Below are 71820 nucleotides of genomic sequence, written 5' to 3'. Positions count from 1 at the left end.
GGGGTGCCCCCGGCCTCTCGGCCTGGGGCTCGGTCACTCAGGCACAGCTGGCTGCCGGCGGAGCTCACGGGTGCGTCACTGCAACCCCCCCTGGCTTCTGCTCCGCGGCTGCTGGGTGAGCCCTCATCTGGGACTCTCCTCAGCTCTTTCCGGGACAGTGGTGCAGCTGCCCCTCTGTGGGTCTTCCTTGGTCTCTTGTGTTCTGGGGGCCTCTGGATGTCTGGAGTTTTGATCTCCTCCATACCTGCTTCATGCCCTGGAGGACGGGGCTGTGGCCCCCCCACACCCTCTAGCAGATCATTACATGAAGGAACCTTTTAAAAAAAACAAGCGCGTCCATGCTCACAGGTGTACACACGGGTGATCACACCCACAAACTACACCCTTTTTGGCTCCTACCTCAAAGCACACTGTGTTCTGTTGATCTTATGCGCTGCACAATAATGTTTAACATTTAGTATTTACTGTCATATTCCCATATATCATTGTGATGTTGTTTATTCTATTACTCTTGTTCTCTTCTGCTTGCTTTCTTTTTTCTTTCTCAACAGGTGATCCAGGTGATCGATAGATGCATTTCTTTTTCTTTTTTTTTCTGCCCGTTCTGTTGGTTTTTGGTTTTTGCCCTTCTCCCCCGTCCCTCTTCTCAGCTGTTTCTCTTTCCCTCTTTCTTTCCCCCAGTCAAGTCTGTCCCGTATTCAGCAAGTGAAAATAAAATAAACAATAAAAGGTGAATCAAATGGACCATTATGGCAAGGCTGGGGTGGTCAATTTGGTAAAGTAAATCCGTTGGGCATCTTTCTTTGCCTTTAGACAATAATTCTGATGGCAAAAGAACCAAACGGGACAGGCAAAAAACAAAAACAAAAACAAAAAACGACTAAATAAAACAGGCAATAAATTAACCAAAAGCAGTTTAAAAAAAGAAAAAGAAAAAAAAGAAAAGCCAGTGTGCATGGATTCATCCGTGTTTGCCATTACACACTTCAGCACCATTGGGCAGTGATTTTCAGGTTCCTTTTCACATGTAATGTACAGCTGGCCACTACACTCTTTGCAAAAGCCTCTGATTTTAATAAAACAAGATACAGTTCTGAGGTACACCTTGGCTCGTTTAAAAGTAATGGTGCATGTACTTTTAACCTCTTTCCAGATTCCCTGGTTTACAACATGAGTCCATGTACCTGGCTTCAAAATTGTGTATTCCCTTTTCTTGAAAGTACTCTTTTTGTATGTGACTTTATGTGGAATCATATGTATCCACTGTTCAAATGGGAGCTCCACATTGAAAGTCTTGCAGTCTTTGTTTTGAAAAGGAGAGCTGCTTTGTTCAAAATCATTATCATTGTCACTGCTGTCTGTGTCAGTCAGTCTCTCTTCATCACTGTAATCCAGAGCAGCCCATACATTGTGTCTGTTTAATTTAACAAAAGTGTAAAGAGCTTTTGGTGTCATCTTTTCACCAAGTTGTTTGCATAGATTTTGCCATATGTCATCACTTGGAGTTGAAACTTTTCCATTTTTTATGACTGCTTCTTTAGAAGCACGAAGGACTTCAAATACTGCAATTTTGTCCACCACTGATTTCTTTGGCATCTGTCAAGCAAAAATTAAAAATGTGATATATTAGTGCTATAATTTGGTTATAACTTTAATTCTACATCTTTAAGTGGACATTAAAAGTGAACAACTAAGCTGCAGTGCCTCTTCACCTCACTGTACAATACCTTGTGCAATACTTTTTGTAAATAGTCAACAGTGAAATAGACTCAATACTTGAAATGTGCAATTCACTTGTATTTTTATTTTTTATTCCTATTTATTCTATTTATCCCCTTTGTATATTTTATTTATATTTGTCTCTGTATTTATGTTATATATATATATATATATATATATATATATATATATATATATATATATATATATATATATATATATATATATATATAACATTCTGTAACTGTAACTTCTGTCGGTGCTGTGCTTTTTTTGGAAATCGAATTTCCCAGAGGAACCCACCTGAGGGATTAATAAAGTTCTATCTTATCTTATCTTATCTTATCTTATCTTATCTTATCTTATCTTATTTTAAATTACTTACTTTGATACACTGTTTTGACGTAGTAAATTGAAGTGTTGATGATTGCTGTTGCTCATGGGATCTAGCTTAAAAATGCAAATAAGATAGCTAGCACATGTTTTCTTCAACTCTTGTTTTTTTCTCTCAGAAGAATGTGTATGATAGCACCCCCTGGTGATCACAAACCAAACACAGGTCGCTATGTTTGTTTTTTTTGGCAGAGTTTATCAGTTTATCCTTACCAGTGTTGGGTAAGTTACTTTAAATTAGTAACTTAGTTACATTACTAGTTACTTCTATCAAAAGTAACTCAGTTACTTCAAGTTACTCGTTACTTTCAAAGTAACTAGTTACTAGGGAAAATAACTTTGGTTTTACTCAGAATTCTCTTGTTAATGTGTTTCTTCCATAACTTTGCCAGTCTTCTAGCTTGCTTACTTGCCACAAGTGCACTGTGCCACCTACCAATAGAAAGGAAAAAATAATGTGCACATTTCCACGAGAGAAATCCCACGCCTGATTCTATCCTAGCCTGCTTTTTACATCCAACACAAAAACTGCAGTCGTGGTGCTTTCGATTGTACTCAGAACTCGGAAATTCTGCCTTCTGAATAGGAAGATGCAGGTAACACCAGACTGCAGATGAGCTGCTTACAGGGCTGGACTGGGACAAAAAAATCGTCCCGGGCATTTTGACTAGAGACCGGCCGCCATTATAGGAAAAATCATAAAGCCTTTGAATGAAAATAAACACTGTTGTGGCAGTGATGTACACTGTTCTGATGGTATATATGTATCAATTTATCAATTGTTTGTTGCAAGACTCAGATAATTATTTTTTTAAAAGTGAGACATTTTAAATGAGAATAAGAAAGTGTTTCTTTGTGCCCCCCTCTCCCTTTTAATGCCCAACCTTGTCCCCTGGCAACACTTTGCTAGACCTGCCCCTGCACAGTTACCAGCTGTCAGCTGCTTAGAAAAGGATCCTGGGGTTATTTGTCTCTCAGAAACAGTTCATAACTTCCCTTCAACTCATTCATGTCAGCTAAAAGGTAAACCTGTTTCTCCATCACAGCTCTGATGATTCAGTAAGGACATCTCCTGGTTTCATCTTCATGTTTCCCTCTCACCAGATAACCAAACCATATCATGACCAGCAGCTTTACAGCTGAGGCTCCAGCAAACATCAGCTGATAGTAGAAAGTAATATTAAATAAATTCTAACAACAGCTGATCAAACGTGCTGCTGTTGTTTACCGCGACATCCGCTGGTTTCCTCTTTCTGGCGCAAAGTGAGCAATAAATAAACAAGAGAGAAAAGCCGATCAGCTGATCATTGATCAGTTTCATGATTGAAGTAGAAACGGGTGAGGGAGGGGGAGAGGATGAGAGAAGAAGAGGCAGCTGTGCAGTGTAAACACAGAATAACTCCAGCTCTGTGTCTTTTTCATTGTAGCTGAAGTCCAGGACAAAATGTTCCTTTTCACCTCAATAAGAAACGCGCAATATTTTCTCTGAATACTAGACGATTCTGTTTTTTATGGGACGGTTGGCAACTCTAATAATTAACCTTATGAACAAAATAAAGTTCAACATCAGTAACATAGCACCCACCCAGCTGTATAGAAACTCCGTCATGCTAGCTAGCACGCAGTACGAAAAAGTCAGCACAACGAAAATAAACTCCACCTAAACTTGGTTCATATCTGACCCAGATGGACTGCAGGTCATAACTTCTTACCTGAAGTTCAGTTCACCTGACTCTCTCGGACCAGCGGCTGCTTCGGGTCTCTGCTCCTGCCTCCCTTTTCCTTCATCCACCTGCTGGCCTCCACCACTTGCTAATGTTACTGAATCTGTGGAAGCTCTGCGATGCCACCACACGAAGTAACGAATAACGAGCCTATTTAAATCCCAGTAACGAGTAACGCGTTCCCGGTTTTGACATAATAACTAGTTACCGTGCTCGTTACCACAATAATAACGTAGTTACTCTAACGCGTTACTTAATAATGCGTTAGTCCCAACACTGATCCTTACCACGATCTAGTTCAAAATTCATTTGATCAGTATAAAAATGAATTTAGTCAATGTTCAAAGCTCATCATTAAAATACTTGTAGATAAATCCAGACTCTGTTGAGATAAATCTGTGTCTGTGTCAATCCCACACGTGTTTAATAGCCCACTCATTTAATAGCCCTTTGTGACCATGGCTACAGAAGTTTGACTCTTGCAAAAAATATAGGTCGGCCCTTTCATGTAACATTGACAGTTACCTAAGGTTCACAGTTCTGCAGGCTGTTTGGAGCCTTTGAGTCCAGATTTGCTGAATCACTGAAGTGCACTCCTGTGTATGTTAATTTTATACAACTTGCTCATGACAGCCCACATACAAATGACAGCACTTTTGTTAATATTAGCATTTGACTTAAAAGCTACAGTTCACATATTATTAGGTTAATGTTTTAACAACCATTAGCATTTTAGCATATACCCTGCTGGTAGCACACTAGATGGAGTAAGGTAATGTTAAGAAACATGGTAGCCAGTGATCCACAACCAGCTTATTGGCTCAAAACACCTTATCTAATTATAAACTGATACGTACCTACTGGCATGCCCCTTTAAATTTCTTCATAAATGTTATTTAATGTTATTATTACGGCAGCACGGTGGTTAGCACTGTTGCCGCACAGCAAGAAGGTCCTGAGTTCAATTCCACCATCAAGCCAGGGTCTTTCTGTGTGGAGTTTGCATGTTCTCTCCCCGTGTTTGCGTGGGTTCTCTCCGGGCTCTCTCCAAAGACATGCAGCTTGTGGTGATAGGTTAATTGGTTAATCCGAATTTCCCATAGGTGTGAATGTGAGTGTGAATGGTTGTCTGTCCCTGTGTGTTGGCCCTGTGACAGACTGGCAACCTGTCCAGGATGTACCCTGCCTCTTGCCCTATGACAGCTGGAATAGATTCCAGCACCCCCTGCGACCCTTAAAAGGATAAGCAAATGGATGGATGGATGGAATTTTATTAATATCTTTAAAATAATAGCACCACAAACAAAAATTTTTGCAGCACAAACCTGTGACATCAACTTCTGTTTGATTTGGGTGATGTGGGGGGCTGGTTGACCTTTTGACGTTTGCATTTTCATTAATATCTTTAAAACAGAGGCAGCACAAACGACAATTTTAGCAGCACAAACCAGCACAAACGTAGCACAAACGTTTGATACCACTTTTGTTGGATTTGAAGAAGGTGGGGGGGCCAACTTCACTCACATGGTATCACGTTGTTCCACCCTCACCTTGCTGTGTTTCTTCCTTCGGTTTCTTGGCTAAGCTTTAGCTCTCAGTTCCTGGTTTGTTTTCTAGTTTGTGTTTCCAGTTTCGTCTCTAGTTTTCTGAGTTTTTTTCTATAGAAAGTCTTCCCAAAATTAAAAGCGGCTGCTCTAAGTTGTCAGTCTGTGTACGAGTCCTGCATTTTGGATCCTTCATCCTGCCACTGCACCCTCCTTGACACAGGCTCAGTTCTTTTAATTTTATTGGTGTTTCAAATGCTTTTTTTTTTTTTTTACTGCTGCACCAAGTTTGCTTAAGTACTTTAAGGCTGCCTGTTCATTCAAGGGAGATGAAAAATACATTATAATTGTAGCTAGTAATATCACAGATGATTAAATAAATATATTTTAGGTAGATGCTTGTGCATTCTTAAAGTCTTATTGAAGTATGTCATCCATACATGCCAACCCTCTCGATTTTTCCGGGAGAATCCCGAATTTCAGTCCCCCTCCCGAATATCTGTACAATAATAACATTTAACTTATTTTATCCGATAAACACTGTAAAATTCAAGTTTTTTGTATATATATGTATATGTACAAATGTCTCCCTAATTCTGAGGTCTCAAGGTTGGCAAGTATGATGTCATCTGTTCAAAGACCCTCCCAGTCAGTGCTGTTCTCCATGCCTGTCTTACTGTACATGATGTTGTTACACAAACACTTTAAAGGTGATCATTTAGGACTTAAACAATAATACAGACAGCAATGTAGTTAAACATCTTACATTCAGTTTTATTAGGAATGAATTAAAAAAAAATCTAGTCTCCTATTTTTTTGTGTCATATAGGAAAAGAAGCATCAATATCCGATGAGAAGACTCATCGGATATTGGCCTTACTGTGTGTTATTTTGTGGTGTTTGGTGCAGTTTTCTTGTTTTGTAGGATTGTTTTTTTTTCCCAATGGGAGGTGAATATCTCTAACAAGTTTTTTTCACATTTGCACATCTTAATTTTTAAGTGAAATATGCGTTTTGAGTTTATGTACTTTATGCATATAAGGCAACGTTTTCCTTTTGCAGTATTTTTGTGTAGTGCATTTTTCTGTGTTTTAATAAAAGGGGAACAAAGGTCAACCAAAAATGATGTTATTATTTTCACATACTTACTCAGGTTATGCGAAGTGAAACATGCATTTTTTTGGGGGGGGGGGGGGGGGGGGGTAATGTGCTGGAAAAGCTTGAAAATGGACTTGAAAGTGCTTAGAAAGGGCTTGAATTTAACCCTGAAGAAGGTGTATGAACCCCGCAAGGCAGGAAAGTAAAAATCTCAAGAAGGAACTGATGAAAGTGCAAGATGAAGTTGCAGAGGAGAAAATGGAGTTGATGGGATTCCTCAAAGCGATGACAGACGCTGAAGTGACCAAGAAAGACTGTAAAAATGCACTGAAAGACCTACAAATGCACAAAAAAGAAGCTAAAGAGCTCCTGAAACAGTAAAACTGGCCAAACAGCAAAAAGAAAAAGTTAAAGATGCCAAGCAGCACCTAAAGAAAACCTTACAAGAGCTGAAGGCAAAAGAAAAGAAAGCCGAGGACAGGAGTGGATTCTGGAGCAGAGTGCAGAAGAAAAACTGTCCCAGCAACATCGAGTTTAAGGGGAATGATGGATCCACAAAGGAGGACCAATAGTTTCTTCTTCCTTCCCCCTTTCTCTCACCCCAAACCTTTTTCATGATCTTCTCTACCCCCACCCTGGCCCATGACAAGTGTTATGTAAAACAGTACCACACTTTCCACTCTGTAACTGTGAATAAATCCATTATTGCTTTATTTTACAATGCAGTGCAAAAATATTATGCTCCCAATCTTTTTTTGAGCACAAAGCTTTTTTTGCCCCTTCCTGACTTCTTAAGTTTTATTAAGTTTCGTTTTTTTTTAAAATGATGATTTCGTGTTTTGGATTATTCAAATTCAAATTCAAATTCAAATCTTATTTGTCACGTACACAGTCATACACAGTACGATATGTAGTGAAATGCTTGGACAACTGCTCGTGACCTAAAGAAAACAAAAAAAAAGAAAAGGCTATGAATAAGATAGGAAATAAATATGAAAAATTAAAAAGGGTAAATTTAACTAGGAGGGAATAAAATATAAATTAAGGTTAAAAATGAAATAACTGTACAACACAAATTAGAATGAAGGGTAAATTTAACTCCCCTCCTTGAATCGCTACCTTATCGTGGTGGAGGGGTTTGTGTGTCACAGGGATCCCAGGGGCTATGTTGTCTGGGGGCTTTTGCCCCCTGGTAGGGTCTCCCATGGCAAATTGGCCCTGGGTGAGGGACCAGACAAAGAGCGATTCATAAGACCCTTATGAAAAGGAAACCGAGGGAACAGTTTACCCTGCCCGGGATAGGAGGCAGGGTGCCCGAGGGCGAGCGTCTGGTGGCCGGGCCTTAGTCCATGGGGCCCGGCCGGGCACAGCCCGAAGAGGAGACATGGGCCCATCCTCCCGCAGGCCCACCACCCGCAGGAGGCGCCATAGGGGTCGGGTGCATTGTGTGCCGGGTGGCGGCCAGGAGCGGAGGCCCTGGCGGACTGACCCCCGGCTGCCAAGACTGGCAATAGGGACATGGAATGTCACCTCTCTGGTGGGGAAGGAGCCTGAGTTAGTGCGTGAGGTTGAGAGGTACCGGCTAGATATAGTCGGGCTCACCTCTACACATGGCTTGGGCTCTGGAACCAGTCTCCTGGAGAGGGGCTGGACTCTGTCTCAGTCTGGAGTTGCCCCTGGTGAGAGGCGGCGGGCTGGGGTGGGTATCCTAATATCCCCTCGGCTTGCTGCCGGTGCGTTGGGGTTTTTCCCGGTGGACGAGAGGGTTTGCTCCCTGCGCCTTAGGGTCGGGGAACGGGTCCTGACTGTCATCTGCGCTTATGCGCCGAGTGGCAGTTCAGAGTACCCCGCCTTCTTAGAGTCCCTGGGGGGGGGGGTGCTGGAGGGTGCTCCACCTGGAGACTCTGTTGTCCTGCTGGGAGACTTCAATGCTCACGTGGGTAGCGACAGCGAGACCTGGAGGGGCGTGATTGGGAGGAACAGCCTCCCTGATCTGAACCCGAGCGGTGCTCTGTTATTGGACTTCTGAGCTAGTCACAGTTTGGCCATAACGAACACCCTGTTCGAACATAAGAGTGTCCATAAGTGCACGTGGCACCAGGACGCTCTAGGCCGTAGGTCGATGATCGATTTTGTAATCGTATCAGCAGACCTGCGACCATATGTTCTGGACACTCGGGTAAAGAGAGGGGCTGAGCTGTCAACTGATCACCACCTGGTGGTGAGTTGGATCAGGTGGCGGGGGAGGACGCTGGACAGACCTGGTGCACCTAAACACGTAGTGAGGGTGTGCTGGGAACGTCTAGCAGAGGCCCCAGTCCGCGAGATCTTCAACGCACACCTCCGGCAGAGCTTCAACAGCATTCCGAGGGAGACTGGGGACATTGAGTCCGAATGGACCATGTTCAGCGTCTCCATTGCCGAAGCTGCTGCATTGAGCTGCGGCCGCAAGGTGGTTGGTGCCTGCCGTGGTGGTAATCCCCGAACCAAATGGTGGACACCAGAGGTGAAGGGAGCCACCAGGCTGAAGAAGGAGAACTATCGGGCTTGGTTAGCCTGTGGGACTCCGGAGGCAGCCGACAGGTATCGACAGGCCAAGCGGAATGCGGCTCGGGCAGTGGCTGAAGCAAAAACTCGGGTGTGGGAGGAGTTCGGAGAGGCCATGGAAAAAGACTTTCGGACTGCCTCGAAGAGATTCTGGCAAACCGTCAGACGTCTCAGGAGGGGAAAGCGGTGCTCTACCTGCACTGTGAATAGTGCTGGCGGAGCGCTGCTGACGTCGACTGAGAAAATTGTCAGGCGGTGGAAGGAATACTTCGAGGACCTCCTTAATCCCACTGACACGTCTTCCAAGGAGGAAGCAGAGTCTGGGGATGAGGGGAATGACCCGCCAATTTCCGGGGGCGAGGTCACTGAGGCAGTTAAACAACTCCTTGGTGGCAGAGCCCCTGGTGTTGATGAGGTCCGCCCCGAGTCCCTGAAGGCTCTGGACGTTGTAGGGCTGTCCTGGTTGACACGCCTCTGCAATGTTGCGTGGAGATCAGGGGCAGTACCTGTGGACTGGCAGACCGGGGTGGTGGTCCCCATCTTTAAGAAAGGGGACCGGAGGGTGTGTTCCAACTACAGGGGGATCACACTCCTCAGCCTCCCTGGGAAAGTCTATGCCAGGGTGCTGGAAAGGAGAGTTCGTCCGTTAGTCGAACCTCGGATACAGGAGGAACAATGCGGTTTTCGTCCTGGTCGCGGAACACTGGACCAGCTCTTTATCCTCTCCAGGATACTTGAGGGTGCATGGGAGTTTGCCCAACCAGTCTACATGTGTTTTGTGGACTTGGAGAAGGCATTCGACCGTGTCCCTCGGGGTGTCCTGTGGGAGGTGTTGCGGGAATATGGGGTGTCTGGCCCATTGCTACGGGCCATTCGATCCCTATACAACCGTTGCAAGAGCTTGGTTCGCATTGCCGGCAATAAGTCGGAGTCATTCCTGGTGGGTGATGGGCTCCGCCAGGGCTGCCCTTTGTCTCCGGTTCTGTTCATAATTTTTATGGACAGGATTTCTAGGCGCAGCCAAGTGGCGGAGGGCTTTCGCTTTGGTGGCCTCAGAATCTCATCTCTGATTTTTGCAGATGATGTGGTTCTGTTGGCTTCATCGGGTGAGGGCCTCCAGCTCGCACTGGAACGGTTCGCAGCCGAGTGTGAAGCAGCGGGAATGAGGATCAGCACCTCCAAATCTGAGGCCATGGTTCTCAGCCGGAAAAGGGTGGAGTGCCCACTCCGGGTCGGGGATGAGTTCCTGCCCCAAGTGGAGGAGTTCAAGTATCTCGGGGTCTTGTTCGCGAGTGATGGGAGAAGGGAGCCGGAGATCGACAGACGGATTGGGGCTGCAGCTGCAGTAATGCGGACGCTGCACCGGTCCGTCGTGGTGAAGAGGGAGCTGAGTGTAAAAGCGAAGCTCTCAATTTACCGGTCGATCTACGTCCCTACCCTCACCTATGGCCACGAGCTGTGGGTAGTGACCGAAAGAACGAGATCGCGGATACAAGCGGCAGAAATGAGCTTCCTCCGAAGGGTGGCTGGCCTCTCCCTTAGAGATAGGGTGAGAAGTTCGGCCATCCGGGAGGGGCTCAGAGTAGAGCAGCTGCTGCTCCACATCGAAAGGAGCCAGCTGAGGTGGTTCGGGCATCTGACAAGGATGCCCCCTGGGCGCCTCCTGGGTGAGGTGTTCCAGGCATGTCCCACCGGGAGGAGGCCCCGGGGCAGACCCAGGACACGCTGGAGAGATTATATCTCTCGGCTGGCCTGGGAACGCCTTGGTATTCCCCCGGATAAGCTGGAGGAGGTGGCTGGGGAGAGGGAGGTCTGGGCCTCTTTGCTTAGGCTGCTGCCCCCGCGACCCGGCCCCGGACAAAGCGGATGAAGATGGATGGATGGATGGATGGATGGATGGTAAATTTAACTGGGAAAGAATAAGATAAAATATATAAATTAAAGTTGAAAATAAAATAACTGTACAACAAAATACACAATATAGAACTATATAAGAATGTATGAAGAAATATAAATATAAATAAATATATACACAATAACAGCAGCTGTACAAGTATTAACCGGAAATGAAGAATATAGTGACCAGTGTTGTGCAATCCACATTATGTCTTGTGCAGTGAAAATATGCTTAAAGTGATTTAAGTGATGAAGTGAAAACAATGTCCAGAATGTCCAGTGTGTGTAAGAACCATATGTGTGGGTCAGTACTGTGTGGTGGTGTGATTGAGAGACTGTATCGCCTGCGGGAAGAAGCTCCTCCTCAGTCTCTCTGTGTTGGTCTTCAGGGAGCGGAATCGCTTTCCTGACCTCAACAGAGAGAACAGTCTGTTGTTGGGATGGCTGAGGTCCTTCACGATCTTCCTGGCCTTGGTCCAGCACCGCCTGCTGTAGATTGAGTGCAGGTCAGGGAGCTCGGAGCGGATGGTGCGCTCAGCTGGCGGCACAACCCTCTGTAGAGCTCGTCTGTCCTGCATGGTGCTGTTCCCGAACCAGGTTAAGATGTTTCCCGCCAGGATGCTCTCTATGGTGCACGAGTAAAAGTTCCTGAGCACCTTGGAGGGCAGTTGGAAGTCTCTCAAGCGTCTGAGGTGGTAGAGACGCTGACGGGCCTTTTTCACCACGGTGTTGATGTGACAGGACCATGACAGGTCCTGCGTGATGTGAACTCCGAGGTATTTGAAGCTGTCCACTCTCTCCACTGGGCACTCGTTGATGACGGGGGTCTGGTAGTTCCTCTCCTGCTTAGTGCTGAAGTCCACTATCAGCTCCTTTGTCTTACTGACGTTTAGAAGGAGGTTGTTCCTCTGGCACCAGTTCTCCAGATTCCTAATCTCCTTCAGGTAGGCCGTCTCGTTGTTATCAGAGATCAGGCCCACCACGACGGTGTCGTCAGCAAACTTGATGATGGTGGTGGAGCTGGTAGTGGCCACACAGTCATATGTGTACAAAGAGTACAGCAGGGGGCTCAGAACACACCCCTGGGGGGCTCCAGTGCTGAGAGTGGTGGAGGCTGAGACATGTCCGCCCATCCTTACTGCCTGTGGTCTGCCAGTTAGGAAGTTGGAGATCCACTGACACATAGATGAGCTGAGTCCCAGATGCTCCAGCTTGGTGGTGAGTGTGGAGGGAATTATGGTGTTAAATGCAGAGCTGTAGTCTATGAAGAGCATTTTAACATAATTCCCCCTTCTAGTGTCCAAGTGAGTGAGTGATGTGTGGAGGAGATGAGAGATGGCATCGTCTGTGGAACAATTGCCCTGGTAAACCTAAAGGCTTCAGGGAGCATTAATTGAGACAAGTGAAGCCTTTAGGTTTTTATTTCCAGTTCTTTTGTGACCCCCTGGATGAAACGTCGATGGGCTACGTCCACACGTGCACGGGTATTTTGCACCCAAATGCATATTTTTCTATGCGTTTGGGTCTTTCTAGACTTGTGATTGCTCACCATTTAGTTTATAGCGTTTACATGCGGACGGAGATATTTTTTCAAAACTGCACGGCTCAACAGGATTTTCTTTTTAAAACAATTCCGTTTTCAAAAATACCCGTGTACGTGTGGACGTAGCCTTGGAGTAATTTTAGTAGGTCGGTCAGTTCAAGTCCCAAAGTCACAAAGAAATGCCTTTGTAACCCTTTCCGGTAGTGATGTGCGATACCACTGATTTCCTTTCCGATCCGATAACAAGTAATATTCAGGGTGGTATCGATGATACTGATCCGATACTTTGTACAAAAGCTTGTTTTATTTATTGTATCTCAAATTATAGCGTCATAATGATTACAGGACATCAGATTACTTGTTCTTATCACTTAATAATGCAGGGTTCATCATATAGAAATAAAAAACTGAAGTTGTGCGCTATTTGAACACCTTGCCTGCCTGCAGCACTAAAGGACTCCCTGAGAGACGTCTGTCTCGCCCTAGCAGCACCTGTCCCTCTCCCACTCTTCAGTTCGCCTCAACATACGCTCGTCATATTCTGTGATATGATTTACTCTGAGGTGTTTGACACGGTTAGTGATGTTGCCACAACCATACATGCCAACCCTCCCGATTTTTCCAGGAGAATCCCGAATTTCAGTCCCCCTCCCGAAAATCTCCCGGAGCCACCATTCTCCCGAATTTCTCCCGATTTTCCACCCGGGCAACAGAATTGAAAAACCATATCGCAGAATTCATAGCGCGGCCCAGCCAATTCCAGTTTCCAACAATGACGGCAGCTACTTAGTTTTAATATTACTCTTTTTTCTCTTTCTGGGTCGCAAAAAAACTTTTAACATATTTTCAGGTGAGCATGTAGCTGTGTAAACTTCAAATATCTGAGCCGACCGACACATTGTCTTCAAACCCCCGCGGCCTTTCACTACTCGGGTTAAACATGATATATAAGTCACTTTGATAACTTAAAAATGTTATTGTTTGGCTTTTTCAGTGTTTTATTTGTTCGTGAGTAAATCGGTTTGGCTGAGATTAAAGTTATTAGATTAGATTAAATTAAATTTAACTTTATTAATCCCTCGGGAGGGGTCCTCCGGGGTTTTCACACAGCTGAATAAACGTTAAACAAAAAACTAATTAAACAAAGTGTGAGACGGTCGAGAGTTTACGTCAGCGCCCTGTTATATTTTAGATAGCAAGGAGCAGACGGCAGAGTTTCACTCCACCGAGGGAGCTCGTGATGTACTACCCGGCTTTCTTTAGACCACGAAGGCCGGGTCCTCAGGTGGAAGCAGCCTCTGAATTTGGACACCCCCGCTGTTTCCGGGCCGGCCAATAATAACGGTGACATTTAACGTATTTTATCCGATAAATAAACCCTGTAAAATGCATTCATCCCCCCTCAACAGCCCTTTTGAATGTCTCCCTAGTATGGCCACAACACCTCACTCTTGGAGCACTTTTTTGCCACTTTTATCGCAAACCACGTCTCAGCTGTTTGTGGAGGTAAAATAAGTCCGCACATGACTCCAATTACACTCAGCCATTGTTGTGAGTGGTGATGTGCGGATCGATCCTGAAATATCGATTCCTCCGATACCAGTCATTTATGTTCTAGAATTGATTCTCATATAAAATATCAATATTTTAGTAATTTAGGGTAAATATGTAGTTCATCATTAACAGGAACAGTGGAAAGAAACTATATCATTCGGATCGTTTACATTCAAAGGAACTACTTCCTCTTCCGCCTTTCATAGTCATGTGCGAAATACGGCTGTATAAATGTCTCGCAGCCCCTTGGCGTTTTTTTAAATCCTGCATATTATTAAAAGGTGGTGATGGCGAATAAATAGTCCATCAAAAGCTTTGTGGGTCAGTCCATCTCAGCCCAGGATCAACTTTATTGCTGGCTTATTGTTAATATCAGGTAACAACAACAAATTTTCATTTCCTACTTTATTGTTCATACTTTTTCTAAAGTAGATTTTCCTCTGTGACTTGTGTCTTTGATTTAAAAAATAATGGTAAGCATCACTGTTTTTATTTTCAGAATTACTAATTAAGATTTTATTTTCATTAAAATTTCTTTCTTTGACAAAATAAAAATAATAATAAATATGTGTGTGTGTTTAAAATGGATTAAAAATGTAATGCGTCTGAGAATTTATTACCACACGACTCTTCTTCAGCTGATTTCACACATAGAGACAAGAAAACTGCATTGTTATAGTTCACTTCAGTTATTATGTTACTGTTTTCTGTCATCAGATCTTGGGTTAATTTTAAAAAATTTGTAACTGGTAGGGTTAATAAAAGAAGCTACTGCTGTACATGATTAATGGTAAAAAGCAAGCAATAAATCTAAAGGCATACTATATATATATTAGCACTTTGAAAATCTTACTGATCATGCAAAGCTCAAACCACATCGAATCATACATTCATCCACTTTAAGCAATATGATCTATCCCCAAATGCACAGCCAGTTTACAATCACCCGTTAACCTAACATGCATGTGTTTGGACTGTGAGAGAAAGGACCTTGTTGCTCTGAGGGAAGATTAACTCATTTATTACTGTGGCAGATGATGGTGATGATGACCAGCCCCTGTCCTAAAACCACTGCACTGTATTTATCAGTTGGCCTGTTTCAAAATTACTAGTAAATTATACTTTATGTTAGAGAAAAAAAATACAGTCCTTGTCATGCATTCACGTTTTCTAATTGTTTATACAAGACACCCATCCTGGATCATATCAATATTCATTTAGGTTTGAGTGATCCAAATGCACCACATTGTGACAATAACCATAGCATAGCAGCTGATGATCAGTAGATAGATACGAAACAGCAGGAAGTCAAGGACATATCCTACATGGCACCACTGGTCCAACAGCTGGCTTTCCTTCTGCAGAGAGACGAGGTGGGCATGAAGTTCAGCAAGGTACTGACAGATCTGTTGCAGTTCAGGCAGAGCAGATGTACCTGGCAGAAAAGTGGAGATTAAAAAGTCAAATAAAGAGCACTCCATAATATATTTAACACCACAGATATCTTTTAATTTAATACAGAATAGAACATTTGCCCATGTAACCTTTTTGTATCTGAGTGAACCAAGTGATGCCTGCCAGTATGTTTTCTCAAATACTTTTAAGGTCACAAGATTTTTCAGCACCAATTGGCCAATGGCAGTAATGACAGAGTATTATGTAGGTTGGCTACCGTTACTAACTGGGTGCTGGTCAGGTGCCCGGCTGGCTGGTTGAATGATCCAAGGACCAGAACTGCCATTGGAGTTTCCAGGTTTATCCTTCTGTGGTGTAGAAGGCGGCTGGATATCTTCTGGCCAGCGGTAGCAGATGAGGTTTGCTATATGTTTGAGCACAACAATCCTAACCCACTTTGGAACCTCCCGATATTTCAAGGAGTTATGGTGGAGGACATTTGTAATGATGACTGTTTCCAGTAGACTGATAACCATGAGGGCAAGACACACTGAGAAATAGATACCTAGATTGAAGAATCAAAGGACAAACATTAAAGTAGTCATACATTTAACTTTTAAGATGTTGGCCGAGTTGTTTATCAGCACTTTTAACAGGCAGCTAAATTTGGGGCCTATAAGCCTTCCAACCATTTTCTTCTACTTATCTATAAGGTGGTTTATAACAGTATGCACCTATGATGGGAGTGCCATTTGCTGTACTTGGCAGCAGGTCGTTCATGATGAGCAGGAAGACTGTGTAGCCCAGGATGAGGGTCATTTTGAAGGAGGCACGGTCGACGCTATGGGGAGGCAGGTAGAAGGACAGGATGTCAATGAGCATGAGGAAAGAGCTTGGGATCAGAAGGTTGACCACGTAGAGCACTGGGCGCCGCTTTACGACCACCTAGTGAACAAGAAAGCACATGCAGTTTAGATGCATCTTCACAGGGTGTGACTTCTGTATTCAGAAAAGTGAGTTTTTAATTTTGCATTCACTTTCTGTTGGTTCTTTTTTAGTTTCTATAAACTGATAGATACTGAATTAGTAAATGCTAAATTCTAAAATCTGTTCACCGACTCCTGTTTGGGGATGAGAATGTACAAAACCATCTGCCTGTTGCAGTTCAAAAAGTTTGTATAGGAGAAGTAAGAAAGGAAACAGTTAGCTAAAAATCACTTTAAAGGTCTACAGTGATGCAGTGGCTTGCAGATAATCTGTGGTCAAGCAGTAAAGCCTTTTGGATGGTTTTAAAAACAACTTCTGACCTTAATAATAAGAGACTCAGCTACATGTCACACTCTGTGTTGAGCTAAACTATACCTGCTGGCTTACATTGTATATTTGCCATACAGACACTAGTGGTAAATAGCATTAATAAGTAAGCATCAGTCCCATTGTTGCTGTGCTGTGGAGTCTCTGATGCCCAAATTAGTTTCAGTCTGTTATATTTGTTTTATTTAAAAGTAGGAAATTCAGTGAAAGTGTGGCTCTCTGACCCAGAAGGTGATGATGTCCCATTCGTCGATTCCAAATTTAAGTATGGAAGTCTCTCCCAGTATGTCCACCAGCTCCCACTCTCCACTTGCTTCCAGGTATCGTTTTGAGTTTAGAGACATCTCCTTAAAAGGCAGAGCTGGACTGACCCTCACATCCCGTACTATGTAAGACAACCACAGCAACACAATACACTGTTAGGTATACATACAAAAGTAATTTTGTAATTTGCACACAATGTATGATAGTTGTGTGATTGAAATGAAGATATTTGGCTTTCATTTAAGCGGTTTAATAAAGGTATTCAATTAACCCTTTAGGAAATACAGACATTTTCAAACATAGTCCTTCAAATTAATTGGAGTCAGTCTCATAGCAGTTACCTAATCTCAACCCAAACAAACATGTTTTTTATTTATTTATTACAACCCAAAAAGACCCAAAAACAAACAGCAACTGAAGGTGGCTTCAGTAAAACCCTAGCAGGGAGGAAAGGGAGGAAACAGTATTTGGTTAGATGGCTTCTGCACTTCAGGCAGTCAGAGAATTTGTATCCCAGTATTAAAAACAATTATTATGTTTAAAATTATGTTACTTTGTTCCATTAATATTATTTAGCCACTGAAGATGTGAACTATGTGTAAAATTGGCTGTAATTCCTAAAACGGCTGATGCAATTTTTTTGTTAAACCCTCTGAATTAAAGCTGAAAGCAGCCCATTCTTACTGGTGTGCATGTAAGAGCCAAATGTAAATGTGCAGTTCTGCACATCAAAAGGAAAACTGAAGATCTCCAGATTGCAGGATGAGACGAGCCGCAGCATCCTGTCCCAGCGGATGTGACCCGTGTGGTTAACGTAGACGTAAGGACATGCCTGGGAGACGTCGTCATCCACACTGGCAGGGGGAGGTGGGGAAATTAGGAAATAGTATAATATTGAACAAAAACAATGACAGAAAAGAGAGATCGTATTTGTATCAGTCCCACTGTGGATACATATGTATGAGACAGTGTAAAGTAAAAATAGAACTAAATACAAGTACAGTCATTATTTATAACTCCATAGTTTTATAAGTGCCCCTGTAAGTAATTACAGTAATCAAGTACACACAATACTAGGACCATAAGAGGTCTGTATCCATCCTTATTACACCTGTGGTTCCTCCACTGTGACAAGCTAAAATGTCTGCATGAAAAGGTCGATAATGTAGCTGCAGATGACATCTTAGAATATCGACATGGTTTGTATTTTGTAACTGGACTTCAGGATCTTTGGCTGATTCCAAGCCTGTTCACAAAAATATCTTTTTCAGATCTGTATCAGCATTTCATGCTTATCACTCTGTACTTATGGCAACTATGCATGTGTGGTTTTGTGCTTACAGGTTCATTTTGCTGAGCTGATTAAATGTATAAATGTTATTATTTAAAAAAATGTTTTATTTGAAGTGCTTACAACTCATAAACAATGATGTCCGGAGACCAGAGCTCCTTCACAGGTAGAGAAATCTTCGTGACACCATCACACTCCTTGGGGTCCCAGACCAGGAACTCATTGTGCCAGTACTGCCACAGAAGTAATGCATTCATTTTAAACCTCCAGTGTAACATTTAAATATGTGAGCAGCTTTTTACAGTGTCCATGGTTATACTTACTATAAGTTTGACATTTATTGAGTACTTACCAGTCTCAGCCACAAGAAAGTAGTGAGTATCTGAGTTTTCTCATTCTGAAATACAGTGAATATGAGTAAACCTGTTGTTGACTGGTACCACTCAATTCGAGTTAAAACACCATTAAATAAGAATAGGTATGATAATAATATGGGGTTTTAGAGAAATTCCTTAAGAAGTCTTGGTGCATTTCTTAAAGTGGTAATAAGGAAACTCACCACACCGAGGACAGCATACAAAGTGAAGGAGATGTTGGCTATGGTGGGATTGCTGAGGTTCACGGCTGGCCTGAAGGGTTGGAGGTCAAAGACAGCCTGCAAGGACTCGTGTGTTGGGCCACTGTGGCCATTTTTACAAGACAGTATACTGTAACATACAGACACTGACCACAGAGAAAATGTATTTCATAAAAACAACAAAACACAAAGAATAAACTTTGCTTTTGAGTTTTTGCCTTTATGGATTTTTACCTATAGTGTCAGTTTAGATGGGGTGACCAAGAGGGTCACCTCAAGGCACTTTATATTGTAAGATAAAACCCCTAAAATAATGACCCCCTTGGAGCAAGCACAATAAATTGAAATCTATTAATTACTGTATTTTTCTGACCATAAGGCACACGGATTATAAGGCGCACTGTCGATGAACGGGTCTGTGTTTTTATACATAAGGCGCACCGAATTATAAGGCGCTTGTTAAGCAAAACAAGCATTAGCATTCATCCTCCAGCTTCACTGTTTATGCTATGCTATGCTAATATAGCTGTGCTGCTAGCGATCACGGAGCACATCATTATATACCAGCTAGCCCAGGGGTGTCAAACTCAAATACACAGTGGGCCAAAATTCAAAACTGGAACAAAGTCGCGGGCTAACGTTAATATTTATTGAAATATATTTATTCCTCCAGATATAAGAATGAATCTTTTCTTATGGACTCAAAAACGTTTTGCTGAAAAACTGAATATGGAACAAGCAAAGCTTAATACTAAACTGTGGTGGACCACTGGAGGGCTCCACTCACACCCAGTTCTCAGGAAGTGTTGTTGCTGTGTTTTGGAGGGAAAGTGTTCAGTTCTGTGGTGATGAGTAATAAACGAGCAGTGTTTATCGAGAGCTCTCGTGTTGTCTGTGTTTACCTTCACATTGGTGACCCCTGACTCGAACATGCTGCAGTCCGATGGTGGCGCCGACTCCGCTCTGGATGCATCAGCAGCCGCCAGCTCTCTGCCTCCGGCTGCAGCTACGTTTGCTGTGGCGCTCGAGCTGCCGGACTTTTGGCTTCACGATCCCCCGTCGTGGTTCGTGCACGTGGAGGCTCAGTTTGCCCTTCGTGGCATCTCGGCTGACGACACGAAATATCACCATGTGGTGGCTTCTCTCGACCCGCTAGCCACCCGTCGTGCGTTGACTCTCCTCCGGGACCCACCCACCCGAGGGAAGTACGCTGCCCTTAAGGAGCTGCTTCTTCGGCGCTATGCCCTCACCGACGCAGAGCGAGCCGAGAAGCTCCTCTCCCTCTCAGGCCTAGGTGGCGGTACGGCTCTCGAACTGATGGAGCACATGCTATCCTTTCTCGGACCGGACGACGGGGGATTCCTCTTCGCCCACATCTTCCTCCAACAGCTGCCGGCGGCCGTGAGAGCCGGCCTCGCCAACTCTCCGCTTCTGGGCACGAAGGATTATCGCTCCCTGGCTGAGGATGCGGATCGTATTCTCCTGGCTACCTGCACTTTCCACGATCACGACCTAGTTCCAGCCTCGCCGGCGGCGCCTTCCACTTCCCCGCTGACCTGCCACGACGTACCCGATCCTTCGCTGACGGCAAAGATCGCGGCACAGCGACACCACGGACGGGACCTCTGTTTCTACCATCAGCGTTTTGGCGCCGGAGCGCGCCGCTGCCTGCCGCCTTGCGCTTTTCCGACCCTGGGACATGGACCCCGCCAGCGCGCTGTAGCGGCCGCGACCGCTGGCGACAAAGAAAAACTGCTCTTCATAGAAGACTCGCGCTCTGGGAGACGTTTCCTGGTCGACTCTGGCTCCCAGAAGAGCCTCCTTCCCCCGTCCGGAGCCGACAGTTTAGCAGCAGGCTGCGGACCGCAGCTTATTGCGGCTAATGGCTCTCCCATCGCAACGTTCGGGGAAAGGTCCGTGACTGTTTGTTTTCATGGTCGGGATTTCCAATGGACCTTTGTTGTTGCCGCTAGCTCTGTACCTATTTTGGGCGCTGATTTTCTTTGTGCCCACGGACTGCTGGTCGATGTCGCTAACAGACGCTTAATCGATGCACTGTCTTTTTCTTCAATACCCTGTTTCACTCGCGCCATCGAGCCCCTGAATCGGGCTAATTTAGTGACTTCAGGGAATGTTTTTCAGCGTTTGCTCTTGGAGTTCCCTTCACTGACTGTTCCTAATTTCTCGAACACGGCAACGAAGCACGGGGTTGAACATTATATTCCGACGGTCGGTTCCCCGGTGTTCGCACGCGCGCGCCGCCTCGACCCCGCGAAACTCTCCGTCGCTCGGGAAGAGTTTGCCGCAATGGAGCACCTCGGCATAGTGCAGCGCTCGAATAGTGCCTGGGCTTCTCCGCTACACATGGTGCCCAAGTCAGACGGTCGGTGGCGGCCGTGTGGGGATTTTCGCCGTTTGAATAATGTCACGGAGAATGACCGTTACCCCATTCACCACATCCAGGATTTTTCCGCCCACCTCGCCAGCACCTCGATTTTTTTCTAAAATTGACTTGGTGCGGGGGTATCACCAGGTTCCCGTGCGCGCCGAAGACGTCCCCAGAACTGCCGTTATTACCCCTTTCGGCCTGTTTGAATTTTTGCGCATGCCGTTCGGCCTGAAAGGCGCCGCCCAGACTTTTCAGCGGTTGATGGACTCTGTTTTGCGCGGGCTGCCTTTCGTCTTCGTGTACCTTGACGATATATTGGTGGCCAGCTGCTCTGAGAGTCAGCACGCGTCCCATCTGCATCAGGTTTTCCAGCGCTTGGCGGCACACGGCCTGATCGTCAACCCCTCCAAGTGCCAGTTCGGCTTGCCGGTTCTGGATTTCTTGGGCCACCGCATTTCCGCTGACGGTGTGGTTCCGTTGCCAGACAAGGTCCGGGCCGTTTCGGCTTTTCCGCGTCCTGCGTCAGTTAAAGCGCTGCAGGAGTTCTTGGGGATGGTCAATTTCTACAACCGCTTTCTCCCCAGAGCTGCGCACCTGCTGCAGCCTCTCTATGCTGCCTTGAAGGGTAAAACAGCTAAGGACCCGATTGATTGGCTCCCTGAACGCATCCAGGCATTTTCTGGGGCCAAGACCGCACTGGCAAACGCCGCCCTGCTGGCCCACCCGTTTCCGTCGGTGGAGATTGCGTTGACCTCCGACGCGTCGGACGTGGCAGTGGGCGCAGTGTTAGAACAGCGGGTCTCTGGTGTCTGGCAACCGCTCGCTTTTTTTAGTCGCACGCTTAGAGACAGTGAGCGCAAATATAGCGTTTTTGACAGGGAGTTGCTGGCCCTACACCTCGCCACACGGCATTTTCGTTTTTTTCTCGAGGGTCGGAGCTTCACCGCAATTGTCGATCATAAACCTTTGACATTCGCGATGTCCAAGGTCTCTGATCCATGGAGCGGGCGCCAGCAGCGCCAGTTGGCAGCCATTTCCGAGTTCACAACGGACATTCAGCACGTGGCTGGTAAGTCCAACTGCGTGGCTGACTGTCTATCCCACGTGCTGGTTTCTCCTGTTTATGTTGGCATAGACTTTGAGGCTATGGCCGCTGACCAACAGGCTGACCCGGACGTCCTTTCCCTTCGGTCTGCGCAAACGGGCCTTGTACTGGAGGACAGACCCGTGTGGAACGGCGGGCCTAGCCTGCTTTGCGATGTTTCCACCAGCCGTCCACGCCCTGTAGTTCCCCTTTCGTGGCGTCGTCGCGTTTTCGACTCCGTACACGCCCTCTCTCATCCAGGCGTCTGGGCCTCGGTCAAGCTGGTCAGCTCTAGGTTCGTTTGGCCGGGCCTTCGTAAATCGGTGAAAGACTGGGCAGCCGCGTGTATCCCATGCCAACGCACTAAGATCCATAGGCACACACAGGCGCCCCTCGAATCCTTCCGCGTTCCAGGGAGGCGTTTTGATCATGTGCATGTGGATCTGGTTGGTCCTCTGCCGCAGTCACAAGGTTTCACGCACCTTTTGACTGTAGTGGACCGCACAACCCGCTGGCCTGAGGCAGTGCCTCTGGCCTCCACTACAGCAGCAGCAGTGGCCAGGGCATTTTTGTCAACGTGGGTTTCGCGTTTCGGTCCCCCCGCCGACATTACCTCAGACAGGGGCCCCCAGTTCGTTTCCGAGCTTTGGTCTGCCATGGCTGACGGCCTGGGGGTCAAGGTCCACCGCACCACTGAGTACCACCCGCAGGCCAACGGGATGTGCGAACGTTTCCACCGGTCGCTTAAGGCCGCGTTCCGTGCTTCTCTCACAGATGGCAACTGGGTTGACCGTCTTCCATGGGTTTTACTGGGGTTGCGCTGCGCGGTTAAAGAAGACCTTGGGGTTTCCCCGGCTGAACTTGTCCTTGGTCAGCCCCTCCGGGTCCCCGGGGAATTCTTGCCTGAGAGCCCACCCCCGTGCTTCGCTCCCTCTGTGCTGTCTCTCCGTGCCCCAAGAGACTCGTTTTCTCTTCCTGGCCCAGTGCACCATTGTGTGCCTGACACCTTTGTTCCGAGGTCGTTGGACTCTTCGCAGTTTGTTTTTGTCAGGCATGACGCTCATAGGCCTCCGCTGCGTCCACTGTATGACGGCCCCTTTCGGGTTATTCAACCGGGCCGGAAGCATTTCCTTTTGGATTTTGGGGGTCGGCAGGAGGCTGTTTCTATTGACAGACTTAAACCAGCACATGTGCTTCTGGATGACCAAGTGGTGCCGGCTCAGGCCCCCCGCCGTGGCCGCCCGCCTTCCACTGGACTGGACAACCCTGCTTCTTCCTCTGGGAGCGCCCCCCACCTGGCGGGGCCCGAGCTATCTTCAGTTTTTCCTGACCGTCCGTGCCAGCCTGGCCCTCAGGCTCGTTTCCCCTCCGCCAGCTCTCCACCTCCCCGGTTCAGCCGTTCTGGACGTTTAATTAAAGCAAGGGTTCTGGACTAGGGGATGACCCTACTGGGTGTTCGGGGGGGGGGGGGGGGGGCATGTGTGGTGGACCACTGGAGGGCTCCACTCACACCCAGTTCTCAGGAAGTGTTGTTGCTGTGTTTTGGAGGGAAAGTGTTCAGTTCTGTGGTGATGAGTAATAAATGAGCAGTGTTTATCGAGAGCTCTCGTGTCGTCTGTGTTTACCTCCACAAAACAATATATATATATTAGCTGTATAATACCAGTAGGCCAGCTCTAATAGTAATTTGGTATGGCTTCGCGGGCCAAATGTAATTAGGTTGCGGGCCAAATTTGGCCTGCGGGCCAGAGTTTGACACCTATGAGCTAGCCCAACTTCAGTAACCCTACAAACGTCACTGCTGTTTAGTTTTCTGTCTTCATTTATGTTGGAAGTGATAGCAGAGCTGTATGTTTGAATTGTTTCAGAAATCTCTCAGTCAGAACATGCTATATCATATTTAGGTGGAAACTAGCGAGCTAACTTACGGCTAACTTCTATCTCTGTTAAATTTAATAAATCCTATTTTCATGGATGCCTGGATGTTAAACGTAATTGTTACATCTGGTAAAGCAGCAACGCTGATCATTTTATTAAAGATGAAAGAATTTAGACAGTTTTTACCTCTCATTGATGCCGCAGTGTTGATTTGACTTTGGGACCCGAGGCGGATGGATTGTTGGACCCAGATTACTCCGCGAGGCTCCTGACTACGGTAGCCATAATGCTCCAACAATCCATCAGCAGTGCAGCTTCATAGCTTACAAAAGTCGTACTAAAACATTTTTGACAGTTTTTTGAACGCTGTGCCACATAAAATCGGTTCCAGGTCAGTAAGCACAACCAGAATTCATACATAAAGCACACCGGCGCACTGTCGTTTTTTGAGAAAATTAAAGGATTTTAAGTGTGCTTATAGTGTGAAAAATACAGTAGATATGATTCAGAAAGGTCATTGGAGAGAATTGTACTAAACAAATATCAGTAGTAGTGCAAGTAGCTGTACATAATATTAGCTGTGAGATGGCGATGACTAATTTATTCTCTGATGGTTTAAATGTATTTTGTGAAAATATTCATTTAGTCATTAGTTGTTTCGATTAAAGAAAAACTTGATTCAGCAGCTCTGACTGTTTGTCAGCTTGGTTACAGTGTTGAAAAGAAACCTTATGATTCTCAATTCAATTCTTTATTTATTTGTCACATGTAGTTATAGCTGGTACAACATACAGTGAAATGTTTTTTCTGGCTAAAAAAGTACTCCCCCCGACTGTGCAAACAGAGATTCTATTCTCTTTTTTCAGCAATGAACAATAAGTGCCCTAGCTTCACCGAGGAGTTTTTAATTTTTGGTTTTTAAAGCGCAACAAACTTTTTTCTTAAACTAAATAAGCGTCTTCTAAATTAGTGAGATGACTTTTCCTCTCCAGTTTACAGCTTATCTGCTTTCAGGTGTGTGTTTATGAGTTACACTAGGCACTTCTGATTGTAGACTTTATGATGGATTTTTATAGGCGTATTTCATACATAAGACATAATAATGTGTATGTACAAAATGTTACTTAGTTCTATCATTTTCAATCAGCCAGATTTGTTTTGATTCTTAACTGAATATTTTAAAATGTATGTACTAACACTGTATGATAATTCTTCATATTTAAACAATAAGAACAAGAGTCTAATGTCCTGTATTCATTATAAACGTATAGTTTGAAATACTCTCATTTTTAATCCAAACACATCAAGTTTTTGCTCAAAGTATCGGTATTGGATCAGTATTGCTGCCTGAATTTTACTGTATTATCAGATCAGAAAGGAAATCAGTGGTATTGCACATAAGATAAAGGGGGGGGGGGATGATTGAACTTATTTATAGCACTTTTAGAAAGAGATCTGCTGTAATCAAATGTTATTCATCAAATGTCAAATCAAATGTTATTCATTAAAAGCCATTAAACAATAACGACAGTTGCCAACTAGAAGATGAAATAACAAAAAATATTTATAGCAGTAAAAAAAACAAACGTCTTTGCAGTACTTATACTTAGAAAGTGTGATTCTAGCATACCACAGTGACATAAACTAAATGTACAAAAGGGAAAAGAAACAAATATATTTGCACAGTAAGACTGATTTTAACCTGAACCTGACAGATAAAACCTTTACATTAGTAATAATTAAAATAATAACAGTCATGCTTATCATTATTATTAAAAACATTTGTTGCAGATGAAAACCTGCTTAGGTTTAGAAAATAAAGTATGAACACTTAAGTAGGAAATAGAGGTGTTATCATTACCTGACATTAAGAGTAATCCTGTGATGAAGTTGATTCTCTGCTGAGACGGGCTCATGCTGAAAGCTTTTGATAGACTAAACTTTCTCCACCACCACCTTTTAATAATGTGCAGTGAAAAGCTCCTCCTGATAACACACACACACACACACACACACATACTTGTTTTTGTCTCTTAAAGAAATATTGTAATGATGAACCTCTGGAGATTTAGTGCCTCCTTAACCACAGCCACTACCTGCCTTACCCCGAACAAAACAGCAATCTTAAGACTAATAAACACTCTATTGTTTAAATCATCAATGTTTTATACACATTTTATAAGTGTCTCACAAATAACAGATTTCACTAAAAAAGAACAACAAAAATAATAAACAAAACAATATATGTGCTAGAACTCTGTTGTGCATACCTGTCAAACTTTCAGGACCCTTTAACACGTTTTTTTGTGTTATTATCTCTTTTATTGGGACAGCTGTTGAACATAACAGTAGTTTGCCTTTTTACACTTTCTTTGCTGTCACATTTTAACTTGTAATTGAAAAATAAAGAAGACAGAAAAAGAAGAGAAAAGAAAAGAAGAAGAGAAAAAAAAAACTAGGGTTAGGAGGCAGCAGGGCAGGTAGGTTTACGTAGTACTCAGGGTTGTAACATCATATACAAAATCACACCTCATATGCTTAACATAGTCTGTCCATTTAGACCATATTCCATAGAAGGTATCCCTCTGAAGTTTAAGAGAAAATGACACTTTTTCCATCGTATAGATCTCTTGTACAGAATGTATCCAGTCTTCAATCGTTGGTGGTTCAGGCTTAAGCCATCTTCTCGTAAGAGGCTTTTTACTTGCGGCCAGAAGGATATACAGGAGTCTTCTGTCATTGGAATTCAGTTTATCCACTGGTGCATTGCACAAAAATATGGTCTCAAAAGTTGAAGGAAAAACAAATGAAAAAACATTTTGTAAATGATCATGGATTAGAGACCAATACTGGCGAATAACTTTACAGTCCCAAACCTTTAACGTGTTTTATTATGCAAACAGTCACAATGGCAGATTATTTCAGTCTGTTTGAGGTCACTGAGGCCTCGTGAATAGATTAAAAAACAAACACACAAACCAAAAATCACCAACAAAAATAGCAGTAAATAGAAAACTGTGGTCTATGCAATGCGTCACAAACACATACGGGGTAGCACAGAACTTGTTTTTCACACCTACAGTAACCGTTCACCCATTTTGTTTTTCAGCACCTCCACCTGTGGGAGCAGCAGTCTTTTCCGATACCTTTCGGTGTGTACTGTGCTAATGATCCACACAATTATTTTTGGATTTATGCTTTTTTGAAAACCTATGACAGGCTCTGACCCTGATACATAGCTTAAAATAAAATGTATGATTCTTAAATTGTACATTTTGTCATAAACAAAGACAAGAACAAGGACCCAAGGTGCCAATCAAGAAAGACACCTCTACTTCAAAACTCACACCTTCAAGCTTGAATGAAGTTTGCATCTGTCCACGTGGACAAACCAAACGCTTTCTAGAGAACATTTTTATGGTCAGACAAGACAAAGATTGAACTATTTGGCCTCAATAACAAGCGGTGTGTTTGGAGTAAAGGTGAGACTTTGAAACCAAAGAACACTAAACCGTCAACCATGATAGTGGTAGCAAAATACTCTGGTGCTGTTATGCTACCAGTAGTACTTGTAGATAACACAAATGGACGGAATATTCAAACGGAAGACCACCTTCAAATTATTTAACTTTACTACAAATCAACAGCTAGATGTTTGCAACACATTTCAATGTTCCCAAAGGATAATGAAAGCAAACACACATCAACACTGGTTTTGGAATGCATAAAGCAGACTAACATTAAGCTTCACCATCCAAGTCAGGAAACTAACCACTATCAAATCTGCCAAAAAGAGTAATCAATTATCTTGAATTATGCCCAACCCATATGGAAAAGAAATAGAAAAAACTTATAAAAGACTTGCATCAGATGTGGCCTACTTCATATAGTGAATCATATAAGACTTATATGATTTACTCATGAAAGTGGCCACTTTCATATATTGTTTTAGTAAGTATCCAAAACATACAAGTTTCATTTATATAATTTTTCTAGGGTTCTTATATCTGTTTTCACTCTTGTATGCTTTTCATACAAGTTTCATACAAGACAGATACAAACTTTATAAGATTTATATATATCTTTTCCATATGGGAAGGCTTGTTGATGGCTGCACAAAACCACACAAAAAGATATATAACCAAAAATTAGTGGGGGTGGCTATTTATATTCGACTGTGTGTGTATACTCTTAATCCTGTGTGGATTAGAGAAAATCCAAAATAATTCTAACTTGTTGTTTTTAAAAGTCATTAAAGATGTATGATGTAGAACTCTTGGAAGGCTCAAATTACCCCGATAATCAGGTTCATAATGAAATTATATATTAAACTTGGAGCTACTAGTCAGGCAAGTGTGAAATGAAACACAGAAAAGTAACATTTTGAATATTGTAAACACTTGCTAAATCAATAAATTCAGCATATTATAATCCTTTTTTTTAACCAGATGAACTCTGTAGGTGACTGATCTGTTGATTTCATCTGAAGCCAAACACAGTGGTTATAAAGCAGACAGAAGACAAGATTCATGACTAATAGATGGTCAACGACCAACCCAGTTCCTTCAACACGCTGTCCCCCAGGTGTGGTTGGATGGGTGTGAGGGTTTCTCTAGATGCGCATACTCTGCAGATCTGTTAATGAGAAGCTGTCTGTCTTCATGTTGCTAAATATAATGTACTGAGTGAACTGCAGTTAACTTTTCCAAATGGCATTGTATTTTTACTTTTTGTATTTAAATTGAATTTCTTTATAATTCCAAAGGATATTAATCAGTGGGACACCAGTAGTGGAATTTTAAATGCTGTTTAATCAATTACACCATCCATTCATGTATTTTAAACAGAGATGAGAAGACAGGCTTCCATGCACTTCCATAACTCAACCAAACAAAAGAAAACAACAACAATCTGAGCAAGTATTGCACTTTTTCCATCTCAGTTGCTTGTTAAAATTAATTGTAAACTGCAAAACTGACAACTAACTGACCAAGAGTGACAGCTTTTTTATTATAATAATTCATAATAATATAATGACATGCTAGTAATGCCATACTTTTAAAGTCAAGGTCTTTTTAATTCTAAGATTAAACAAAACAGAAATTTACCACTAACTTTTGAATTAAACACAAAATAACAAACAGCAAAGAAAATGTGAGAAAGACCTTTAATATTTTCACACAGATACAAAACAAAAGAGCATACTAGTTACACAAGATCAGAAATTCTTAATAGTAAGTAATAGAATAAAGGTAAAGGCAACAAGTAATTGATACTTAACACATAAAATATTAATTTTTGTCAAACGATATTTAGCTGTTTGTAAGTCACGCCGTATATATTAGCAGCTTAATGTATGCCAGCTTCGGTCTTTCTACCCTTTGTAACTGACATATGTCATGGACCTGGATCTTTGACCCAGTATTTTCAGCTTTTCATTTTGGACCTTTTGTTACTTTTGATTTTGAGAGATGGTGTTATTTTTATGGTGTTTTGTTTCTGGTGTTATTTCCTGTGTTTCCAATAATTAGTTCTTTATGAAATTATGTTAGTTCTCTTCCCAGTCTCGTCTGTGTCTGGTCCTCAGCGTTTCTTTTGGAAGTCAGTTTTGAATCCATGTTTGTCTACCTTTCTGCCTCCCAAGCCTCCAAGTTCATTTGTCTTAGTCCTGGTCTCAGTGTTTGTTACTTCCTAATTTATTTTGAAAGCATCTTGTCCCATCTGTGTTATGTTCAGTTTTGCTTTCCCTGTCTCATTGTGGGCGTGATGTTAAATATTATTTGAAAACTAAAAGTTAATGCAAAAAGTTTAAAGTTTAAAGTTTAAAGAACAGACAAGCTAAAAAGTTAAATTAGGCCGCATTGTATGAAACCACCCAGATAATGATGATGGTAATGAAGCTGACTGTTATGAAGATGATGTAAAGGATGAACAGCAGGCGGTCTATGATTAAACCTATCTGGATCCATTCCTCTGTGCTCAGGCTTTTGCTCAGATGCTGCTCCACCTGAAGGCGGACGGCCTGGAGGACTCTGCCCAGGCTCCTCAGCTCTTGCAGGGTTTTGTCCTCACCCAGTGGCCCCTTCTGCTCCAGAGTCTTGGATTCCTCTGTCACTGGAGAGGAGACTGGCATTTTGTATTGCAGAGAAAACAACAGGGAAAATTATGTCAGCTTTGTCATTTTTTAAGAACTTGCTCATCCCGACATTCTATCTAATAGATTGGCATTTCTATTGAGCGGAGACAAGTCAGAAGATTATGTCAGCTTTAACATTTGTTAATTATTTGCATATCCTGATCTTGTTTCCTACCCTGTGTGACTGGATTTTGGATCACTGTGTCGTTCCGATCTCTGGGCTTTGGAGGAAGGCATACTAGTCGACCCAGGATTTTAAGAAAAAGCACTCTGATCCAGCGAGGAGCTCGAGAATAGTTAGAGGAACCGCAGAGGAAGTTTGTAATGACGATAGTTTCCAGTAGACTGCCCACCATCATAGCCAGGCACATAGAAAGGAAAACATCTAATAACAATAATAATAATAGTAGAGAAATAATTAATGCCAATATTTTACAGACAAATACAAGTTAAATCCAGACAAAAACATTTAAAACTAAAAAAAGGACATGGAGATGGAGGAAGACAGAGAGAGATACATTCCTTCAGTTCACTGTAAAGAGTGTTGCATAACTAATAATGTTTAACTGTAGGGATGTGTGCAACTATTTGATTAGACAATTCATTTTCAGTATTATCACTAATTGATACCAGACATACTTGTTGTTTAATCTCATTATTAACATTTTAATTGATGCCTAATGTCGGTAAATTGTTGTGTCCAAAATGTTATGTTGTTGTTGAGAAACGTCAACAAGGTTTTTAATCTAGGCCTGATCTTGTTACCACTATTATTGTGAAATATTTTAAAAGCAAATGATTGTGAATACAAATGGCAGAAATTAGCTCTCAGTGGGTTGATGGCCTCTCACTCAGTCAATTGGTAGGGGCTCAAAATAGAGCCGCTACTCCTCCATATTGAAAGGTTGCTAGTTGAGGCAGTTGCCTCCTGGGTAAACTGTTCCAGCTGGGCATCTCCTACCAGGAGAAAGCCCCCGGAATACCCAGGACACACTGGAGCGATTTAATCTCGTGACTGGCCTGGGAATACCTCAATCTTTCCATGGATAAGCAGTAGTGATGTGCGATACCACTGATTTCCTTTCCGATCTGATACCAAGTAATATTCAGGGTGGTATCGATGATACTGATCCGATACTTTGTACAAAAGCTTGTTTTATTTATTGTATCTCAAATTATAGCGTCATAATGATTACAGGACATCAGATTACTTGTTCTTATCACTTAATAATGCAGGGTTTATCATATAGAAATAAAAAACTGAAGTTGTGCTATTTGAACACCTTGCCTGCCTGCAGCACTAAAGGACTCCGTGAGAGACGTCTGTCTCGCCCTAGCACCACCTGTCCTGTCCTCCTCTTCAGTTCGTCTCAACATACGCTCGTCATATTCTGTGATATGATTTACTCTGAGGTGTTTGACACGGTTAGTGATGTTGCCACAACCATACATGCCAACCCTCCTGAATTTCAGTGCCCCTCCCGAAAATCTCCCGGAGCCACCATTCTCCCGAATTTCTCCCGATTTTCCACCCAGGCAACAAAAGTGAAAACCATATTGCAGAATCCATAGCCAATTCCAGTTTCCAACAATGATGGCAGCTACTTAGTTTTAATATTACTCTTATTTCCCTTTCTGGGTCGCAAATTTTTTTTAAACATATTTTCAGGTGAGAAGCTGTGTAAACTTCAAATATCTGAGCCGATCGACACATCGTTTTCAAACCCCCGCGGCCTTTCACTACTCGGGTTAAACATGATATATAAGTCACTTTGATAACTTAAAAATGTTATTGTTTGGCTTTTTCAGTGTTTTATTTGTTCGTGAGTAAATCGGTTTGGCTGAGATTAAAGTTATTAGATTAGATTCAATTAAATTTAACTTTATTAATCCCTCGGGAGGGGTCCTCCGGGGTTTTCACACAGCTGAATAAACGTTAAACAGAAAACTAATTAAACAAAGTGTGAGACGGTCGAGAGTTTACGTCAGCGCCCTGTTATATTTTAGATAGCAAGGAGCAGACGGCAGAGTTTCACTCCACCAAGGGAACTCGTGATGTACTACCTGGCTTTCTTTAGACCACGAAGGCCGGGTCCTCAGGTGGAAGCAGCCTCTGAATTTGGACACCCCCGCTGTTTCCAGGCCAGCCAATAATAACGGTGACATTTAACGTATTTTATCCGATAAATAAACACTGTAAAATGTATTTATCACCCCAAAACAGCCCTTTTGAACGTCTCCCTAATTCTGAGGTCTCAAGGTTGGCAAGTATGGCCACAACACCTCACTTTTTTGCCACATGTATCGCAAACCACGTCTCAGCTGTTTGTGGAGGTAAAATACGTCCGCACAATTACGCTCAGCCATTGCTGTGAGTGCGCCCGCCAAGGGACTGCGAGACATTTATACAGCCGTATTTCGCACATGACTATGAAAGGCGGAAGAGGAAGTAGTTCCTTTGAATGTAAACGATCTGAATGATATAGTTTCTTTCCACTGTGTTCCTGTTAATGATAAACTATATATTTACCCTAAATTACTAAAATATCGATATTTTAATGTGAGAATCGATTCTAGAACATACATGATTGGTATTGGAGGAATCGATATTTCAGGATCGATCCACACATCACTAATAAGCAGAAGGCAGCTGGTGAGAGGGAGTTCGGGGTTTCCTTGGTTAGGCTGCTGTCCATTTGACCTGACTTTAGATAAGTTAAAGAAAATGGCTGGATGATTTATTGTTTGGAGAGAACTTTATCCTCTTTATCCTCACAAACGTTCCAAACAAGTCATCCATCCACTTTGTATTTGTATACCCTTTTGTATTTGGGCCAAAGAGTCAATGGCGTGTCCAGCGGGGTGGCCTGGGGGGGGGCACAGGCCACCCCCCAAACCAGACTGGCCACCCCAGGTGCCACCCCAAAGGCAAAACGATAAAATTCAATCAAATATCAAATGTCCGATTATGTTTTCACGGTGACGCTCAGATATCCGAGTGTAAGTGAATGCAGCATCGCTTCTGCGCTATGCGCATCACGTTAGCAAAGGTAGGAGAGCCAAGCGCGAAAGACGGCACTGCAGGAAACAATTTTTCGGTGAAAGAAAATGAGGACAGAATAAATGTCCCGGTAAGTAATATTAAGTTTGCTGAGTTTAGTAAACTTCAGTGAAATTAGAATACCAAGGAAAAAAATAACACTTAAAGAATTATTGCAGCCGTGGAATATTTCAGACAGTATGCTACTGAGGGCAGCTAACATAAGAGTTATGAGTTATAAGATATAATCTAAGTCGTAACATTGCTGTATGGAGCTGCAGATTTGGTTGCAGGTTAACATAGCTGGACTGGCCATCGGGCTTATTTGACTTATTTTTTATTTTTTTTGTAATGGCATGAACAATGAGAGGTGGTGGATTGGCCAGATGCAGGTCGATGTGTAGAAATAACTCCGTTGTTTGGTGGTGGCTATGACGGGGCTTCCACAGAGGCAACAGGTGGACGAGGGAAGGGGAGGCAGGAGGAGAGACCCGAAGCAGCCGCCAGTCCGAGTGTCAGGTGAACTGAACTTCAGGTAAGAAGTTATGACCTGCAGTCTATCTGGGTCAGATATAAACCAAGTTTAGGTGGAGTTTATTTTCATGTTGCTGACTTTTTACTGTCAGTTGCAATAACTCATACTGCGTTCTAGCCAGTTTGACGGAGTTTTTATACAGCTGGGTGGGTGCTATGATGTTACTGATAGTGAACTTTATTTTATTCATAAGGTTAGTTAGTAGAGTTGCCAACGGCTCCTTAAAAAAATGGGATGGTCCCTCATTCAGAGAAAATATTACGTGTTTCGTATTGAGCTGAGAAGAGACGCAGTTTGTCCCGGACTTTAGCTAGAATGGAAAAAAGACACAAAGCTGGATTTATTCTGTCTTTATGCTGCACAGCTGCCTCTTCTTCTCTCATTCTCTCCCCCTCCCTCTCCTGTTGCTACTTCAATCATGAAACTGATCAATGATCAGCTGATCGGCTTTTCTCTCTTGTTTGTTTATCGCCCACTTTGCGCCAGAAAGAGGAAACCAGCGGATATTGCGCTAAACAACAGCAGCACGTTTAAGCTTGATCAGCTGTTGTTAGAATGTATTTAATATTAATTTCTAGTATCAGCTGATGTTTGCTGGAGCCACAGCTGTAAAGCTGCTGGTCATGATGTCTGTTTAGATATGTGGTGAGAGGGAAACATGAAGATGAAACCAGGAGATGTCCTTACTGAATCATCAGAGCTGAACAGGTGATGGAGAAACAGGTTTACCTTTTAGGTGACATGAATGAGTTGAAGTTATCAACTGTTTCTGAGAGATAAATAACACCAGGATCCTTTTTTATGTAGCTGACAGCTGGTAACTGTGCAGGGGCGGGTCTAGCAAAGTTTTGCCAGGGGGCCAGGTAGGGCATTAACAGGGAAAGGGGGGCACAAAGAAATACTTTTCTTTCTTATTCTCATTTAAAATACCTAGTTTTTATTAAATAATTATCTAAATCTTACAACCAAAGTTTTTATCTGACGTAAAATGTATAGAAATCATACATATACCAACAAGACAGTGTACATCACTGTCACAACAGCGTTTGTTTTCAGTCAAAGTCTTTATGGCTTTACTACCTGGTGGGTCGGCCTGTAGTGAAAATGCCCAATTTTTCTGTCCCAGTCCAGCCCTGCAGGTTAATACTGGCAGTGTCACCATGCCAGCTGACTGTATTTCATCATCAGCCAGTGTTGTTCTTTATCAATATTACCAAAGTTTATCATAAGGCAGCATAGAAAGTATTTACTTGCTTTCAGGTTTCATTCAAATATTAGTCTTTTCATTTGTTTCTCCACTTTTTTCCTGTTTCAAAATCAAACACCAGTTTGTGAGAAGATTATCTTCTTTTTTTAACAGGCAGATAAAGTTTTGCATTGGAACTGGCTAATTTGTCAATTGTTTGTTACAAATGTTCGTATTTTAATTTTCAAAAATGTTTTTGCCCAAAACATACGTATGTGCACTATATGTCAGTAAAAATACTATGCAAATATTGATGTCCTTGAATGCTGAGTAAACACTGACAAAGCACTGATTGTATCTCTTGTACTTTATCAACGCAGTATCTAAAAACTTTGCACCGTAGTGGTTAAAATCTCATTCTAATAAGAGTTAAAAGTGCATTTGGTTATTAGGTTTATAGGATTATTGAATTATGGTTAAGGGTTAGTAGAATTTTTTTTTAAACATTATCTGCCAATTAAATCTGCCACCCTTCTCCAAATCTGTGCCCCTACCTGGCCCCCCCAACAAAAATTTTCTAGACACGCCACTGCAAAGAGTCACATTGGGAATAAGTGTATACCAATCAAGACAATTTAAACTTACTTATGAGAGGTATGGCATTTCCAGTGGCAGGCAGCAGGTCATTCATCATGAGCAGGAAGACGGTGTAGCCTAGGATCAGTGTCATCTTGAATGAAGACCGGTCAGCATCATTGGGAGGTAAGATGAAGCTGAAGAGGTCCACAGTGATGAGGAAGCAGCTGGGGAGCAGGAGGTTCGCTACATACAGCATGGCCTGGCGCCGCAATGAGATCTGCAGCAAAGTGAGAACTTAACTAATCTCACATAGCTCTTTGTGCTTTGATTATACAGTACCTCATACATATACAATAGTTAAATGACAAGGCCCATAAATTTGCAGATATAACTTAATTGTGAAATGGTTTCCCCATCTTAAGTGTGTAAAACAAAGCCTTTCAATCTGTTTACTGTGGTAGAGAACTAGTTATGATCAGAATACTTGTGGCAGCAGGTAATGAAGTTTCTTTTCATTAGTAACTAAACAATTGAACTGCAATTAATCCATATGGAAAATAAATAGAAAAAACTTATAAAAGACATGCATCAGATTTGGCTTGCTTCATATAGTGAATCATGTAAGGCTTATATGATTTACTCATGAAAGTGGCCACTTTCTCATTACTTTCATATATTGTTTTAGTAAGTATCCAAAACATACAAGTTTCATTATATAATTTTTCAAGGGACCTTATATCTGTTTTCACTCTTGTATGCTTTTCATACAAGTTTCACACAAAACAGATACAAACTTTATAAGATTTATATATATCTTTTCCATATGGGAAACTGCAACTATACACCCAAATTCTTTATATACATGAAGCAATATATCCTAGGTTCCTATCAAATATACAAACAATAGAGTCAAATGGTAATGAAGAGAAAACTCTTCTACTTCCTGAAAGAACTTGTCTTCTGTTTTCTTATAGTATGAATAAGTAAATCATACAATAACATTACATTTTTACAGTGCAATGCAGTTTCTTACATAGAAGCGAATTTCATCGTAAGAGCCCGATGCTGTAGATGGTAGTGTGTATTTCTTTGCTGCAATTCCAATTAATTCCCATTCACCCATAGTTGCCATCCTAGATTTAGAGTATTCAGTCATCCTCTCTGGAGTCTCTGTCAGGTAAAGCTGCAAAGCATTACCTGCATGGAAAACAGTCAAAGTCAGATAAAACCATATACATATAAATAAAAAAACAGCTTTAAAGACTAATCCACTCAATTCACCAGGATTGCTTGTGATACATCCTCGTGGTTATACTTACTCTTGAGTGTGTATGAGTTGAATGATAAAGTGCAGTTCTGAATGTCAAATGGAAACAAGTAGATGTCAAGCTTGCAGGAGGTGATGGCTTTGATAGGCTGTGAATCACTTACAGTACCATCAGAAAGCAGGTAGGCATATGGCACCTTTGGAGCTGTGTTTTCATCCATGCTGCAGGAAGATAAAAGACATTAATTGAAGTCAGATATCTACATGGAAGAAATGGAAAATGTATGGAGAAATAGCTTAAACTGGACTGTAGCCTATATTGATTTTCACCAGAAGTGATAACCAGGTATGATAATAGATCAAAGACTTGAGAAACGTGCAGCCTAATAATAAGTGACTTATTATTGTTAAATTATCTGCTTCTTTCTGTCTGCTAAATATTATAGGAGGCAGATGATAAGGATTATACCTTTATATAGCGGATAGCAGTGTTACTGTAACAAAAAATAATTTCCCCCAGGGATCAATAAAGTATTCTGATTCTGATTCTGATTACCAAGCTGCTCTATTGTCCTGTGCATGCCATTATGATTTTTTTTTTTGTACAATGAAACCAACTGGAGTCACAAGCCCCATGTTTTCTGACAAAATTCTACACATAAACTGTACCTTTGTAGTTTCACTTGTATGCACTTTCTCCATTTTTTCTTTCCTACTTAGCAGAGTTAGCTCTTTATTGCCTAATGATGCTTCAGGGCTAGTTCTCAAGATCATAAAAATACATAAAAAAGAAACTGATTGTAATCTGTGAATTGTTGAAGATAGGACTTACAATTCATTGATTATTATATCTGGTAGCCAGAGATTTGTTCTTGGAACAGACATCCGACTAGTTCCGCACTCTTCTGGGTCCCATTTGGTAAATTCATTTTGCCATTTCTGCAACAAAGAAACCCAAGAGTCTGACACCGTCCTTCTTCTTTTTAACTTTCTCTCTGTATTATTTTACGGTCTTTACCTTACAATGTAAAGAAACTTGCACTGTAAAAAAATCCGTAAAAATACAGTACAATCTACTGTATAAACGTGAAGGAATTTTCCGTATTAGTCATTTACAGGTATTTTTCTGTATTTCTCAACTACTGCAATGCATTGTGGGAAAAAGAACCTGAAAAGGAGGGAAAAGTAAGCGCAAGAGCAGCCATTAGGCTTCTTTCAGGCTTCATCTGGATTTTGGATTCTGAAGTTGGAGAAACTGCCTTCAAATTTCTGTGGTAAGTATTAAAACTCATGTTTCGTTTTATTAAAATAATGTTTTTCAAAAGACTCCGTGTTTTTATTTAGAAAGAATTGTTAATTTATTTGTTAACTGGTTTCGGCTGTCTCCAGACAAGTCAGGAATATTTTGCTGACTCATTTTTAAAAATAATTGTTATTTAGGTTTAACATGACTTAAGCTTTATTTTAATTAATGTTAAAATAATTTTTACTGTGATACCACCAGTTTTGCCCTTCAGTGGCTGAACCAGTTTTCATAAATATTATAGTTAGCTGTCTGTGTCTCTCTGGGTATTACACAGCTGTGACTGCTAACTAGCTAATTAGCGAAAGTCAGCGATGTGGATAACTGGGAAAGTGAGAACTTCATGGTTCTAGAAATTATTCTAGGACTCTAATAAGTACTGTATCAATACCTGTGTTTTACAGTTGGCTCTACTGTACACTTTAAAGGGTTTCAGGCAAAGTTACACTAACCCTAGTTTAAGCCTCAGACCTTCCTGGCTGACGCTAGCAAATGCTAATGTTAGCCTCTGATTTGGGCTGCTAAAGTAAAGACTTTTAGCTAGCTGACCAGCATAGATTATTTCGGTGGTTAACAGACTGTAGTGGTAAAATTATTGAAAGTATAGTTTCACCTCAGCACATTTACAATTACAGTATGTCTATTTTGTAGCATATAGAAATGTTTAGTTAATATTTACAGACAGACACATTTTCCCTGTAACTGTGTTTTTACTCCAACATTTGTTGAAAATGTAATTTATGAAATGCTGAGCAGCATTTCTTGTATGTGGAATATTTTTGTCACCCCACTGTGCTAATGTGATTAAATACTAAAAATTATTACTAAAAAAATTCAATAATAAATCAATAATAACTATTTCTTGATTGAACTATAATGTAAGCGCAGTGCTGGTGTGCAGGGGCTCTATATGCCTTGTCTATATCAAGCTTTTAGCCAAATATAAGCAGAGATATTTGTATCTTTCTTAAAAATCCAGATCCTTACAGATTATTTGAGAAATGGATCAACAGCTATCACTACTTGAAGCACTTTAAGTCCTGCAGTGGAAAAATATCCCTTATTTCACCTTTGATCACACACTTTGGTTTTCCAGTGCAGAGCAATGGCCAAGAAAAGGAAAGACTTCCCCGAGTGAAAAAAAAGATGAAGATACAAGCTGGTGATGATCCAGAGCAGCTGGTCTCAGGAAATGAAGAAAAACCCTGATCACCTTCTCTACAAACACAAGGTGAGTTTAATGTTGTGGTTGATTTAGTTTTTCAAGGTATGTATGTTACTTTAATTATAAACTGCTTTTGTTGCAACAGAATGGTGTTATGTGTATGCAACTCTACGTGAATTATAATCCTTTGTAGGGCTGCGTGATATGACCAAAGTCTCATATCCCAATATAAGACGTATCTCTCCTGATAACGATATATATCACAAAATAGTGCATTTTCTGTAAATTCTGTGATTCTCGGGCAACTCGACTTATGTGAAATGTTTTCAGTTGGGCGTCGTGTACCTGGAGTCGAGTGTTTTGACCGATGCATGAAACTATACATTTTTAGACATGAGTTTAAATGGCCGCCATTTTCTTTCTGAGTATTTATTAGACGGCGTGCTGCAAGGAAAAGCCTGTTCTAACGTTTGAGTCTAAGGATTATTTTGAGCACCTGACGACTCTTTTTTGCTTTTCATTCGTAAACTCTCTCGAAACTCTTTCATGTGATTCTTGTGTAGGTGGTTAAAGAGGTTTGTCGTGTTCGAGTGGTGGTGGGGACCAGTTTGTGGCATAATTTGCATAGTACAGTTTTCTGGGGCGTGTCAGACTTTTCATAACCAAACCATGTCCATGCTACAGAGGTAGCCCCTCATTTAACAATAAGGTCCTCGATTTCTTTTGACTGGTCCTTCTGGTTCTGCCTCATCCTTGCTGGCCATGCTGGTATTTTCTGTGCCTTCATCTGCATGGTGACTGTAAGCGCCATTTATAGTTACTTGATGTTTTTATTTGAGGTCATTTGTTTGATGCATATTCTGAAATTTTATGTTTGAGAATAATGTATATCATTTCAGTTTAGTTTGAAAAGTCTCAACAGAAACTTGAGCTTTATTGTGAAAGGTTTATGTGGAAAATAAACAAGCGGACGGCGGAGCCACACGATGGTTTTATCCTCATTGTTGGTAACGAAAGTACGCGTAAAAACAGTCACTTGTCCGTCCATAGTGTGGTTATTTTAAGTATAAGAGAAGGAGAGAACTTTAAGAAATAATATAGCAACTACAGTGACCATCAAAACCATGACAAAAATATTGCCGTAAACAGTTTATTTTGCAACACCACAAAACAAAGAATAGTGTATAATATGAAACGATAGACATTTTTATATCGTAATCTGATATATATCGTCATATCGCACAGCCCTAATCCTTTTTTTGTTTATGTTGTTTATGCTCTAGGTAAAAAAAAATTATAAAAATACAAACTTTTTAAAAATGTCTTGTTGTTTCTCTTTTTTTCCTCAGAATAAATTGCGACTAGTCTCAATGGCTGACACGGAGGAGCAACACAGCGACACGTTAACTCCGACTGCTGCAGTTCCTGTATGAACTGAGCAACTCTTAAAATCCAAGGAAAAGCTGAGTGTATTTTACTTAAAGCTCAGATGGACCTTGATGTACTAACATGCAGGCTGCATTCAGGACTTTGTCACACTGTTATATGAAGAGCGGTAACAAGACTTTGTAGTAATTTGTCTTACTATTGTCTTATTTGTTGTGATTTAGGGTCTGTGCGCACAAGCAGAGGTTTTTGTTTGTAACTGTAACCTCGTTTTCAGAGCCTTGTCTAACATTTAATGGTCATGAAATATGTCAGACTTTTTCCTCTACTTAACCAGCTTAGAGAATTTGAACACCGTGGAGAAAAAGGTGTGCATTAAGGATTTTGAACTATGATGTTTAAGTGTTGTCACTGCTGAGGATTCGTGGACACAGATCCTTATTCACTATGCTGCTGTTTACAGTTTAACTTTTCATCAGAACAAGCACTTCTAATTATACTTTGCTCCTCACTGACAAAACAAGTCCCGTAAATACACTTTTATCTTTAAGTTTGGGACAGTAATCTGTCTTAATTTATTATGTGTTGTAGTTATCATATGGGGAAAAGTCCTGTGGTTATCCATCAGTCCTGTTCGAATAAACTCAAAGTTCAGGAACATCTTCTTTAGATCTGTTCAGTTGTATTCATGTGGCACCACTTAAACAGTCAACAAATTTTGACTCAAGTATGTTATATTGTAAGGTAAAGAGCCCAAAGAGTTAATCTCAGACAAATGTTCACACAAATGTGAATTACATTCACTTCATTAATGAAGTGAATGCAATTCAGTAATCAAAGGTGTTTGGCTATAACTGACTACATGTGTATACTGTATCATAAGTGGACAGAGATGGATGTAAACCACACCTTAACCATTTGGCTGAGGCAAAACTACCACAAGGCAGTGATTCTAACTAAAAGGTACTCTGGATATTATTAAATGTGAACATGTCGTTAAATATGACATTTTTTGTTTGTCAGGTGTCCTGTAACTACTGTAAATCTACCGAATTTTCCGTTTTATCATTTACAGAAAGGTCCGTCAAACCTCCGTAAAAAAACAGAAAATGTACTGGCAGAAAATTACCAGGACATTTTCTGTTTTTCTACGGAATATTTTTTTACAGTGTGAGGCAACTATTGTTGTGATTTGGGGCTATATAAATAAAACTGTACTAAACTGAAAGTCACTAGTGGATTTGACCTTCTACTGCTATTTTGGGACAAAACTTACACTGTGATCCCTAAAAACGTTTTCATGGATAGAAATCAGCATTATTGCTTGAAAACTTACTATGAAGAAACTACTTACAAAATCTTGCCAGAGAAATGTTTTGAGGAGTTGAGCTTTCTCATTCTGAAAAAGAAGATTTTTATCCATAACTGGATAGTTTTACTGAACCTTAATGTCTGTAGAGCACATACTGAACTGAATCATTCATTTGTCTTAATTATTGATGTTCAGATGTATTATACTTATTCATTTTGATTTAAAACTCAAATTAAAAATATGTGGAATGAGAGGGAGACAACATTTTTAAAAAAGCCTCTCATGAGAAGTTTCTTTTGACCATTTTATGCTCTTTATCTTGTACAGTATGCAGAAAAGCACATGCGACCATTACTGAATTGATTTTAAGTTAATAAAGGTGTTATTTACCACTCCCAAAATGCCAAACACAGTTATAGAAATGCCAATGTTAGTGACGGTTGTTATGTTCACCACAGGTCGAATGGCGTTCAGGTTGAAGACTGGCTTAAGGGCCTCCAGCATTGAAGGTGAATCAGGGTTAGAGCAGTTCAGCAAGGTGGAGCTGTACTGAGCTACAAAGGATAGAAGAAATGTGCCCTTATGATTTATATACATTGACATTTGCTTCACTATCTAGGAGCAGATATGTTTTTTTGCCCCAAATGAATAAATGGCCCTAGCAAAGCATCAGAAACCCACATAAACATTTGTGTGAAATGAAGAACCATAACCCTGAATCTCAATGTATACAGTGGTTCGGTTTGGATGAACAATTACGACTGGTAATGTTTTGTGCAATTTTGAATTTTTTCATCAAAATGTTTTTCAACCCTACATTTAGGTGAAAACAGAGTACAGAGTAAACATTGATTAACATTACAGTAAAAGTCCCACTCAATTTATTGCAAGTTTTCTTAATATCTAAATATCATGCCTCATTTTTAAAAACACAAACGAGGCATGATCAGTCTAAATGTGTCTAAATCTAAACGTGATTTTATTCAGTGGTCAGATTTCCGAAGATTTTGAATATTTTGTTTTTAATCCAGCCATAGAAAATCTTTAAAATGTGGACACGAACACACATTCTGACTAAATGTGTGATTTGGACATGTTTTGGCTAAACTGTCATTGTGAGTTATGCTAACAAAATAAACAAGTCATGACCCTGGATTAACAGACAAAATAAAAAGTTCTAATGCTGAACCATTACCATGCATACAATCATTTGCATATTTTTTAGTATTTTGGATAACTGACTTGAATGAAAACTGTAAGAAAATCAACACTCAAAAATTGATTAAAAATGTAAATCAAGGAATCACATAAAAGATGTGTATACATTTTTAAGACAAATCAAGTTGATTCATTTTATACATTTTAGCAGCTGTACTTACCATTCACAAGCAGAGATATGAAGATGAATAGAAGCTTAGAAGGTCTTACTTTCAGCAGGCAGCACTAAAAACATTAAAATTACATCAAAACAGGTTGTCAGTTTCAGTGGTGTGCAAGTGGTGAGGAATGCCTGTAAAGATTCTTAGTGGCATTTTAAGTGTTTTTTAATGATTACATCTCTTCTTTTTCTTCGTCTGTTTCAAAAATCTGATACTTATCCCCAACAGTAGAATCAGATATTTCAAGATATGAAATAAATATTTTTATTTAAGACAAAACAGAAAATAATGTTTTTCACTTTTAATGTAACACTGCCTTTATTGTTTTAAGAAAATCATCACAATTAATTCAAAAACCATTCAAACTGAACCAGGGCATGGGCAAACGAGGGAACACACCACAGGAGGGAACACAGCTGAGTGTGATCCAAATAACAAGACAGGGAGAAGCAAATCTGAACATGATGCACACAGGACAGGAGACTAACTTAGTAAAACAGGAAGTATGGGAAACACACAGAGACAGAGATAGATGAAACCCAGGCAACAGAGGCAGGAGAGAGTGCGAGAGCTCAAGGGACACAGAGATTACTTTTACTTTGCTGACTCATGTTAGGGTACCTGGGTCATTGACTCAGTGTTTTTTATATGTATAAGAGCTGTTACAACTATATATTCATGTTTTAGATTACTTGGGTTAAGTGCTGCACTGTAACATGACATTATATCAATGATATTCTTAAGTTGCAGGAAAACTGCAAAATTACCTTCGTTAACTGGTAACATTTTGTAAACATATTACTGATAGTATCAGGAAAATACAGAAATATGCTTAGGGGTTTTCAGGATATCACAACATTATAAATGTTTTCAGTCTCATAAAAAACTTGACTATTCAAGAAATTTGAACTACCATAAGATTCAGCAACCATACTTCATGTTGTTTTTTTCCGCATTCATCAAACAAGCGTTTACTGCATAAAAGTCATTTTACACTTGTTAACACTCTTCTGCTAAAGCCTTTTCTTTTCCTATTTTTGAGTGATGAGCATGCTTTATGATTGTATATGCACCCAAAAATGCTAAAAATATTTGAATATCAATTCTTATCTATGTACCCATTTTCAAACGCTCTAAGGATATTACTCAAAATTAAGTAAACATTCATGTCACTAGCATAAATTGGGACCTCTAAAACATAGCAGCCGGCTACTAACAGTATGTAACCGAGCAAAGAAGCTGATTGAGACAAACAGAACGCAGAGGCCAAACAAAAGGCAGTTTTTACTTATTAGTAACATAAAGACAAGAATATTTCTTACCATGATGTTCCAAGTGAAATTGTATTCGTTCCGTTCTGAGAAGTTTGTCTTCAAACTACTACAGAATATTTATCTTCTTTAAAGAATTGTCACATTCAAAACATTTTGCTGTCAGATGCATTAGTGAGCAGCTACAGTGCAAAAGTATGTCTGTAGCTTGCCTGGGAAACTAACTCTTGCCCCTCTCAAAGTCAGCCTTCATGGCCAAGATATACATATTGTCACTAAACAAAGATTGATTTGGCGGATTTGGAGAAACCACGGGCAAATGATGTGGAGCAGGAAAAACTAGGCATGGCAGGGCAGCTGCTTTGGCTGTATGTGTTTTGAGACAAAGTGTCGATAAACCACGGTTAATGTGGTTTTCAAGTCAGTGTGTGACGTCAGTGCCACACCTGCTTTGCTCACAAGCAAATGAGAGTAACCGTTGAGAAAGGTGGTGGTTTCAAAACCTCCTACCAGTGAAGCGTTGTCATTTTTTATAACACGGTAATTAAAATTCACCAGTTTTGTGAGAACATAAAATCCTCTGTGTGATAGTTTACATTGTTTTCCTGTTAATAGTAATAATAACTTTATTTGTACAGCTGCTTTTAAAACACATTCTGAAGTGCTTCACAGTTTTGACCTTATTGCAGTATGGATTTTAAATAAAACCAATCTACATCATTAAAATTACGTCTACAGTCGACCCCTGCCTATTTGCAGTGCAGCATTCGCAGATTCATGGAGATTCACTCCAAATTATTTGCGGAATATTTGCCTATTCGATGTATCTAAAATATTCACAAATTATTTTCAATTTATTTTCATGACTAAATACATTTTGGATGACAAAAACATTCAAATATTAATAGGAGTATTAACAACAAGCCACTAAATTATCCCATCCACCCTTTTATCATTGTTTTATTTTCAGTGCAAGTAGCTGTAGTCCCATCCCAAATATTTTCTGACAACAGCATTCAGGTACTGTTGGAATTTATTTATTTTTTATTTTTAAGGCTTATGTCCCCCCATTACTGTATCTTACACAATTACCTCATAATTAGCATTACACATTTGTTTTATCATTTACTACACACAGATATGTATTGTAGAATATTTGAGATTTAGATTGTTACACTAATAACAGATATAAACAGAGAGAGGACTTCTTCTCTGAGGAATTTGTGGGGGATGGTCTGCCTGGACTCTTGATGGCACCAGAAGGTACAAAACTGGCTGACTCTCCTACACCAAAACAGGGCTGTAATATCTGGTGTTAGGAAATGGAATTGACTCTCTCCTCTTCTCTAACTGTACATGCCTGACCAGAGGACAAGAAGGGGTTGCCATGGTAATGGTAGTGATGCCTGGAATAGGGTCATCTCCATGTAAGGAAATGTCCAGAGAGGTGCAGAAGAAGAAACATGAGCCGATATCAGACCACCCTCAACTGATTCTACTAATCATGTTCACGTTGTGTTTCTGTGAGCCCACCAATAGAAGTGTTTGCTGCCTGTGTGTGGCTGGTTGTCTCTGAGTCAGAGAGACAGAGGTCCATTGCGCCATGTAAAACTAATCTGAAATTCTAACCGTTTGATAATAAATTGTGAAAACGTATAATCTGAGCATATTTGTCTTCTCTCATGAAAAAACTCTCACTTGCATTTTTTACATTTTTTAATTTTTTTTGCTACTTAGGTCTTTATGAGCTAATAATGCTTCAGTTCTAGTTCTCAAGATCTTACAAAAACATAAAATATACACGGATTGTAATCTTTGAATAGTTGCTGATGGGACTTACAATTCATTGATTACAATGTCTGGTACCCAGAGATTTGTTCGTGGAACTTAAATCCGACTACAGCCGCACTGTTCTGGGTCCCACTTGGTAAATTCGTTTCCCCATTCCTACAACAGAAATTATGCAGAAAACATGAAACCTGTTGGTTATGTTAGAATTTATTTATTTTTTTATCTTTAATCATTATTAACCCCATTATTTTATATTTCACAATTAGCTCATAATTTCGATCACATATTTATGCTTTATCTGACATCACACATTCAAATCTGATTTGGATTTAGACTGTTGGACTGTGATGCTAACAGACACAAGACAGAAGACCCGTCTTGAGGATTTGGGTGTGGGTTGTGAAACCTAAAAGAAAACAACTGTATAAATCATGGTCTAAATCTACCTCTGCTAGCCTAGCCAGAGGACAAGAGATGTTTGCTCCATACAGGGTGGAAGATGACCTGAGGGATGGACCCAAGCCAAAGGGAGGACCAAGTCTAAAACCGTGGTACACCCTCAACTGTTTCAACCAATCACATTAACATTGTGTTTTTATGACACACAGTAAAAGCGTATGCAACCTGGGTGTGGTGCTCTTTGTTCATTTCAGTCTCCTGTAAGAGACATAGCACTGTTTTTAACTTAAACCTTTAACCCTTAATAAATTTAACAAAATATACTTTGAGCATATTTGTCTTCTGTCTCATAAAATGAACCAGACAGTTACCATTTCAAACCTCAGATGTTTTCATATGAAAAGAAACTCCAGAGACTAAAGAGCCTGGCACCGTCTTTCATCATTTTAATGTGTTATTGTACGGTCTTTACCTTACAACTTGAGGCAACAATTGTTGTGATTTGGGGCTATATATATAAAACTGAATTGAATTGAATTTAACTGAAAGTAACTAATGGGTTTGACCTTCTGCTGTACAGAATTTCTTTTAATGACAAAACTTACACTCTGATCTATAAAAACATTTTTATGGATAGCATGGATAGAAATCAACATTATTGATTCAGAATTTACTATGAGGTACTTAAAAATATCTTGCTAGAGAAATGTTTTTAGAAGTTGGGCTTTCTTATCCTGAAAGAAAAGATTAATTTTATGCTCTTTATCTTGTACAGTATGTAAAAGTATGGCTTAAGTGTCTCTAGCATTGAAGATGTAGTTGAGCTGTACTGAGCTGCAAAGGAAAGGTAAGATGGCGCCGCCATTGCGTGCAATAGGTTGGCAGCCTTAACATGAAATTTCCCCTTGTGGGACTAATAAAGGTATTTTATCTTATCTTAAGTCCAGTTAACTGTCAAAATCCAAAAATGTCACACTATCCTTTGATAGGTGTTATAATCTGGCTCTTTGACATCGATTTTGCAATTTTGAATTAATAATATAAGAAACATAAATAAATGTGTATTAGCATGTTATACGAACTTTAGTTACCATGCATGAGCAGCGAGATGAAGATGAATAGAAGCTTCGAAGGCTTGACTTTCTGCGGGATTCAGCTGGATCCACTCCTCCGAGCCTTGGTTCTCTTTCTGCTGCTGCTTGACCTGCAGGTGGATGTCCTGGAGGTCCTTGCCCACTTTCTTTAGTTCCCGCACAGCCCTGTCCTTCACTGCTGGCCCCATTGTTTCTTGAGGCTTCATTATTCAGATGGCAGTTGTGGTCTTAAGGTCTACTTCTAAGTTAATTCAGGAAAAATATTTTTTAGCTTTAGTTTTTCAGTGTGATTCTCTTCTTTTACAACTTTTCATGACAAAATAAATGAGTTTCAACTACTCCGTGAATTCAGTTGTTTTTGTTAAAATATAAACTACATACCTGAAGCTCCTGATCTCTTATTCAATCGAGCTGTACAGACAAGAAAACCCAGAAACTGCAGAACGACGACTCAGCTCCAGCGAGGGACAAGAGAGAAGTCAGCAGACCCACACAGCAGGTTGGCGATGAAGTTTATTTCCAGCAGACTGGCCACCATCAGAGCCAGGCAGATAGAGAAGAACACGGCTACAGAGAGACAACGGTCTGTGTTGAGACCCAGAAACAAAGGTTTACAATTTCACAGTCTAATCGACTAAATATATGTAAACTACAATAAACACTTTTAGTAATTTTGCCCTTGAGCCACATTAATTGTCCTACATGCTCATGAAGGAAGAGCAATACATGCTGTAGGCATTAAGTGTAGACGTTACAAGCAAGGTTTCTATTTTTTATCTACACTCAATTTTTTTAGACACTCTTGTAAGAATGTAATTTTAAGAAATCACTGTAGACTTTTTGTTGAGTGTCACTGACTTATGAGGGGTGTGGTGTTTCCAGTGACTGGCAGCAGGTCATTCATGATGAGCGGGAAGACAGTGTAGCCGAGGCTGAGGGTCATCTTGAAAGCATACCTGTTCACGGTCTGTGGAGGCAGCAGGAAGCTAAAGAGGTCAACTGCGATGAGAAACCTTGGGTGCAAGAGGTTTACCATATACATAATGGCCCGGCGCTTCAATCTGAGCTGTGGAAGGAATGAAAAGAAGAGATGAGAGGCGTCCTTAAGCTGTCTTGTCATTACCTGTACATGTATCTTCACTATATAACTGTATAATTCTGGTTTTAATTGAATTCATATTTTTAGGTGTGTTTGACTTATACAAGAAAAACTTTTTAAAAATGAAAATAAATTTCCAATATAAATTTGCTTACTTTTGACTCTGACTATTTATAGTAGTTTATAGTTACAATCAACTTACATAAAATTCAAGCTCATTAACACATAAACCATCACTGCCAGTATCATTCTCTGTTTTTTTATCCAAGGTGATATCCAGTAGCTCCCATTCACCGATGGTAGAGTCTGTATGTCACAGGGGAAGGTGTAGATATCAAGGTTACAGGAACCGACAACTTCGACAGGCTGAGCATCATCCACTTTACTGTTGCTATGCAGGTAGGGAGTAGGTGGTGTTTTGTTTTCCTCCATACTGCGAGACCAGATCAAATGTGTGAAGTGAGAGAATGGCACCCAAAGATTTAAAGTATACAATTATATTTATTCATTTACCTATTAACCTAAGCTTAACAGGTCTAAATACTGGAAAGATTTTTATGATAATAGTTGACAGTAAGGAAAACACAGGTTATCTCCACATCTCTCCTTTTAAAGAAAAGTTTTCTGAAGACTCAAAATACTCGTGCAGAATTATGCACAATTGTTTACCAAAACCTAGTGTACAGTAGTTTTAATAAATTATATCCCTATTCAAAGAATTAATAAACAATTAAACAAACTATTTATTTATTTAGAGGTTATCTCAACATTTCTCCTGTTCTTTGGAAAATACTTGTGCAGTTTGATGAGCTTTTGTATGATGATACTTACAACTCAGTGATTACAATATCTGGAAGCCAGAATTTGGTTCTGGGGAGATGCAGGAGGTCAGTACCAAACTGAACTTTGTCCCAACTGATGAACTCTTTCATCCAGGACTAAAATAATAAAATTGGTGTCAGCACAAAGAGCAGGTCTGAGTAGTCATCACATTTACAAAATATAAATCTAAACCCTTAAATCACTTTATGGGACTTATAGGACTATCATACTACTTTACATATCGTAGCTAAATAAGTATTTGGATAGATTTTGGTTCTGGACATTACCACAATGAATTTAAAATGAAACAACTCAGATGCATGTGAAGTGCAGTTTTTCAGCTTTAATTCAGTGGAACTGAACTAAGAATTTTTAAACATAATCTCTTCATTTCAGGGCCTCAAAAGTCATTGGACAAATTAAATAACTGAACATAAAACATTCATTTCCAATACTTGGTTGAAAACCCGTTGCTGGCAATGACGGTCTGAAGTGTTGAACTCATGAATATCACCAGGGTTTCCTCCTTTTTAATGCTCTGTCAGGCCATTAGGCTTTCAGTTACTGTTTTTTTTTTGTGGGCCTGTCTTTAACAGGTGAAATGCTCACTTGGGTTAAGATCAGGTGACTGACTTGGACATTCAAAAATATTCCACTTCTTTGCTTTAATAAACTTCTGGGTTTCTTAGGCTGCATGTTTTGGGTCATTGTCCATCTGTACTATGAAACACCGCCCAATCGGTTTGAATGCATTAAGCCAAAATCGAGCAGACATTATGTCTCTGAACACCTCATAATTCATTTGGCAGTTTCTGTCCTGTGTCACATCATCAGTAAACATTAGTGTCCCAGCGCCACTGGCAGCCATGCACGCTAGTGCCATCACACTGCCTCCGCTGTATTTTACAGATGATGTGGTGATGATGTGCTTTGCATCATGAGCTGTTCCACGGCTTCTCCGTACTTTTTTCTTGCCATAATTCTGGTAGAGGTTGATCTTGGTTTCATCTGTCCAAAGATTTTTATCCCAGAAGCTTGCTGGCCTTTTTTAGATGTTCAAAAAATGTTCAAAGTCCAATACTTCCAGTACTTTCATGCAGTCTTAAGGTAGACTTGGATATCGCACAGTTGGCTATTGTGGAGGGGTTTCTCTTGACCATGGAAATGCAAGCACCACACCTGAGATCAACTCCAGGAAAACAATAACAATGTGTGTTTTAAAGTCTATTTAGAACATAACATTCAAATTCAAAGAACACACATTTCACACATAAAGACAGAAAACCATTCACACTCACATTCAAGGCTTTGGCCATGTTTGCGAACATATGTAATATTTATTTATAAAATCATGAAGCTTTTCTCTCAGTAATTTGTCTACACTTGAAGAGTTTTAGAAAGCAGTTCTGGAAAATGTTGCGGCCTGTATATACTCTCATTAAATTATATATCAAGCTCATCTTCAAAGAGGTGAACATACCACTCCTAGAATCCCACACAGCATGAGGAAAGGGCCGACATGGGGCATATGTCACTTACTTCAAAGACTGGAGACAGACAGTCCAGCAGTGCAGGTTGGTTTGGCACAGAACAGTTCACCATGTAAGCACTGCACAGAACTGATGAAACAGTTGAACAATAATATTGAGTCTAATTATGTTCCCATGCATGTTGTCTTTTTTTGTCCATGCTGCTAAACTAATTTCTCCTTGTGAGAAAATAAAGTATTGAATTGAATTTTCACCAACTGGTTAAACAGAAATTTATATATATATATAACGATCATGGTTGGCTTGATGATGGAAGGACCCCGTATAATTAAAAGGAAGTATAATCAAGATGTTTTATTAATAATAGCTAGCAGTAAAACATTGCATTAAAGTAACAGATGCACTATTGCTATTAGTTATTATGTACATTACCTATTAGTTACACTTCATAACATAAAGACCAGAAGATTCCTTTTCATGACTTCAGAGTCTGCAGCTTTTCTGGGAAACCAGCTCCAAATTTCCAGCCTTCATGGCCAAGATATACATATTCTCATTAAACAAAGCGCGATGAGGACAAACCACGGGCAAATGATGTGGAGCAGGGTAAACTAAAGGCAGAGCGACTGCTTTGGCTGTATGTGTTTTGAAACAAAGTGCAGATAAACCACAGGTAATGTAATGTACCTCAGTGTGTGACTCAAAAAATGGTGAAGACTGACCACAGCAACGTCAGTATCACACCGGCTGATCACAAGCAAATAAGAGTAACCTGTGAGAAACAGGTGGTGTTTGGTTTCAAAACCTCCTACTAGCCAAGCTATTTATCATTTTATATAACATGTTTATTGAAAAAGTTTTTTTGTCTACTATTTTTTCAGACTTGGTTTAAGTTATATACAATAACAATGCATGCATACTTCTTAATATTAATTTGCTCAGGAACAAATAAAACAGCGAAATAAACTTAACCCAACAGATATAAGTGAATTGTGTCTGGTGGCAGTCAGTGTTTATGTAAGCTGAAAATAAATAATTAAATAAATAACTGAATAACTAATTAAATGTGTCATTAATGAATTAATTAAATTGGGAAATAAATGAATCATTTCATAAATGTTTTAAATGAAATTGCCTGATTTTTAGTTAACTATTTATATATTTATTTTTGTCTATTTTAATTTATTAATCACAAATGTAATTAATGGTCTAATGATGTATTTATTGAATTCATTTTGGCACTTGTGGCCAAACCAACCAGGGTGGGCTCGTTTGGCTTACAGCAGTTCGCCTTGCAAGCAATGCAAAGTGCTGATGAGACAGTACAATAATATTGAGTCAAACTATGTTGCAGCATTTGGTTTGCAATATGAGTTTCACAATAAAACAATTTCAACAATCTCGTACTTCTTAGAAATAATTTGGAATTTAATGAATTTTTATTTCCAATTACAGCTCAGTCCAGAAAAAATGAAATATTCCAGGCAAAACCTCCCACAATTCTTCTGCAGTGATGTGAAAAACTCATTGCTAGATACCATAAATGTTTACTCATCATAATTGTTTTTAAAGTTTTAAACCATGAATTGGTTTTGGTGCAAAAGTGGGGCCTTCCTCTGGTTCCTGTCTTCTGTTTCCACCCACCTGGTGTAATCACACACCTGTTCTTGATATTCTTGTTTGTGGCCAATACTTTTACTGAAGTTTATGTTGACAAAGGGTTCATTATGCAAAATTTTTCAACACAGTCCTCTTGGCTGACATCTGGTGGCCAAAAATATAAATAACAGCTTGAATCTACAACTTGAAATAAACTGCTTCATTATGATTAGTGATGGATACCGGTGTGGCACCGGTTCTAAACGGTAGTAACCAGACTGAAAAGCAGCGCACATTTCGGTGCTTTATTTCTGTGCATTTTTTTCTTGAGATGTCATACACTTTGGATTCTAGCCAATCATTTTACCTTTCCAAGGATAGTAGGCGGGCCCAGGTACGTACGTTCTTTTAGAGCAGAGCTACAGATTAAAAACGCCCAAGGCCAAGCGGTCAAAAGTGTGGCTGTACTTCACAACAAAAGATGCAAACTCAGCAGCCTGCAAGAAGTGCTTTAAGGTGATACTGTGCAAAGGATGTAACACCTCGAATCTGATGAAACACCTGGTGTGTTTTTTTAAAAGCCAAGAAATGGTAAATGGCCTGTATTTGTATAGCGCTTTACTAGTCCCTAAGGACCCCAAAGCACTTTAAACAACCAGCCATCCACCCATTCACACACTGGTGAAGGCAAGCTACATTGTAGCCACAGCCACCCAGGGGCACACTGACAGAGGGGAGGCTGCCGGACACTGGCGCCACCGGGCCCTCTGACCACCACCAGTAGGCAACGGGTGAAGTGTCTTGCCCAAGGACACAACGACCAAGACTGTCCAAGCCGGGGCTCGAACCGGCAACCTTCCGATTACAAGGCGAACTCCCAACTCTTGAGCCACGATCGCCCCTTTGCACCATGTTTGATAGCTTGCTGAAAGACCTCACACCGAGCACATCTACTGCGGGTGTGGTGCCTGTTATTGTGGTGTAATTGCATTGTACAGTAGATGTTAATGCAGCCGGTAAGTGTAGTTAGGCTGACGGCAGCTAGAGGGCGAGACCGGTATGTTTTGAATAGAATGTTATGTTATGTGGGGAGAAGAATTGTACAGTGGACCCGCGTACAATTGAATAACACGACAGAAGTCCTGTACTGATCCATATAACCTCGACTGAACGAACCTGTGTCTGGTGGAGCTTGCGTAAAAATGAGGAGGAGAATGTGGCGGATGAGACTGCACAGAGAGCACCGGCGGGGCCGAGTGCGACATTCAGCATCCAGCCACCGGAGTCCTTCGACTTTTCAAAACCGCAAGAGTCCAAATGGATACGGAGGTTCGAGAGATTCCATCTCACCAGTAATTTGAACGTCAGTTCGGAGGAGAACCAAGTCAACACGTTGATTTACTGCATGGGAGACGAGGAGGACGATGTGCTTTGCGGTCTGAGTTTAACAGCTGAGCAAAGGACAACATATGAGGGGGTACATGATGGTTTCCAGGCTTTTTTCATTGTGAAGAAGAATGTGATCTACGAGCGTAAATGAGACAGTGGATGCTTTTGTGACTGCACTGTATGTGCTAGCAGAACATTGCAACTATGGAGTGCTACATGATGAGCTGATACGTGACAGGCTCATTTTGGTCTCACGGACAAACGGCTGTCAGAATGCATGCAGCTTGACCCAGATTTGACTTTGCAGAAGGCTATCAACATGGCGAGGCAAAGTGAAGAGGTAAAGCGACAACAATCCTCCTTACGAGCTGACTCTAGAGCTGTGGCTAGCGATGCTAAGTCTGTAGATAGAGTGCACAAAATCAGTCGTAAGCCTGTTAGAACCGAACCTCTCCAGGCTGATAGTCGTCAAGCTAAAACACGTGGATTCCGAGAAGACGGCAAAAAAGGGCCAACCTGTCAGAAATGTGGTGGCGCTCCATCCCATTCAAAGCAGGATTGTCCAGCGAATGAAGGGAAATGCCATGCATGTGGGGAAAAAGGACATTACAGGAGCATATGCAGGGCACCCAAAACCGTGCATGAGGTTGAAGAGGATGAACGTGGTTTGTTCCTAGGCATTTGTTAAGTGTGAGGGTGAGCCGTGGACTGTCGGCTTAAGCATAAACAACAAGAACGTGTCAATTAAAATTGATACGGGCGCTGATGTGACAGTCCTACCCCTTAAGGTGTGTCATGGTGCTGGGTCGTTGACCCAGCGTTTTGTGTTTCATATTATTATTGTCTTCTGTTCTAGTTTATTCTGATGTTGGTATTCTGTGTCCTCCCCTTGTGCCCTGTTCGTGTTGTGGATTTCCTGTTTTATTTTGAAGGTCTGTGTTTGTTGTCACTGTGTTCAGCTTGTATCCTCAGGTCGTCTGTGCTCCCACCTGTATGTCATTTCCTGGTCTCCTTGTTTGTGTGTATATATAGTGGGTGTTGGCCTGTGCTCATTGTCGGCTTGTCTGTGTTCCATGGTGTTTCGTTCCTCTCTCTGCCCCGCACCCCATTTCTTATGTTCTCAGGTTTGTTATTTGGTTTTCCCAGTTTAGGTTTCTTTAGTCATTTGTCTTTGTCACTGCCAGTTCCGTCACCCCATTACTTGTAAATAAACATCACTTGCATTATCAGTCAACTGCCTGCATTTTGGGTCCTTTTCCTCCAACACCACGCGGCTTGCCTCGGCTGCCGTGATAGTACGAGCCGACCAAACATGGACCCAGCGGCATCCGCACCTTCCGAGGAGCTTCGGGCTTAATTGACACTGATTTCTGGTGGTGGTGGTACTGAAGAAGACAGAAGATGTACGCATATGTGTCGACCTTACACACCTCAATGAGTCTGTGTGCCGAGAGAAGTACATATTGTCATCAAATGTACATATTATTTTTATTTTATTATTTTTTTCAAATACAGTAGAAGACTGAGGAAGTGTCCCCCTATACATGTCGTTTATGCTTTCAACAGAGCATTCTCTATATTTTCTGGACATATGAGCAGTAAATGACGATTTCACAGAGAACATACTTTTACAACCAGTTACTGGACATGCCACAGGTCACCCCTCCACTCTATGCTGTTTTAAGTGAGATATAAGTTCTTTCACTGTGTGACATTGGCGCTCACATAGTGTTGTGGCACATTTTAAGTCTGTAAAAATGGCGCTACCAGCAATAGGGCGTGCAGGTGCATTGTGAACCCGATAGAAATGGGCTTTAAAATGTATGCCTGCATTCACTACCGATGCATTTGAAAAAATGATGGGGTTTGTTCCTGTGAACGCGACAATGCAGCACATAACCCCTCAACGTCTTCAGCGTTTTGTTGCAAAAAGAGCACGAAATCATTGTAGCTGTCAACAGCACATTTGTTTTAGGTTACTAACCTCCTATGACCTTATAATAACCACTGCTTGAAAACAGCATGGAAAAAATAGGAGTAGCCTATTGCTCGGTCAGACGCCATTAATACTATTACTGGAAAACATACTCTCATGTATTTTAAGATAACAGAAAATGCAATGTTAGCTTACCAAAACTTTTGCTCATGCTAAAATAGCTGAATATCTCAACGTATACACATCTCCACCACTCTGCTTGCAGACTGAGCGCGTAATGGCACGAGCCGCCAAGCTTGCTACTCCCGCAATAATTTTAAGTAGTCCAATCAAAGAACAGAAACAAACTCTCAGTGATTTGCCAAGGTAGAGCTTGTGTAGTTTTAAATACTAACACACTTTGGGCATTAAAAAAATAATTATTTGAGCAAATGATTAATTTAACTTTTACTAAATCTGGCTAAAATTGATTGAACGTGGTGCAAAATTAAAGAAATGACTAACATGGAGGAGATGACCAGCTGTCTATTTGAAAGATAATCAGCACAGACTCTAGTCTGGCCCACTGGCCAGCTTTGGAAATTTTAATTTTAACAAGTTTTGGATTTTTCTTCCACTGAAAAAGACCTCCCCCAAAGCCATTCCTACTACACCAAAATAATAACAACTAAATGAAAGAAACATTCCTGTCTTTTCACTGTCTATAAAAAAACAGGACATTTTCTATGAAACAACAAAAACCTTTCTATTTTATAATTACATGACAATCTGGCCAGTGGGCCGCCATAACTTTTAGGTCATTTTTAACATTTATTTATTACAGTTTAAGACTAAAGACTTATGCTGAATGATTTCATTTATGTACTACAACAGTTTGTCTTTAAAATGTAGAAAAACTGACAAGTACTGTTGAAATTGTACTGTCATATAAAGATATCTCTGATAACTTCCTTACACTGACAGAAATTGTACTGGTCTGTCCCACTTAAAAAGTGGTCTGCATGTGACCAACATTGTAAATGAGTTTGAATGAATTTGTGAAATGTAATATTTTTTTAAATGAATTTAAAAAAAACTAACAAAATATGTAATTTTAACATTATTTTGGTACAGTTTCAGTTGTATGTGTTGACTTTTAAATTACAATTTTTCAGTGTTTATAAAACAGTAAACTGTAAATTCAACAAGGACATTTGATATTTAAAACATATTCCTACTGTAAAATTAACACTTTTATTTGGTTCAGGACTTTACAGGTATATATGTATTATTTACAAAATGTTGATGTAAATTAAACATTGCTTTCTTGTTTTTCTATTTAAACATTTTTGATGTCAAGATTTTACACAATTTTACTGTTAATTTCACAAACATTTTTTACAGTGTAGGCTTCACATAAACATCTACTGCAGAATATTTTTATAAAATCCCAGGCCAGGAAAATTGCCTTCATGTTTTTCTGTGTTTCATCCTCATCTACTTTGACACAAAGGCATCTGCTGTGATGCTTATACCTCTGATGAAGTCTTGCAAGTGTCAGCTTTCTTTTTATAGATATAAAAATATGGAAATGTACTGACGCATGATCTGAAATATAATATTTCTGACTGTCTGAGGCAAAATTTCCCCGATTCAAATCGAATTGAATCGAATCGTATCGATTCAGGACCTTGTGAATTGGAATCTAATCGATTCTAGATATCAGTGATGATACCCAGCCCTAGTACATGCGGCTGTCTTCTTGTTTGATAGAGTGATACCATATATGCCCTATAGCTACAAAAAAGGCTAACATTGTTATCTTTTTACAAAGAAAAACAGCTAAACGTGAGAGGTTTTTGGACGAAGTTTGTGTTCTCCATTCTTAAAACACCGGTTCGAGCACCATTTAAGCACCGGTATCGGATAAAACCTAAACGATACCCATCCCTAATTATGATTGCCCCATCTGCAGAGCTGATTTGACAGCTTCTGTTTAAGATCATGTGACGGTTCTGTGGGATATTGGGCTACCGTTCTGGTGCTTTGAACATATATTTTTTGGTGAAAAAATTATGCTATGTCAATTTGATTAATAAATCATTTTGATGAATACAATTGTGTGTTCTCCTTTTGCTTGTGTCTTCTTGATGTTTTTTTTCTTAATAAAAATCCAAAAAACAATTTGAATGTAATCTATACAACACAATCTTACAATAGGCTGGAAGTATGCTTGTGCTCCATGTGATTATATAATTCATTAATCAAGCTTTATTAACAGACTTAAGTTCATGATTATACAAAAGAAAAAAAAGCACAATATATAAAACCAACCAAATATTAACTTTCGTAAAAGTGCTTTAAAAGTGCAAACACCTGCAGTTCCAAACATCTGAAAAAACGTCTTACAACCCCCTCTGGCTATTTTAAAAAGGATTCTCATTGCATCATTGTATGTGACATGCAACTTCGGCATGCTACATTGTGTGTAAGATGACCACAGGGGGGCAGTATAGAATGGTGTGCAATATGCTTCAAACCAGGTGTTTCCAACTCCAATTAGTCCAGAGCTACTGTTCTGCAGCTTTGGATCCATCCCTACTCCAACACAGCTGAATCAAATGGTTGAATTACCTCTTCAGCATACCATAAAGTTTGGCAAAGGCATGGTAACAAGACCAATCATGTAGATCCTAAGATTTTCAGTGTGATGACCATGGTGGTGAGAATTCGAATGGAATAAATCAGAGCATTGTTATATCCCAAGATCAAAGTTGACCACAACCCCCCCCCCCCCCCCCCAAAGCACACTGAGTAATATATCATATGAAAATGCCTGTAGAGAACTGTGCAAAACATAGTTTTTCCCAATCACAATGACGCAATAAATGTAGCAAAATCACACAGTACATGAAAACATCTTAACCCTTTAAAACCATCCGTGTCATATTTCCTACATGAGTTTGGGGGGTTTTGAAACTTCTGCATCGTCAGCGTGAAATAAATTGGAATTTTTTTTCTTCTAAGCATTAAAATAACAAACAAATGCAGGATGTAGCAAATATGACACAAATGAAAATTATACTGAATTTAATATTTAATATTTTTTAAAAATGTCATCAATAGAGTCAATAAACAGTCCATTTTCAAAAACAAAAAAAGGATCCTCTAGTGTGGTTCAGGCTCTAAAGGAATTTTACAGCTTATAGAAGCAAACAATTTCAGCCAAAATAAGATAAGATAAGATAAGATAACCTTTATTAGTCCCACACGTGGGAAATTTGTTTTGTCACAGCAGGAAGTGGACAGTGCAAAAGTTATGAGGCAAAAATTAGAATACAATAAGAATAAATACAGTACACAACTGTACAGAATAGAATAAAATAAAATACTATATACAGTAGAATAAAATAAAATAAATATACAATAAGATAAAAATAGAATACAAATACAAATACTATATACAACTGAGTAAAAATACAACGATGACAGAAAGGATTATTGCACTTAGTATTATTGCATATGTGTGGATGTGTGTGCTTGATCAGTTAAAGTCTTTATTATGGAGTCTGACAGCAGTGGGGAGGAAAGACCTGCGAAATCTCTCCGTCCCACACCGTGGGTGCCGCAGTCTCCCACTGAAGGAGCTGCTCAGTGCTGTCACAGTCTGCTGCATGGGGTGGGAGATGTTGTCCATCAGGGATGACAGCTTAGCCGCCGTTCTCCTGTCACTCACCACCTCCACTGGGTCCAGAGGGCATCCTAGAACAGAGCTGGCCCTTCGGATCACCCTGTTCAGTCTCTTCCTGTCCCCAGCAGAGATGCTGCCGCCCCAGCAGACCACGCCATAAAAGATAGCAGTGGGTGAAGATAATAAAATACACCATAGTGTGGGGGTTGCACACTATGAGTGCTTTTGTTTTATTATTTAATTTTATTTTAATTTTAAATCCTTTTGAGTAATTTAGCACCAAACATCAAATACAGAAAACTGCTGCTATAGAAGATGTATGTATAGGGTTCACAAGAACTCAATATAAAACGATCATCAGTTAAGATGCTTTTACACAGCTTAGAATATTTGTAAGATTTATTATCTGGACTTTAAAATATCTTGATTTAATTGTCTTATTGGTTCACAAAGTCATTGAAATTTAAGACAGATGAAGGGCTTTGTTGGAAAACAGGGCTCTGCTATATATTTATTTGCATAACTGGCATACTAAAAAGACAAAACATACAATACAAAGAGTTTAAAGAACAGACAAGCTAAAAAGTTAAATTAGGCCGCATTGTATGAAACCACCCAGATAATGATGATGGTAATGAAGCTGACTGTTATGAAGATGATGTAAAGGATGAACAGCAGGCGGTCTATGATTAAACCTATCTGGATCCATTCCTCTGTGCTCAGGCTTTTGCTCAGATGCTTCTCCAACTGAAGGTGGATAGCCTGGAGGCCTCTGCCCAGGCTCCTCAGCTCTTGCAGGGTTTTGTCCTCACCCAGTGGCCCCTTCTGCTCCAGAGTCTTGGATTCCTCTGTCACTGGAGAGTAGATTGGCATTTCTATTGAGCGGAGACAAGTCAGAAGATTATGTCAGCTTTGACATTTTTTTAAGAATTTGCATATCCTGATCTTGTTTCCTACCCTGTGTGACTGGATTTTGGATCACTGTGTCGTTCCGATCTCTGGGCTTTGGAGGAAGGCATACTAGTCGACCCAGGATTTTAAGAAAAAGCACTCTGATCCAGCGAGGAGCTCGAGAATAGTTAGAGGAACCGTGCAGGAAGCTTGTAACGACAATAGTTTCCAGTAGACTGCCCACCATCATAGTCAGGCACATAGACAGGAAAACATCTATAAAAATGATAGTGGAATAATAATTAATGTTTACATTTTACAGACAAATACAAGTTAAATCCAGACAAAATATTTAAAAATTAAAATCATGAATATTTTTGGTCTATTCAGAGGAATGGAGACAAGCCGTAAACTATTTAAGAAATATCCTCAGCCCCTGTCAGCTCAGTGACAAAAATTGTCACAGTTGACGCTTTAATCTGCCAGACTGCAGCTGCACCTTATGTACATTTTGTAGTATTCATTCCACCTCATTCATTTCTGTATTTTATGTATATAAGTTTAGACTCGTTATTTATAGTTGGTTTACACAGCTTTGTGTATGTATGTGTATATATAGATGTGTGTGTGTGTGTGTGTGTGTGTGTGTGTGTGTGTGTGTGTGTGTGTGATTTACATTGCTGTGCTTGAGAGCCACCATCTACCGGAACCAAATTCCCTGTATGTGTCTGCACATATACTTGGCCAATAAACACGATTCTGATTCTGATTCTGATTCTGATCTATGAGACTGTGACTCAACTGCTCTCAAAAATTTTGTGTGTTGTAATGCATATATTGATTTTCCTAAATCTCGAGTCTGACATATTTGTTATTCATTATTAATAATAAGAATAATTAAAAAGACCCAAACTAACACTGAAACTAATTTAATTTAATAACAATTAAATTAAAACTAAACATTTTCATATAATAAGAACTAAACTGAAATGTGCAGACCTAGAAACACAAAGCTGAAACAAAATAGCCAAAAATAACTGTGCAGTATAACCATAAACCTGGCACTTTGTTAATGATTAGATATGATGAATTGTACTTTTTAAAGGTAAACTTTGGCTGGTATTGGCCAGAGGGGCTGATGGTGCGATATGGCAGCCTCGCTTCTGTCAGTCTGCCCCAGGGCAGCTGTGGCTACAACTGTAAATGGTAAATGGCCTGCATTTGTATAGCGCTTTTCTAGTCCATAGGACCCCAAAGCGCTTCACACTACATTCAGTCATTCACCCATTCACACACACATTCACACACTGGCGATAGCAAGCTACATTGTAGCCACAGCTGCCCTGGGGCGCACTGACAGAGGCGAGGCTGCCGGACACAGGCGCCACCGGACCCTCTGACCACCACCAGTAGGCAAACACGGGGTTAGTATCTTGCCCAATGATATTTTGCATGCAGCCTGGGATCGAACCACCGACCTTCTGATTAGTTTTCTTTCTCACATGTAGCTTCATCATTACATTATGGTAGTTATACTGTTAAATCTCTAGGTAGGTCAGAACAAGCAACCCTTTTGTATTTGGGCCAAAAAGTCACATTGGGACGAAATGTATACCAAACCAGACAATGTAAACACACTTATGAGAGGTATGGCATTTCCAGTAACAGGCAGCAGGTCATTCATTATGAGCAGGAAGACGGTGTAGCCCAGGATTAGTGTCATCTTGAACAAAGACCGGTCGACTTCATTGGGAGGCAAGATGAAGCTGAAGAGGTCCACAGTGATGAGGAAGCAGCTGGGGAGCAGGAGGTTCACTACGTACAGCATGGCCTGGCGCCGCAATGAGATCTGCAGCAAAGTGAGAACTTAACACTAAGGACGGTGCTGATGTTCCTGGGTGTTTTTGATGTTTTTAGAACTTTTAGATGTATTTGATTTAAATGTTCTATAGATCCTAAGTTCCTCTGATATACTAACTGAACAGTTAAATATCTGATAATGAAGAGAAAACTCTTGTTTCGGATTACTTTCTAAAAGCCTTTGCCTTTGTGTCCTCCGTTTTCTTATAGTATGAATAATTAAATCATACAATAACATTATAGTTTTACAGTGTAAGAGTGTCTTACATGGAAGCGAATTTCATCATAAAAGCCCGATGCTGTAGATGGTAGTGTGTATTTCTTTGCTGTAATTCCAATTAATTCCCATTCACCCATCGTTTCCATCCTTGATTTAGAGTATTCAAACATCCTCTCTGGAGTCTCTGTCAGATAAAGCTGCAGAGCATTACCTGCATGGAAAATAGTCAATTTGTCAGACAAGACTATTCATATTAATGTCAGTGAAATAATTTTACTGTATTATAAACTAAACCATTCATTTCATAGGACAGACTGTGAAAGATCCTCATGAACTTACTCTTGAGTGTGAATGAGTTGAAGGTTAAAGTGCAGTTCTGAATGTCAAATGGAAACAAGTAGATGTCAAGCCTGCAGGAGGTGACAGCTTTGACAGGCTGTGAATCACTCACAATGCCATTAGAAAGCACGTAGGTATATGGGACGTTTGGAGCAGTGTTTTCATCCATGCTGCAGGAAGATGAAAGACATAACATTTAGAAACACAAGCACCTGTATGCTGATAGAGCCCTCATTATTAAAATTAAGTTTACTCAGATAGCTACATGGCAGAAATAGAAAATGTATGAAGAAAGGGCTTACAGTTGATATGTAGAGTGCCGCCTAATATTAAGTATGACTGCTAAGTGTTAACTTGTCTGCTTCATTCTGTCTGCTAAATATTGTAGGAGGCAGATCAAAAAGATCATACCTTCATATAGTGGATAGCAGTCTTACCAAGCCGCTCTATTATCCTATCCACACTATTGTTATGTTATTCCACTGACATCAGTTGGACACCTATGTGAATCGCTACCTTATAGTAGTGGAGGGGTTTGTGTGTCCTACTGATCCCAGGGGTTATGCTGTCAGGGAGCTTTGTCCCCTCGCATGGCAAATTGGTCCTGGGTGAGGGATCACACAAAGAGAAGAGCCTTCAGAAGACCCTTATGTGTACATGACCAAAGGAACCATTCACCCTGCTTGGGATGGAGTTACTATCCTAGCTCAGGACCACTTTGCTCGGACTAGAGCCGCTACTTCTCCATGTTGATGTCAAGGTGCTGGGTCTGGTGACCCAGTGTTTGTGTTTTTGTTAAATATTCTTTGTTTATTGTTGTTCTTGGTTTTGGTTATCTTAATTTCTTAAGCTCTCAGGAATCTTAGTGCTCCCTCCCTCAGTGTTCATCTTAGCCTGTGTTTAGTTTCTGTTCCCGTGTCCCACGTTTCATGTCTACTCTCCCCTGTCTCTGTGTTCCCTGTGTCTCCCCAGTCAGCCGTGTCTCCATGTCGCAGTTTGTACTCTTGCCTCTGTGCTTCACGTTCACTCTGTTTTCTCTGTCAGCCTTGCCTCCTTGTCAAGTCTGCGTCTCTGCACCTGTCTTTTGTTTCCTGTTTTACTTTGATAGTCTTGTGTCCTGCATTCACTGTTTTGAGTTTTGCTTCCCCTTCGTCTCGTTATGTCAGATTAGTCCCAGCTGTTTCGCTCCTGTTTTCCATTCCCTCTTTACTCCCTGGTGTATTTAAGCCCTGTGTTTTCCTCATGTTGTTAACCATGATGTACCTCTGTGCTGCGTGTGTTTCTTCTGTACTCCCACGTTAAGTTTCCTAGTTTCTTAGCTTTTTAGTTTGAGTTTCATGATTCTAGTTTCTTGTTTTTGGTTTTGTTTTTTGTATCAGTGTTGGAGTTTTTCCAGCAATAAAGGTGCTGTTTTGGGTTTACTCCCCCGTGTATAAGTCCTGCATTTGGGTCTGTCACACAGCAAACTACGACAGTTGAAAGGAGCCAGTTATGATGGTCAGGCATTTGATAAGGATGCGTCCTGGTGAGGTGTGCTTGACACATCTCAACGGGAGGAGGTCCCGGGGAAGACCCAGGACAAGCTGGAAAGATTATTTTTCTTGACTGGCCTGGGAATGCCTCGTTGTTCCCCTAACTAATCTGGAGGAGGTGGCTTGGGAGAGAAATCTGAGCTTCTCTGCTGATGCTGCTGACCCCGCGACCAGATAAGAGCAAGAAAATGGATAGATGGAAATTAGTTAGGGGTGGCTGTAGCTCAGGTGGCAGAGCAGGTCAGCCACTAATCAGAAGGTCGGTAGTTCGATCCCAGGCTGCCTCCTGGCTGCATGCCAAATATCCTTGGGCAAGATACTAACCCCGTGTTTGCCTACTGGTGGTGGTCAGAGGGACCGGTGGCGCCAGTGTCCGGCAGCCTCGCCTCTGTCAGTGCGCCCCAGGGCAGCTGTGGCTACAATGTAGCTTGCCATCGCCAGTGTGTGAATGTGTGAATGTAGTGTGAAGCGCTTTGGGGTCCTTAGGGACTAGAAAAGCGCTATACAAATACAGGCCATTTACCATTTAGTTGGAGTCACAACTCAAATATTTCCTGACAATAGTATGCACAGAGACCATGCCTTTCTACTTTCACCTGTATGCACCTTCTCCATTTTTGTTTTTGCTGCTTAGTAAAGTTAGCGCTTTATTGGCTAATGATGTGTCAGGCTAGGTCTCAAGATCACACATATACATAAAAAAGAAATGATCTTAATCTGCGAATTATTGAAGATGGCACTTACATTTCATTGATTACAATATCTGGTACCCAGAGATTTGTTCTTGGAATTGAAATCCGAGTAGTTCCACAGTTTTCTGGGTCCCACTTGGTGAATTCATTTTCCCATTGCTGCAACACAAACCATGCAGATGTAAACATAAACACAATATAAAACCTGCTGGCTACCATTTAAAAACTCGAGATAATTAAATTTAAAAGGGAACCCCAAAAACTTTTCTTTTATCTTAACACTTTTATGTCACTAATGGGTTTGCCTATTTGCTGCCCAAAAAGATTTCAAGGGCAAAACTTAAACTTTCATCTATAAAAACATTTTTTTATGCATAGATATGGGTAGAAATCAGCTGTTTCATTATTGCTTGAAAATGTACTATGAAAAAACTGCTTACAATATCTGGCCATAGAAATGTTGTGAGGAGCTGGGCTTTCTCATCCTGAAAAAGAAGATTTTAATTTATTTATTCTCAAAAAAATAGAAAATTGCCCTCATGGAAAATTGCTTTTGACCATTTTATGCTCTTAATGTTGTACAGTATGCAGAAAAGCGCATGCACATGATCTAATAATGAAATGGTTTCATAGTAACAAAGGTGTCATTTACCACTCCCAAAATGCCAAACACAGTTAAGAAAAGGCCAACGTTAGTGACTGTTGTTATGTTCACCACAGGTCGAATGGCGTTCAGGTTGAAGACTGGCGAAAGAGCCTCCAGCACTGACGGTGTATCAGGGTTGGAGCAGTTCAGTATGGTGGAGCTGTACTGAGCTACGAGGGAAAGAAGAAATGTGCCCTTATGATGTCGCAGCAAATACCTTTGTCTGAACGCCCACAATTACAACTCTGGCAAACGCGACCCAAATACGAGTGAGGCATCATGTATATCTACATTTATCTAAATCTAAACTTGACTTTATAAAGTTTCAAATTTGAATTTCAGTTTTTAATCTAAAAGTAAAATCTTTAAAATCTAGACAGGAATGAATTGGACAACATGGTCCATAACATTTCTGGCTAAATGTGTATTTTAGACAATTTTTGGCTGCTAGGACCTCATGTTTCCTCTTCCTTAAATATTTATAAGACTAGCTAACTGTCAGTGTGAGTGGCGCTGACAAAGTGAACAAGTCAAGTACAACAACCTTAAATTAAAAAAAAATCCTCCAATACAAAACATGTACACTTTATCCTTTAATAGGTGTTATAATCGGACTATAGGAAATCACATTTGCAGTTCGGAATTTCAACAGGTATAACATCATTTTGTAATAAGATTATTTTTTAATAAGATGTCTGACACTGTAGATTATGCACATAAAATTGGCGGTATAGTGCAAATAATAACACAGTTTGATGAACCATTACAATGCGTCATTTATATGTTTAAATACTATTTAGTATTTTGGATAGTGACTGTGAGAAAATCAACACATCAACAATTAATTACACAGGAGATTCAAATAATCAGTAATATAAGAATTAGTTATTTTTTAATAATATAAATAAATGTGTATTTGTACATTATAGGAACTTACCATGCATGAGCAGAGAGATGAAGATTAATAGAAGCTTTGAAGGCCTGACTTTCAGCGAGCAGCACTGAAAACATTAAAACTGTGGTTGTCAGTTTGAGTGGTGTGATAGTGGCGTGGGAATCTTTTTAAAGACAGTCATTACAGGTCATTAAAAAAACCTAACTGTTAAACCTTGACGTTGTTAAATATTTCTTCATCTTAGATCTGTTAAACATCTGGTATGAAATTTATGCAAACCTTCCTTGTATGCCCACAATGTAAAAGCAGGTTTATATCTTTTATCTGTTAGATATACACAATCAACAGTAGTTACAAGTGTGAATAATGAATGAGGTGTATCTTGGTCTTGAAACTGATGTTTTAGATTACTTGGGTTAAGTACCACACTGCAATATGGTTTAATCATCATTGTATTCTTAAGTTGCAGATAAAATTAGATTTTGTAACTGGTAACACTGTGTAAACATATTATTGATATAATCTCAGGAAATACAGAAATATCTGTTGGAGTTTTCAATAAGAGGGAGAGCCTCTGTTTTCATGATATCACAACATTATTTTTTCATGTTTTTCCAGTCTTAAAAACAGATTAAATATCCAAGGCTTCATCCTAAAAGACCATAAAGGTTGGCAAACATATTTACAATGTATTTTTTGTACACTCAAAATAGATAAATATTTGAATACCTGCATCCAGTCCTCTGAGCCTTGGTTGACTTGCCGGTGGATGTCTTGGAGGTCCTTGCCCCCTTTCTTTAGCTCCTGCACAGCCCCGTCCTCCACTGCTGGCCCATTTTTCTCTTGAGGCCCTTCGTAATCTTCAATATTTTCCACAGCAGTCGTGGTCTTAAGGTCTATTTCTAAATCAATGAGAGAAAAAGTATCAGAATCAGAATCTTTAGTGCCATAATGCTAATAGCACAACAAAATTATGTGCTACTCCATTCAGTGCAAAGCAAGGGAAGCAAACAATCAGTTTAACTATTGAAAAAATACATAAATAAAAAATATGTTCTGAAAATAAATATTGTATAAACAGTATAGAAATATAAACAAATAGATAGGTACATGTGTGGTTAATTGAGTCATTATTGATTGCACAGGTTGTGAAGAGAACATATCAATGTTCAGTTATTGTTTATTATTTACAATCACAACATCCCCTCAATATGTGCCGTTTATTTTGGTTTTTATTGTCCTGTGCTGCCTTCCTGTGGAGTAGTTCATGTGCCGAGGATTGTTTGATTTAGGTCTTTTTTTTTTTTTTACAACTTTGCAAAATAAATTATTTTGAACTCTGTAAAATCAATTATTTCTTTTATCCTGAATTTCCTCATGCTACTGATTGTTAACCACTTCAAAGCGACTTAAAAACTACATACCCGAAGCTCTTGATTTCTTATTCATTGGTGCCATGGAAACAAGAAATCCCAGAAATTGTGTGAGGACTCGGATCCAGTGAAGGACGGGAGAGAAGTCAGCAGACCCACACAGCAGGTTGGTGATGGGGTTTATTTGTCGCAAACTGGCCACCATCAGAGGCAGGCAGATGGAAAAAAAAACACCTACAGAGAGACAACGGTGTGTGCTGAGGCCCAGAAACAATACAGATTTACAATGTCGCAGCCTAATTGACTGAATTTGTGCGTGTGCCTGGGCATAAGCATTAAATACTGTTGGCATGGAAACCTGTTCCATGTAAGATTACATATTTTTCTCTATACTGTAATTTTTTACACACTCTAGAAGAATGTTCCCAGTCCAGTTTCTATTCAAACACAACTGTAGCCAGTTTCAAGAAATCAGTGTAGACTTTTTGTTGAGTGTTACTCACATATGAGGGGTATGGTGTTTCCAGTGCCCGGCAGCAGGTCATTCATGATCAGCGGGAAGACGGTATAGCTGAGGATGAGGGTCATCTTGAAAGCGGACCTGTCCACACTATGTGGAAAGCAGCTGAGGAACAGGACGTTTACCATATACTTAGTGGCCCGGCACCTCAATCTGATCTGTGGAAAGAAAAGAAGAGATAACTGAGGTACTCTTAAGCTGTGAACCATGCTTGTCATTACCTGGTACATGAATGTTTGCTATATAACTGTATAATTCAGGATTTAGACTGAATTTATATTTTTAGGTGTGTTTTAATTTTGCAATAATGTTAAAGATTTAAAAAATATAGGGAAAAAATTACAACATAGCTTTGATTTTATCTTACTATTTATTGTAGCTTCTCATTAGAATCAACTTACATGAAATTTAAACTCATCAGCACATAAACCATCACTGTTAATATCATTCTCTGTTGCTTTATCTGAGGTGATATCCAGTAGCTCCCATTCACACATGGTGGCCATCAAACTCTTGGAGACTATTGCCTTTATTTCTGCAGGTCTTCCAAGAAAAATCTTTATGTCCCTCGCTATGCGGGGAAGAAAAGTGAAGAGAAAAATGCTGACTTTAGTCAGAGCTCACTTAAAACCCACATTCAATTTAGATATAATTTTAAAAGGGTGAAACTGATATGCATAAGTGTTAAATGTTCTTACCAAAGTGCAAGTAGGGGTTGAAGGGGTTGCAGTTTTGTATGTTAAAGGAGACGGTGCAGATATCAAGGTTACAAGAGCTGACAGCCTTGACAGGTAGACCGCCATCCACCGTACTATTACTACACAGGGAACAGGGTGTTTTTTTGTGAATAGATGTGTGAAATGAGGACATGGCATAAATTAAAAGCACCGTTGATGTTGACAAACAACCCCAACAATAACCCCATTATGTCACAGCGAAAAACTAAAACTAAATTATTTTGTAAAAATACTTCTTGATGTGTCTTTTTGCACAATATTCAGGAGAACAATTTTCAAAATCCAAAAATTCAACATTCTCAAATCCCGGGATTAGATTTAGGGTTTTTAATTAAGTGTAATCATATTCTCTTGTTTGCATATAAGTTAGATTTGTAATTTCAAGACAAAGGCACAGAGGATTTGTGGCATTTACAACAACAGAGTATCCCACATAATGCTGAAACATTCATTTTAGTTTCTAGATGTCTGCTCTTTTGGAAATACTTGTGCGGAGTTTGAGATAAAGAGTAAATGATTTTGTACTTACAGCTCGTTGATTACAGGCTCTGGAACACACAATTTGGTTCCGGGGAGATGTAGTAGCTCAGTACGCCACTGAAATGGGTCCCAACTGACAAACTCATTGATCCAAGACTAAAACAACAAAATTGGTATCAGCACAAATAGTAAGCAAACCCCTGCATGGCTACTAAAATTATTGCAGTACATAGTGCAATAATAAGTGAGGAGAAGTTCAGCCTTTTCATCCTGGAAGACCAGAACAAAAAGTCTCTACCACAGAAAACACAGAAAGCCTCTCTTTGAAGAAGTTTGAACTAGTTTGTGACAGTCCTTCAACTCAAGAGTTTCAGATACAATAGATACCAAAATATAAAATATGCATACACACTGTTGGGAAGCACTAATGACATTGTAAATAAGCTCATGTGACAGGTGACATACCGCTCCTAGTATCTCACACAGAGCGAAGAAAGTGCTGACATCGGTGGAATTTGTCATTTTCTCCACAGACCATATGTCACTTACTTCAAAGACTGGAGACAGACACTCCAGCAGGGCAGGTTTGTCTGGTGCAGAGCAGTTCACCATGTAAGCACTGCAAAGAGCTGATGAGGCAACAAAATCATGAATCTGAGTGTAATTACGTTGTAGTGTTTGGCTTGCAATGGGATTTGGCTGAAGTGAATTCAGTAGTTGTCAATTCAATTGTCTCTCTCCAGATTTAATGCTCATACTTTTACTATATTTAACGTCATTGATTAACTACTGAACACACTGTTGTTAAAACTGAAACTCAAACACTTTCATTGTGCTTAACAAAACACATACCTGTCTTGAAGATCAAAATCATGGTTGGCCTGAGTGACGGAAGAAGCTCCTGTAATCGCAATCAGGAGGATTTATGGATAAAAAATGGTAATAACATTTTGGATTCAAGTAACAGATATGCACTATTATTAGTATTTAACTTCAGCAGTAACACTTGTGACAATGTAACGAGAAAAAATTCCTTACCATAATGTTGCGAGTGAAAGTGTTGTATTCCAGCTGTTTTTTGAATGGAAACTGTTTTATTTGGTATACTACAGAATAATCATCACCTTAAATAATTGCCACATTTAAAAAAAAAAAATTGTTGACAGCTGTATTAGTCAGCAGCAGCAGAGCAAAGGTGTGTCTGCTGGTTATCTGGGAAACTTACTCTTGCAAGACTAAACTGCGAAGATATACATACTGTCACTAAACAAAGCGTGATGTGGACAAACATTGGGCAAATGATGCGGAGCAGAAGGCAGGACAGCTGCTTTGCTTGTAGGTGTTTTCATACAAAGCACAGATAAACCACAGGTAATGTAAGGTACCTCAGTGTGTGACTTGAAAATGCTGAGGACTGACCACAGTAGCATCAGTGTCACACATGCCCATCACAGGCAAATCAGAGAAACCTGTGACAAGCAGGTGTTAGTCTGCCAAACAAGCTTTTATTATTTTATGTAACATGTTTTTTTTTTTTTAAATAAATTAAAATTCACCCATTCGATGAGAACAAAGAA

At 40.3% G+C, this 71820-nt stretch overlaps 3 protein-coding genes, 1 long non-coding RNA gene and 1 pseudogene across 4 annotated transcripts; 1 reads left to right on the top strand and 4 right to left on the bottom strand.

The window, feature by feature from the left end:
* Window positions 1-12670: 12670 nt before the first annotated feature.
* On the bottom strand, window positions 12671-19791 carry LOC113006971 (5-hydroxytryptamine receptor 3A-like). The gene is made up of 9 exons (XM_080289395.1): window positions 19784-19791; window positions 18842-18989; window positions 18635-18679; window positions 18406-18515; window positions 17676-17845; window positions 16952-17112; window positions 16148-16358; window positions 15691-15978; window positions 12671-15453 (listed from the first exon to the last, which is right to left on the bottom strand). The coding sequence occupies exons 1-9, from the start codon at window positions 19789-19791 to the stop codon at window positions 15236-15238; spliced, it is 1359 nt and encodes a 452-aa protein (XP_080145521.1). The 3' UTR covers window positions 12671-15235.
* Window positions 19792-29001: 9210 nt separating this feature from the next.
* LOC113006894 (5-hydroxytryptamine receptor 3C-like) lies at window positions 29002-45731 on the bottom strand. The gene is made up of 10 exons (XM_080289603.1): window positions 44821-45731; window positions 43499-43562; window positions 42510-42673; window positions 42162-42206; window positions 37786-37892; window positions 37006-37175; window positions 36720-36883; window positions 35753-35963; window positions 30522-30731; window positions 29002-30336 (listed from the first exon to the last, which is right to left on the bottom strand). The coding sequence occupies exons 1-10, from the start codon at window positions 44821-44823 to the stop codon at window positions 30062-30064; spliced, it is 1413 nt and encodes a 470-aa protein (XP_080145729.1). The 5' UTR covers window positions 44824-45731; the 3' UTR covers window positions 29002-30061.
* On the top strand, window positions 38066-41780 carry LOC113018850 (uncharacterized). The gene is made up of 3 exons (XR_013901701.1): window positions 38066-38227; window positions 39353-39487; window positions 40771-41780. It is a non-coding gene; the product is annotated as an uncharacterized LOC113018850 (long non-coding RNA).
* Window positions 45732-47194: 1463 nt separating the features above from the next.
* Window positions 47195-51290, bottom strand: LOC145420309 (5-hydroxytryptamine receptor 3A-like; annotated as a pseudogene).
* Window positions 51291-59608: 8318 nt separating this feature from the next.
* LOC113006970 (5-hydroxytryptamine receptor 3C-like) lies at window positions 59609-68731 on the bottom strand. The gene is made up of 11 exons (XM_026143248.2): window positions 68558-68731; window positions 67863-68035; window positions 67176-67239; window positions 66245-66408; window positions 66033-66077; window positions 65645-65751; window positions 63369-63538; window positions 63077-63240; window positions 62588-62798; window positions 61016-61225; window positions 59609-60933 (listed from the first exon to the last, which is right to left on the bottom strand). The coding sequence occupies exons 1-11, from the start codon at window positions 68709-68711 to the stop codon at window positions 60650-60652; spliced, it is 1746 nt and encodes a 581-aa protein (XP_025999033.2). The 5' UTR covers window positions 68712-68731; the 3' UTR covers window positions 59609-60649.
* Between the last annotated feature and the right edge of the window lie 3089 nt (window positions 68732-71820).

The sequence above is a fragment of the Astatotilapia calliptera genome, chromosome 15, assembly GCF_964374335.1.
Source record: "Astatotilapia calliptera chromosome 15, fAstCal68.1, whole genome shotgun sequence".
In the NCBI taxonomy this organism is placed as follows: domain Eukaryota; kingdom Metazoa; phylum Chordata; class Actinopteri; order Cichliformes; family Cichlidae; genus Astatotilapia; species Astatotilapia calliptera.
The sequence above is the reverse complement of the archived record's forward strand: the minus strand, read 5'-3'. Positions and strand labels throughout refer to the sequence as shown.

Excerpts from the sequence above, each read along its gene's own strand:
- LOC113006971 (XM_080289395.1), bottom strand. Across the intron at positions 18,516-18,634 it reads CTTTCTTGTGGCTGAGACTG|TACTGGCACAATGAGTTCCT; the intron begins GTAAGTACTCAA and ends CTTCTGTGGCAG. Across the intron at positions 15,454-15,690 it reads CCAGCACCCAGTTAGTAACG|GTACATCTGCTCTGCCTGAA; the intron begins GTAGCCAACCTA and ends CTTTTCTGCCAG.
- LOC113006894 (XM_080289603.1), bottom strand. Across the intron at positions 42,674-43,498 it reads CATATCTCTGCTTGTGAATG|CTCAGTACAGCTCCACCTTG; the intron begins GTAAGTACAGCT and ends TATCCTTTGTAG. Across the intron at positions 36,884-37,005 it reads CAACTCATACACACTCAAGA|GTAATGCTTTGCAGCTTTAC; the intron begins GTAAGTATAACC and ends TTTTCCATGCAG.
- LOC113006970 (XM_026143248.2), bottom strand. The coding sequence starts at position 68,711 with ATGGTGGCCAGTTTGCGACAAATAAACCCCATCACCAACCTGCTGTGT. Across the intron at positions 66,409-67,175 it reads CATCTCTCTGCTCATGCATG|CTCAGTACAGCTCCACCATA; the intron begins GTAAGTTCCTAT and ends TTTCCCTCGTAG. Across the intron at positions 65,752-66,032 it reads CATTTCTATGGCCAGATATT|CAATGGGAAAATGAATTCAC; the intron begins GTAAGCAGTTTT and ends TTTGTGTTGCAG.